This window comes from Oreochromis niloticus, linkage group LG18 (assembly GCF_001858045.2).
Source record: "Oreochromis niloticus isolate F11D_XX linkage group LG18, O_niloticus_UMD_NMBU, whole genome shotgun sequence".
Classification (NCBI taxonomy): domain Eukaryota; kingdom Metazoa; phylum Chordata; class Actinopteri; order Cichliformes; family Cichlidae; genus Oreochromis; species Oreochromis niloticus.
This window is the reverse complement of record NC_031982.2, coordinates 19,498,361-19,570,449: the sequence shown is the minus strand read 5'-3', so window position 1 is coordinate 19,570,449 and position 72,089 is coordinate 19,498,361. Positions and strand designations below refer to the sequence as shown.

General features: G+C 39.6%; 2 protein-coding genes and 1 long non-coding RNA gene across 3 annotated transcripts in view; all 3 read right to left on the bottom strand.

The window, feature by feature from the left end:
• Positions 1–1,310, bottom strand: part of LOC100692397 (aquaporin-1) — a 1,564-nt gene extending 254 nt beyond the window's left edge. Inside the window, exons 1-3 of the mRNA XM_003438084.5 lie at positions 828–1,310; positions 348–506; positions 86–166 (exon numbers count right to left, since the gene is read on the bottom strand). Coding sequence (XP_003438132.1) covers positions 86–166; positions 348–506; positions 828–1,190 — 603 coding nt within the window. The 5' untranslated portion in view covers positions 1,191–1,310. The remainder of the gene's footprint in view (positions 1–85; positions 167–347; positions 507–827) is intronic.
• A 5,348-nt stretch (positions 1,311–6,658) lies between these two features.
• On the bottom strand, positions 6,659–8,985 carry LOC100692669 (aquaporin-1). Its single transcript, XM_003438085.5, has 4 exons — positions 8,565–8,985; positions 7,722–7,883; positions 7,506–7,586; positions 6,659–7,240 (listed from the first exon to the last, which is right to left on the bottom strand). The coding sequence occupies exons 1-4, from the start codon at positions 8,925–8,927 to the stop codon at positions 7,061–7,063; spliced, it is 786 nt and encodes a 261-aa protein (XP_003438133.1). The 5' UTR covers positions 8,928–8,985; the 3' UTR covers positions 6,659–7,060.
• Positions 8,986–14,168: 5,183 nt separating this feature from the next.
• Positions 14,169–58,273, bottom strand: LOC109195378 (uncharacterized). The gene is made up of 6 exons (XR_002057019.2): positions 58,171–58,273; positions 56,156–56,237; positions 39,837–39,937; positions 39,687–39,750; positions 34,663–34,759; positions 14,169–14,613 (listed from the first exon to the last, which is right to left on the bottom strand). It is a non-coding gene; the product is annotated as an uncharacterized LOC109195378 (long non-coding RNA).
• Between the last annotated feature and the right edge of the window lie 13,816 nt (positions 58,274–72,089).

The window sequence follows — 72,089 nt, the reverse complement described above, 5'->3', positions numbered from 1 at the left end:
CACATATGTTACAATCCGAGTGACGTGCAAGCCCAGTGACTTAGACAAAGCTCGCATTTTCAGCTTGTGCATCACCAATACATACCCAGTGATCATTAAAAGCCTGCCGTATAATTGCAGGTCCAAAGGATCGAGCTGGATTGATCCCACATCCTGTATAGGAGATCTGTAACCCATAGAGGAAAACACCACTTGCTTCTCTGGCTGTACATCAGCTGATTACATGGAAGGCTGATTTACAGCCAATTCATTCCAAGCCAATCTATTGTATCAGGCTGCTGCAAGATGGAGAAACCATCTGCCAAATTAATGACAGGGGAAATAAAGGAATGTTTTCATGTACTCACCCCAGCGAGATGTCCAAGCGTTACAGAGAAGCCATATGCCAGAGGTGCAAAGCCGCCAATTTGACGTCTTTTGTCATTGAGTGCGACCACGCACAGGACCATCTGCAGAGTGAGCATGAACTCTATGCCAAAACCTTGAGCTGGGCTGATATCATTTAGCTAGAAATGATAATACCAAGGGGATTAGAGGATTTTTATACCCTGCAGTGCTTTTAACATTGCTTCAGCCATCATTTTAAGCATGCTGCTCAGGTATACAGCCCTTATGTGTTGTCTGATGGCAGAGCTCATCATTTTGCATGACTGCTACAAACAGCTACAATGTGACATTCAGCTACTGCTGAAGACCTAAAGAGTTAAAGTTCTCACTCGAGCAGGCTGAAGGCAATTCTTTAAATGCCACTCAGTCCAAGTACCAAATGTCATTCATTAAGGCTAATATTATTCAGGAAAATTGGAAACTCATGGATTCCACCTTACCTCGTTAACACCAAGTGAATCGTTATGTTCTGCTCTGATACCATACACAATGGCACTGCCAACCACTGCCCCCAACATCTGAGCCAACATGTAGAAGAGGGCTCGGAGAAGACTCATATGACAGCTGGTCACCAGGCCCAGGGTGATGGCAGGATTCAGGTGGGCACCGCTAACGTGACCTATGCACTCGGCTAGCGTGGCGATGGCCAGGCCGAAAGCAAACGCCACTTTGATCTCACGGTCAGGGTTCAAGTCATTTGGATCTCCTACTGCAGCAGAGAGGCCGATGAAGATAAAGATGATCATTCCCAAGCACTCCGCCAGAACTGCCCTCCAAAACGACCACAATTTAATCTCTGACATGGCTACTCAGATAACGTCCAGCGCTAACAATCAGCTTTCAAAGAGCATCTGCGTGCTACAAAATCTGGCAACTCAAATTTTGCTCCACCAGTGGGCCACCTGAAATTGTGAGTGACATTCACAGGCATTTATATGCCTTTGACAAATCAGGCCTAATTAGAAGCAGCTGAGAGATGTGGGTTTCACCCAGTGAGCGTGACCTCCAGGTCTCCTGCTCTGCTCATTGCTTTTCTAGTGTTACTGAAGGAGATGCTACTTATGCTCACTTAAGACACAGCAAACCACAACAGCAGCTCAAAAGATAGGACTTAATTGAATGTATCTGAAAGAAATACAAAAAAGGGTTTAAATAAGCAAAATCTATCAAATGGTACAAAAATATCATGTGCAGCAAGTTGCAGCTTGGAAATTACTATTTTATCCATGTTCGAGTCATTTTTTATTTTTATACATTATTTACATGTATTTTTTATTTAAATACATTACTGCATTAATACAGTAATATAATAAAAAAATTGATGGAACGCTAAGGAGACAATAAATAGGTTGGAGGGTGTAGGTGCTACTGCCATGCTAAACGGGTTTCCCATCTTTCAGTCTACTTGTTTTATTCTGAGCAGGGGCACGCTGCTTTGAACCTAACATCAGTCATTTGCCACTGTGAAGGAAATGGGAGCTTTTGAATTCATGACAAGGAAACCAGCCCCCTGTTCAGCTTTTCAGTGTGAAAGAGCTGGCAGGTTAAAGGGTCACGCTGCTTCTCTTCTTCATCTTTGAAAGAAGGATGAGAAGCCCTTCATAGAACCACATTTTACTTGGGCAACATTGCTCCACACCACATTTTCTTCTTTTTTTTTTTTACTTGCACATCATTCTGATTGATTCTTCTGTTTTTAATGTTGACTTCATTATAAATCAAGCTGTTTTTTTTTCTTTTAAATCTCCATGAACATTAAAATGTTTTTGATTATAAAGAATGTTCACCCAGGAAAGATGCTAGCATGAGTGGGATGACATGGCATTTAATATATAAGAGAATAACACATGGCAGCATTTTAAGATGTAATGAACTGAAGTAAATGCAAACGTGGATACAGGAGGTTATCATTTTTAGTCCTTTTAGCTCTGTGCTTGCAGGCCATATTTTATTTCTTTAAAGATCAGGTCTTTATCTTTTGGCACATGCGTATCTTTAAAGGTACTCCTTGATTCTGTAGTGTGCTGTAGGCCCAACGTCCTCCACAGGCGGTGGTTTACGACTAACAAGATCAGAGCCTAAAAATGTCTCTCTGTGCACATTCTTTATACACATAATAATAATTCTTGTGAAATTTTCAAGTTTAAATGGAGCAAAGTTGTTGTAAATTAATTGACAGTGCTTATAGCCAAATGGCATGAAAAGTTTCTGAAACAGCTGTAGCACTGGACACTTTTTTAGGTACTAGTACTGGGTCGGGCCCCCTTTTGTCATCAGACCTGCGTTAATTCTTCATGGCATAGATTAAAAAAGGTGCTGGAAATATTCCTCAGAGATTTTGGTCCATGTTGACATGCTAGCATCAAGTAGTTGCTGCAGATTTGTCATTTGACAATCCATTAATTGGATTGAGATCTGGTGACTGTGAGGCCATCTGTGTACAGCGAACTCTCTGTCATGTTCAGGAAACCAGTTTGAGATGATTTGAGGTTTGTGACGTGGTGCGTTATCTTTCTGGGAGGAGCCTTTAGAAGATGTGTACGCTGTGATCATCCATCCGGGATGGATATGGTGCGCAGCACTCAGGTAGGCTGTGGTGTTCATCCAAAATGAATTTTCATCACACCATTACACCCACAAAAGCCCGAACCATTGATACAAAGCAGGATGGATCCATGCTTCCATGTTTTTTACAAAACTTCTGTACCTACCTGCCAAAAATTACAGCAGAAATTAAGAATTATCAGTCCAGGAAACATTTTTCTAACCTTCTGCTGTCTAATTTTGGGGGGTCCATGCAAATAGTAGCCTCAGTTTCCTGTTCTTAGCTGACAGGAATGGTAGTGTGGTCTTCTGGTGCTGTAGCCCAAGTCCTTCAAAGTTTGACATGTTATGCATTTGGAAATGCTCTGGCTATTCGCTTCTGACTTCTGACATCAACAAGACATTTCCTTGCAGTGAACTGCCCATTGTCTCTTTTTTGGGACATCCTCTGTAAACCCTAGTTTACAACAGTTTGTGAAATACTCAGACCGGCCCACCTGGCACAAACAACTACGCCCTGTTTAAAGTCACGTAAATCACCTTTCTTCCCCACACCCTGCTGTCTTGTGATTTTTTTCTTATTATACATTTGCATTAACAAGTAGCTGAACATGTTTATCCAACAAAGTGGATATAATTTGCTTTAAACCAGTAGACTGGTCAGAGAGAAACCGGCCTTTCAGATGACCTGTGTTGTTTCTAGCTATGGAGAACCCACCAAAGCTACTCATCATGTGAGCATCGACCCCTCACTCCCCCCGGCACTCAGATGTAATTCAGATACAAGCATATCTTCCCTAAATGTTGTGTTCTATATACCATATACATGAACACATATGAAGATGTAGCCGCTCTAATGAACCCCAGAGAGGATTTATTATGGTGCTTGTGATGAGAGGGAGGCCTCAACCTACTAACTGAGAGATTATAGGATGGACACAGATGATTTAATCAAGCAGAAATGGAAGCAAGTCAAGTATATAATCAATATGTATCCTGGTCTGTTAGGCAGAGTAAAACAGCACTGACAACTTCAAAGGGTTTTCATCCCAGCTGCTTTAAAACAGCTGACAGAACAAAATAAAAGTAAGGTGAATAGAGAAGAAGTGCAACTACATCAAACAGTTTTAAAATAAATTATAAAAAGACAAAATTGTCTTTAAATATGTTTCTGTTTTTTGATGAATTCATCCGCAGGTCCAGACCATGAGACTGAAGCGTCTGTGCATAAAAGACTCTCACTGAGCCTGAGTGTTTTTCCCTAAATAAGGATCCTAATCACAAACAGGCATATCTACATATGACATATTTTCCATCACCACCCTCACCAGCCACAATGATGTTATCTGTTATTGTAGGAGACAGCAGCGAAGCACAGAACAAAGATAGGTTAATCAATAGTACAACTCCAAACCCTTTTATCTGGCTATCAAATATAGATCTGATTCATGCTGGTTATACATTTTAAATTCCTTGTATGTCGATATATCCGTCTGAAGTAAGAGGCACATAGACTTTATGCACAAAGCAGTTGGATGAAGAGATTTTGCTTTAGTTTCTGGGTTGGTTTTTAAAATTGTATTTTCAGGAATGGACTTTGAGAGATTGATTTTCTCTTGTCTAGTGAGTGTGTCAGAAGTCTTATCCTCTTAGCGGTGACCTGTATACGAATCCCTAAATATTAAAAAGCATGCAATGAATGAGTTACTATAGATCCACTGGTCAACAAAACAACCACCATCGTTTCGGTTGATGAAGGGCAGGGCAATCAATACATACATCTTCACTGAACTGAAAGTGTTTTTTTTTCATAGTCAGTGAAATTGGCCTGAACCCAAGCCTGTGTGTGATTGAACTATAGTGCAGGTTTAGGTTGAGAAAAGCTCAAGGAAGAAATGCACTTTGACACGTTAAACCCTGTGCAGCAACTCCCAAATTTGTGTTGCAGAGACCACTTTGTCGCTTTGTGGAGAACACAGCAGAGGCTGAATCCCAGCCTCCTGTGCTGACGCTCAACAGTATGCTGCAGCCAGTAAAAAGGAGCCTTGATTGCTGGATCAAAACTGTCACACGCAATAACAACCTGCCACTGCTTGTGAAAGCACAACCCCGCCATCTGTAAGCAACAACAGTTGGGCAGCGCAAAACACAGGAAAACAGGGGTGTCCGTTTTACTCAGTGTCAAAACTTTGGGTGATTTTCCACACTGGACTCATTTCAGTCAAATGTCTTAAAGTGTCTCCCCTCACAACTTTATCTAAATGTTAAGTGAAAGTGTAAGTTGAACAAGGAAAATCTGTATTCATACGTCACTGCCTGCATGCTTGGGTGTTTGGGCTGCTAGTCTATTCTCTACATCACTTTTGCTTCTCCTCACCACCAAATCTGTTCTGTTGTCGTCACTGTGGCCCAATCCTTTTCTTGCCCGCCTTCTGCGAGCCAATCGGCCTGTCTGCTTTGAAGACCCACATTTGTGCAACTCACTTCCTCCTCATTTCTCCCTCAACTGTCCAAATGCTTCATCTCTGCCACCAGCAGCAACTGGACTCATTTCCTACTTCCTACCATTGTTGGGCTTTGCCCTGCTACATAGCTTCATCAGTCTTCCAAATACTTAATAACACAAACTCTGTATTTCACTAAATCACATTCAGTTCTTTCAAACAACCTTCATTAAAACACAGAGATATCAAACTCATTTCATGGGCACATGCAGCCCGCTTTGATCTTAAAGAAAAGAAGTGCAATTTCCACTTTACATCTCAGTTTTTCTTAATGCTAAAGAAATATTGCTGTAGTAAATGAAAGAAATCTTTTAGCATGAATAAATAAATGTGTAAAATTACAGGAAAAGAAACTGTCGTATTCTGTCTTTCTTTCTTTCTTTTTTGATTCCAAGCTGGGACCTGGAACAAGACTTCCTTTAGCCAAAGTCCACATCGGAGGGAAGACCTGTGGTCTCAGTTAGTCTGCAGCACCAGGCATTCATCCAGGAGAGAGGAATTCATAGGCTGTGTCTAACTTTAAGTCATTATATAATTTTTAGCAGTTCACCTTGTGCTTTACTTTTGGGAGGCGGTTGTAAAAGAAATGACCGGAGGTCAACTTTCATTCTTTTTTTTTTTGTTTATTTGTTGCCTTTTTCAGATTTCTGGAAACTTTAGCTTTAATTAAAATGTAATATCATCAGATGAGATTAAAGCTTTGGGGTATGATGTCAGGTTCTCACTCAGATGTTTTTTTTCCTCTTTTAGTTTATGTTGTTTGACCTTTTTATTCACATTTCACATTTTACCATTCATGATCTGTGAATTGCAGACAACTTTACTCTTATTTGTTTTTTAAATAAAGCCAGGATGCTAAACTAAACCTTTCTGTGCCCCAGGGTTAGTCAGATTGCTCAAAAATTTGTGAAGAAATTTACACAACAAAATAATAATATCAGCTAATGTGGGTCATGCATCATTCTGTGAAAACTAGTTTTAATAATGCAATTATTTTAATTGATGTGCTGCTTACATAGTCCATTTTCACAAATAAGCTTATGTGTAATGAAATCACATGGTCAGCCTGGCAAAGAGCTTTCTGATTTCACGGTGTGTGCAGGAAGATTGCAGAGTAATAGGATATCATCTTTTTTCATAGTCGGTCCTGTATGCATGATAGATTTGTGGTCATCGGACTGCATAGGAAAAATCAAATCCATAGACTGCAATAAAGAACACAATCTTTTTTTAATATCCAGTGTTTTATTTTACTTTTAAAAAAGTGAGAGGAGTTTCAAAAGTGCACACACAATACATTATCCGTCAGAAATAAACGTGATACAGATTCATAGAAATATGTATACAAAAATGGCTCAACCTGGAATACTGATATTGAAAAAACAAACATTAACACTTGACTTTATTGGGAATTTTAGAGTTAACTTATCTGAGCGGCACTTTGGATAAAAAACTGGTGCTTGGCCAAAAACATGAGCGAAATAGGAAGGAGGCACTAACTGACCCGTCAATCCTCATTGGTTACCTCAAAACAGCAGAAAAAAACACTAACATACTAAACTAAATTCTAACGCTTTTGTACAGGAGTATAGATATTTACAATAGCATTTCATCTTTGCGTAGCACTACTTTGAGGTCATCTCCACAGTTGTTGCATCGTTGCCTCCGTTGACGTCATAGTCACCCACTGGCCCGCTGACCAGCACCTTCAAGCGGTCGGGGAAGTCATCGAATTTGGGAGAAAGCAGGAAATCGTACAGAAGAGCTGCTGCCACACCGCCACACATTGGACCCACCCAGTACACCTACAAAGGGAGAGCTTCGATCAATGTCTGGCATCATTACAAGGCAAATAAAAACGCAGATTCCGGTCATGGTCAAAAGGCTTACTTTACTCTCTAAATGTAAAACAATAGGAAAGCTGTAACTGATTAACACATGCAGGAAGATTCACAAGTAATTGAGGCATCTGTCTGTTGAGGAATTATTGAATTATTTAAGCTTGACATATAATATCCATGCAGAAAAAATGTGAGGTATGCGTAAAGTGATTCCCCCCCTCTGACTTACCCAGTGGTTTGTAAAATTGTTCAGGATCAAAGCTGGCCCGAAGGAGCGAGCAGGGTTGATGCCACAGCCTGTGTAGCTGATCTGCAGTCAATCAACAACAACAAATAGGCAACGTGAGAGAATATCATCAGCAGGAGCAGAATCCTGCCATATCTGCTCCTGGTTCCCTTTTTACAAGTTATATATGACTGACGATGGCTTTAAAGTGCAACTTACAGCTGCCAAGTGTCCCAGGCAGACTGAGAGGCCAATGGCCAAGGGTGCAGAGCCGGTGACATCACGCCGTCTTTTATCAGTGACTGCAATGACACACAGCACCAGCTGGAAGGTCGCCAAAAGCTCTATGCCTACGCCTTGGCTGGGTGTGACGCCGTTGAGCTGTGAAAGTTAAGGGAGGAATCCAAAACAACACTTTGTCAGACTTTTTCAGATAGATATATTGTTTCCTAGCACAACCACTTCCTATTTAGCAGCTGCTGGCATTGCCCAGGAAGCCTGACAGCAATCTGGCAGTGCTGCAAAGTGCCACATTGCTTGTTCATATTTTTTTCGTGGAAAACGTGGTTATTGTTGTTCACATTAAGTGGAGCTATGCGGCTTCTCGAGGTGGGGGGGTGGGACCGGGTGATATCAGGTCCTATCAGTGTTGTTTTTCAGTAAGGAGAGAGCTGTGGGTGCTAATTACAGATTGGTGTAGCATTAAGTAATAACTGCTCATTAATTTAAGTGAAGAATTCTGGTATTCAAAACCTCAATTTCCAAAAACAGATTGCCAAAGTACATGTGGGGGGACACTATATATATTTCCTATTTCTTTTAGCTGTTGCAGCATGGCATACTTTAATAATAATGTGTCATCACTATTCATTAATAAGTATTGACAGAATGTCCCAAGAACCGCATAATCAGTGCCAATTCAGCACTTACATCCTCTCAAAAGTTTCAGTTTTCACTGTGAAGGCACCTTAAATATACACTGTTGCATTATCGCATTGCCATGCTTTTATTTTTGCTATTAATGCAGAAATGTTTGAAACTCAAGATAAAGTTTATACTTACAGCATTGAGCCCCAGTACAGTAATGTTATCAGGCCGTGTTCCATACACAATGCCACTGGCTAGGGCTGAGCCCAGCATCTGGGAAATAATGTACATGATAGCCTTGAACACACTGATCTGGCAGCTGGCAAGCATCCCGAGGGTGACTGCAGGATTCAGGTGGGCTCCACTGATGTGCCCTAAACTTTGGGCCAGAGTGGCAATGGCAAGTCCAAAGGCGAGTGAGACCTTCACCTCTTGGTCTGGATTAGCGTTGTTTGTGTTCCCAATAGCTGTGGCGATGCTGAGAAAAATAAAAAGGGTCATCCCAACCAGTTCGGCCAGAACTGCCCTCCAGAAAGCCTTGCTCTTGAACTCTCTCATTTTGGCAGCTGTGGGTTTGAGCTGGTCCTCTGTAAGATGTACTCACAAACAACAGCAACAGGCTGCATATATAAGGCCTGGGCTGATAATGGTTAGTGGGCGGGCTTTAAAAAACTGAAAGAGAGGGCCACACTGAATTAATGAGAAATCCAAAAGACTGGGCTCTCATCCCTCCCTCTGCTCCCTCGCCCTCCCTCCTCTCCCTGTCCTCTGGCCCCTCTCCCACTACCTCCCTGTGCAGTACTTTCTGGTCTTTGGACTTTTGTGAGTAATAGAACAGGGTCTTTAAATAGCTACATCCAAAGGTACATTTTCCATTCATGCAAACATTTACAGTTTAGTGGCAAAGCCTTTTATTGTGAGGTTTTTAGAGACAAAACACGAGTTTGCTTTAAATACAGGTCCAAGGAAGAAATACAGGCTCACAGAAGGAGAATTTTACACATTTAAAGTAATATCTTTCCTATTTATATTCATTTTAAAGTTGGAAAATTATGACTTTGAATAATTTCAGTTTTCTGTACACTCACACCTCGGACAGCACATAAGGGAGTGGGAAAGAAGACAACTCCCACATAGTGATTTCAGGCTTCACCCTCCCTCCACTGATAAAGTGTTCAACCTTTATAAGACCACCTGAATGACAGTTCACAATCCAGCTCTGAAACACACTTTGAGACACGGAAAAAATCATGTGATCATCCTCAGTATTACAGCTAACAGTGGACTACACTAGTACTTTGGACAACAAGAAAACGAGGACTAATAAATGAGCCATATTTTCAATCTGAAGATCAGTTAAAGTATTTACATGCCACTAGATTAGGAAACAGTTATTTGAGATGTTTAATCCTTTTTGGCTTAAAAATGGGGCACATTTATTATAGATGGAAATAGCAATTCATTAACCGAAAGCATGTTCTCTAAATAGTTATTAGTTTTTTTGTTGACAGAGAGTTAGTGCACCGGCAGAGTGAACCATCAGCTCTGTGAATTGAGCTGCCTGTTACACCTGCCCCCTCAACTCAAGGCTACAAACAGCAGCTGAGCTGCTTTAACTGGTGAATGTCTGTGGATGATGAAGTGCCTGATTTAGTGAAAATCTGTATTAAGTTCTTTACCCAAAATTACAGATTCCTTTGCGGTACATGTCCGCTTCACATGTTGGAGTTATATGATATATGTTCAAACTGTCTTTAAGCCCCTTCATTTCCTCTTTTTTCCCTTTGGGTAGTTGTATAAAAGTAACAAATAACCACCTAGAAAGTCACTCACAAAAGTAAAACTCAGCTATATGCCTCCAGTATCATTAAACTATTTACCTCCTACTTTATTGTTAAAGTCATGATCTCCCAATTTTATTACAACTAAATGACTTTCAGTTTCACTTCTTCTGTCATTTTTTTCACAACGACTCTATTTCTTTTAATCGTTCTATTTTGTGTCAACTTTTAAGTAGCATCAAAATCAGATTGGAAAATACGCTCTTTCATTTGGTAAATGAATGTCTTTGTAATTATTAACTGTTACAGTTTGTAGTTTTGTATCATATTTGTCAGGTACTGGGAGTGACCCGGGACAAATTCACAGCCGCTGAGTTGGACAACCTTTGTTGTAAGGGAAGGTTGACATTCATTCACCTGTTCCCTTCTTCCAAAAAGGTTGACACAGTGGGTCGCTCTACATATTTGATTTGGTTTATTGAGGTTTGTAAAAATAGACTGGCGGAGTGGACGTGCACCAATTACTGGTGGTTGCAGTGCATTTAAACCATGATAAATGATGATTAATGGTTGAATTTCTGTTTTTACTGGAAAACATGCTTTTTGAACATCTGTCAGTGTGTCATATCTGATGATAATGATTACTGTGACTAAAGTGATTTTATGTAACACTTTTGCAATATATTACAGAAAGTGATGACTGTCAGTGAGTTCCAGCTTCCTGTCCATCAAAAATAGGAGCAAACACTGAACTTTTGAACTCTGCTAATTGTTGTGTATTAGATCAAACCGGATCAAATTGCAAAATGGAAAAAATTACATTGTCTTTAGAATTTTTGACTAAAATCACTAAAATGTGCTTTGGTTTTCAGGAACACATGAACAGAATGACATATAATGTAAATAATAATGACATATCTTCACAAAATATATTTTAGTTTGAAATAGCAGATATATTTCACCACAGGGACATTGTCTTCATAAGGCTTAGACTTAGATACAAGAAAATGTATTACATTTCCCCATTTCATTTTAATGCTATATTTAGCCAAGGCTTAATTTATATTTTGATTTGAATCTGGGGAACGCCTGACACCAGGATGCGCTATGGGAAGAAGGCAAGCTGTTGGAGGCAGGGTGATACATTGGGCAATGTTCTTCTGGGAAATCTTGGGGCACAACAACAGTGAGTTTGAGGTGTAGACTTGGCCTCCAAATTTACTAGAGCTCAATCTAATAAGGCAGCAGTGGGATGTGCTGGACAAGCAAATCTGATCCATTGAGGCCCTCGCAACTTGCAGGACTGTTGCTAACATATACACAAGTATACCTCCTTGGGTCCAGTGGAGTCCATGCCTCCATGGGTCAGGGCTGCTTTTGCACTAAAATGTTCTAATGTTACGCCTGATCAGTGTACGCTGCAGATGGCAGAAAATGAAATAATTTCCTTTTGAAAAAATTAGCATTAAGCTAAAACTGCAGCTATGGAACTGCCTGATGAACAGCTATGTCCATTTAGTCTTTTGATAAATATTCATAGGGAGTATAAAGATTCAACTGCTTTCATTTATCAGAGTGTGCATTTAAATGATGTTTCTGATAATGGATGCTAGTCAACAGGAAGCATTTACTGCTATAAACCAAGATGAGTAAAGAAAAAAATACAATTTTGGAAGCGTTAACAGAGCAAAATCAAAACTATTTTGCCTCAGTGTCATTGTTAGACAGTCATTGTTCTTACTGGAATATGGCCAGTATTGAAATTGCAAGGAATGTGATTAAGGTGTATAAATTCCAGAGGGTTTCGAAAGACTGCCAGGCAGTTCATGTCTGTTTGATTATGACTATCATATCTCTGAACTCAAGTAAACAATTTGGTTTTAGTGTTAAACTGACAGACTGCCTTACTCTATCTTTAAGTGACATTTAAACCGACGAAATACACCTCCAATAGTTAAGAGCTGAGGTTTGACAGACGATCAGTTCTTCACGGAAAATTTATCATATCTATAGGTAGAAATTTTCATGACTGTTTATTGCCTTTGACATGCAGAAGAAGTACTGGTGCAAAGTGTTCTAGGACAGGTGCAGTCAGAGGGCAAAGTTGAAAAATAGTGATGCACAGAATAAACTGTGTGGATACACGAGTAGTTAAAGTTTAGTATATTCATGGCCAGAGAAGTGCAGCGCTCTAGCAGCTCAGTCAAAAATGAAATTTGAATCCCATCAAGCCTGGCCTCACTTACAGTCTTTCATATGAGCTTCTATTCTCCCAGTGTTGCAAGACAGAGGCGACGCAGTCATATTAGCAATGGCTTACTAACATTTAAAAGTTGATGGCTGGTTAAAGACCTAATAAATAATTTATCAATAGTCACACTGACTAAAAATATATACTTTCTTCCACTAGTGCTGTCTTTTCCTCAACGTTAAAATTGAAGGAATTACATGAATTTTAACCAGATTTACAAAGTAAGATAAACAAAGGCAAACAGCCACATGTTGCCAACAGTCAGTAGCTGAACCTATAACAACAATGCCTAAGAGTGAGGGTTTCTTTCCAGATGGAAACTGTCCAAAATAAATACAGGAGCGGATTTAGGTAAAGCGGTGACGTATAAAGTTATGTAGACATGCGTAAGCTCTTTGGTTTGAAGAACAAGAAGACACAAACATCTGTTAAAGGAGTTAAAGCTTTATTGTTACTGAAGCTGAGGAACTTACTTTACATCTTCATATATAGATCTACGTGCATTACGCAGTAGATTTGTATAGTAGCAGCTTTGTATGACTCACAGTTCAAAGTGATTCTTGTTCAGCTCGTACTGGACTTTACTTCAGCCCCTCAACTAAGTTGTTTTAGCTCCTCTATCTTTAAAGCAACTCTCCCCTTAGGTGGGTGTGACTTCTGTGCCCTTAGCAGTGTGTCTGGGAAAGCTCACACAACACAACAGTCAAGTGATAAAGTTGATTGATGGAGATTTAACATCTTGAGAGTGTATGCTCTTCTCCTTGCACCTTGAAAATTGGTCAAGTTGTGTCAATGCCCTCCTCTCTGTATCTACATCCTCTCATTAGGAGCCAGAAGTAAAAACGTAAATCTAAAGCTGAGAGTTTAGAGCAGTAGTGTGAATCCTGAGCTTTTTATGTCACGTTCTTATGTTTTCTGGCCTCACAGTTTGAAACTTTGGCCATGTTTGATCTGAGCATTCATCAGCATAACAGCATATACAGTATGCTGTTACAGAAAGTAAGGAAAGGTACAAAAGTACAAAAGGTCTCATTCTTAACCAAAACCTGCGGTGACCAACATCATCTCTTTGGATTGTGTAAGTTCACAAATTATGAGTAGTCATGAGTAAGTATACATAAGAGGAGAGGAGTTCATGTAAGGAAAGAAAAAGAAAGAAAAAAAAAGGAATTTTGAGCTTAAAAAGATTCATATGCCTTAGTCATTGTATTCTAACCCTGCATCAGTTTCATTCAAAACTATTGCAACACAAAGATGAATATTTTAACCAAACCCTCAGTCTGATGTGTTACAACAATAATATAAATTAATTAAAAAGAAAAAGCAAAAACACTGTCAAAAAAACAAAAACAAAACCCCAGTGTATTTATACAAGCTTTGTGGCTTTGGATTCTTCATTTTTTCTCTCCGATATGACCCATTTGAGGATATATCTTCACATAGAAAGGCAAACATCAGCATATATTTTGCTGTGGCCTGTTTTGACAGAAATGTGAACAATTCCAGAAATCTTCCACAGTTTATAGTACAATAAATGTATCTGCATCTTATCACAGTTTTTAACCGCTACTGATAGCGTCCCCAAATCATACCTTCACGTCACATCAGACTGAACTGTGATAACTGTTCTGACTGCCAGCAGAAGAATGTGGAAAATGTGTGAAAGCTACAAAAAAAACAAAGAGAGAGAAAAAAATTGTAAACACACTGTAAAGCTCTGCATATGAGATTTATGTAAGAGCTGTAATGGAGCTGTAGTGAGTAAATTTCCAGCTAATTTACTGTCAGTGGGAAAGTTCATGGTGCGTTTGATTATTCCATCTCTTTTTGTTTCAATTCAAAGGTGGTGCATACCAGCTATATGGTGAACAGTGGCACTGTTACACCATAAAATCCCATCTATGCAACATAGACTGCTAAAAATCCTCAGAGCTACACTGAAAATGCAGTGAATCACAAGAAGGAGCAGGAGTGGGAGTTTTTCTTACTAAACATAGACAAAATCACAATTCTCCCACCTACAGCCCAAAGGCATGGTGTCATCATCCATAGGTGTGAATATGAGCATGAATGGTTATCTGTCTGTGTTAGCCCTGTGACAGAGTGGTGACCTGTCCAGGGTGTACCCTGCTTCCCGCTCCACAGCAGCTGGTTGATTGGAGGCAATTTGTCAGCAAAGAGTGGTTGTAGTTTTCCCCGTTTCTTGCTTCTCCTACAACAAGAAATTGATGCAATGAACTGAAAGAGTGGAAGATGAAATCTTACTGTACACATGGGGTAAGAGTTTGCTGGGAATGCTGTTGTTTAGCGGCTGAACAAACAAACTGCAGTATAAAAATTTGAAGAGCGTACATAACACAGAAAAGCAGTGACCCGCAAAATAGCCTGTGACAGTCAGGAACTCATTCTACTAATTGCTCAAATTTATCTAATTATTGTTTGGTCACAAAGGGGAAAGTCGATAAATTAGTTCCTAAGCACATTTTTTTTAAATTTCATGGATAAAGAGTGGCAGTTCTTCACACTGATGACGAGGGGAATTTGGAAGGAGGCAGCAGAGCCAAAAGGACGATGAAATGATTTTTAGGGTTTTAGACTGTTTAGCTTGTGTTTGACAGGGTGATGCATTGTCCAAAAAACATCCAGCTGCACACTCACACGCTCTGAAATCATCGCTGGTTGACAGGCTCCTTCAAAGACTCCTATTCATTCCCAGTGGACAGTAGCATTGCGGGGCAAATCACAATCATGAGACTACAGCTGCATAGTAAGATTGGGTCAGTGAACACTTGAGCTGATGAGCTGACCCAGACTAGATAGACTATCAGTTATGTAACAAACAGAAAGCATAACAATGTTTAAAAAAAAGGGCATGGCTAAAATTAACCTTTTTTTTTTTTTTTGCAGTTCTGGCCTTTCAAACAGCAGAATAATCAGAAATATAAAATTGACTTGTGGCGCATTTTAAGATGTGAATTGAAATTTGAAAACTCGACTCCTTAATTATTACGTTTTGTTTTGACAACAACACCAACTAAACGGCCGCGTGTACAGGTATTGTTGGAGAGGACAGCTGATTTACACCATTCCAGACATTTCCTGCTTCCTCCTGGATCGTTTGTATTTGTTTACAAAATATCTGAGGTGTAATTTCACTTTAATGGTTTTTTGCTTATCTGACTTCCACAGTGGAAATGTAATTAGTGTGCTATAAGGAGAAACTATTTTGTTGTACAGCCATTATAGGCTATCCTTTTATCTTTAACTAATTTCCCTGCAGGGGCTGCAGAAATTTTTTTTATATTTTTGTGGGAACAGTATAGATTTGAGCGCCACTCCAAACCACTGATTATTGAATCTGGTGTGACCATTTGTGAAGAACTGATTTTCTTATAACAGTTGTATGAGTTGTATGTATTTATGTACTGCATATGTACATGCCAAGGAAAGATATGCAAGCCAGTGCAACACACCATTTTCATGACACCTTCAGGTTGTCTTACAAAAGTATGAAAGTATCTTATCTGTAGATCTCAGGTTTTTACAGGGCTAAACATTAACCAGTCTGTCTCATGATTTATCTTAACTCCTTTTGAAGATGAAGTTTCTTTGAGAAGAGGCACACTGAACCATCTTCTCTTCCTATGTTTTCACTCTGTGTGTGCTTCTTTGAGAGCAGCAAACACATAGGGAGTGGCTTTTATTAGGGGATGAGGTCCCCTTAAAGGCGAATTGGGGTCCCCACTCTTTGCCTATTAATTGCTGTTGTAAAAGGCCTTACAAATGTCCTCTGCCTCTACAAAACCTATACAAAAACATTTTTTGAAAAGCTCGGTCAGGGGGTCTGCAGTGCCATGACAACATTATAGGCATTAAAGGCTTATTTCCGCTTCAGTTTTGCCACGGACAAACACCTCGGTGCCCAGCGCTGCTTACTGCAGACTGGAAAAGTAGATTTTACAACCTTAAACCCAACAGAGATCCAGTGGCTGCTCTTCACACTTTATAGAACAATTATGGAGAACAGTCACGACTACTTTATGATGACTTCACACTTGGCAGAAAAACAGTGTTCTGTATAGTGAATCTTTCACCTAATAAAAGGCTTCTCTCAGATAACACTGCTGTGTGTGCTAAACTTCCATCTTGGATGCCTTGTGACAACATTAACTTAAGTAATCAGTTTACAAACTAATAAAACCCAGAGTGCCAGCAGATAAGGACAGACTTTAAACCGTCAGAAGGCTCATCCTTGGCTTTTATCCTGCATGCACTTTTAGCCCTGAACTCTTTTCAGGGGCGGGGGGACACGTGATGGGTTTGTGTTCATATGCATTTATCGTCAGGCATTTTCATGACTTAAATACTTTCTGGTCATTGCGCTACCTTTTGTGTATTTCTGCATCTATTGGCCTGATTGTCTGGTTCCTTTGTGTCTGTATGTTCAGACATGACAGTAAGATCTGACCTGTCATTTTCCAGGATGATGAATTTTCCAAGGAGATTTCTTTTAAGAAGAGCCAGACTTCCTGCAGATGGGATCTAACCTTTGGAAGTGGAACCTGAATTTGAGGAGGAAGCTGGTTTTTACCCATGGAAATGTTAATGCCAGCCCTGCCTCGGAGCTCTCCCCCTGTGACCTTATCACTGCAACTCTTTTGCACACAAGCATTTGATCCTTTGTTGACAGAAAGTTACTGTTTAATGGAGTTCTAAAGTTGACATCTTGCCACTTTCTTCAGTACTAAATAGCATTTGGATTTCAAACTGCCCTGCGATGTCCACTACATCAGCTCTTCTAAAACAAGAAATAACCTGTTTCAGGAATGCTTTTAATAATGTTGTTTGCTTCCAGTGCAAAAGCACAGAAGCAAGACTGATCCTCCTTTAATTTTAAACAAAGCAGCAATCATGAACTGACAAAATCCTTCACTGTCAGGAATGCTGGTTCAACATCATTTCCTGTAATGGAGGACATGCACTGATCTGTATATGTAGTACATATAATTATTTCACTGCAAATTGTAGAACGGCCTCCATCCCAAGTGGGATTATTTATATCCCACAAGCTGTAAATCGTGGTAGTGATATATGATACAGCATTACAGCATGGAGTCACTCATATCATCTCAGCAGCTCCTGGGGGTCTGAGATAAGAAACAAGAGTAAACACTAACTGTCTCAGATGTGCCAAGATTAAACATTGGTTCACATTTGATCTCACCTTAATAATTTTGTCACACCCATGCAGAAGTATGTGCCATTTACCAGATTTATTGGCTAAGAAGAGATTTTATGATTTTTTTTTTAAAGCACATTAGGCCCTGATGGATGGTTAGATGAAATAAAAAAAAGAATCTACTACTATGCTGTTGTGAAAGCAACAACGGAGGAGTAATATTTGTTTACTCCTTTTCAACATGGAAGTCAAAGACCTGTTTTAGTAGAAGAGCAACATCCTTTGGCTCAGCATCAAACGGTGGGTACTCATGCGATTGTTGGAGGAGACTCTGATAATATCCGAGGGAATTAGGGATTGAAAGCCACACACAACACACAACTATTATGACTAGAGTGTTTTGCTCCACAAGTTAAGAGTATGAAGAGGGAACGCTTATGTTTATGTGCATAAATTGAGGCCAAAAAGTTCATCCTTGTGTGCCTCACATCTGTTCAGTGCCACATTTGGATGCATAGGGTGTGTTCACATCTGTGCAAGGCCATTTGTTTTCGTACTGTGAGGAGAAACAATGAAGCCAAATTAGACTCTACCCTAAGAGACAAACATGGGGGTTCAGAAGTAATGAAAATTGAACTTACTTCCTTATCCTCCTGAGAACCAACCTATTAATTTACATCCTCTGTAATGGACATTTGTTCTTTTGGTCTATATCTTTTGACTAATTTGTGCCACCCTACTAAGTCCTGATGTACTAAATAGAGGACATCCTGGGCTTTCCATTGATATCTCATGTGTTTGGGTGGGCTCTTTTAGCTCCAAAGAGGAAGGAAATAACAAAAAAAGTTCAATGGGAAGATACTTTTTTCCTCGGTTCTCAGGAGTATATAATAGGCCTCCGTCTAACAAGCATGCTAATTAGCAAAGCATTGTTTCCAACTCTGTCTGTTCATAATCAAAGAGGAACTACATGTTATGTCTGTGCACATGGACTATAGGTTTAATTTTTTTTAACTTTTCTTTTTTTTTTTACTAAGAGCAGTTGGAAGACAGTGGTCGAAGTTATGGTGAACAAAAATCCCGGACATTTCCTCAAATATTTTTAATTTCACTAAGGCCGCCAGAAGCGCAGTCTGGGATCCCACCCATTATAAGACATCCAGAAATTTGTCCTCTGTATGGTTCCCAAGTTGAACAAAACAAAACAAAATGCATGCTCATGAAACAATTAGGGGGTGATTAAAATATCATCAACAAATCAATAAAAGTTCACTTAAACTGTCTGCAATCCTTGATCCTTCACATTAGATATTAAAGTTTTAATTGTGTTCCAATGCAGCTACTAGTTAGACTCTTAGCTGTACTGCTCATTTTACCACAGGGTACTGCCCTTCCTTATGGTGTTTCTTTGGTGAGTTTACTTTTGTGTGATCATCAAAACTGAGGTCCTAGTTTCAAAGGACTTCGCATGAAAAAAAGTAAATCTAAACAAGGAATAGGAAAAATGAAATTATGAATTTGAACAATCATGTTTCTTTTGGTGATTCTCAGCATATTACATTAATCAAGTGTTTATTTTGAATATTAATTCCACAATAATTACTTTTTACTGAATGGATGCTAACCTTTTTCTGCTAAAAATGTTTTTCTCTCTCATTTGATCAAATAAGAATGATAGAAAGTATATATATATAAAAAAATTCTTACTTTTTTTCCAGTTTGAAGAAAATCCAACAGACTGATACCAATGCATGCATAATCCACATAAACCAGGTTACTACCAGTGCTACTAAGCATCCTCACTGAAACAAGCCACTGACAAACAAAACTTGGATGAATGGATGAAGAGACTTACTGTAGAAAGGTCAGTTAGATTGCAGGTTTAGCCTGTAAATGTCATTTAGCCTGTAAATGCTTGGACAGTACTGTGGTTTTCCACTTGGACTTCCTAAAATGATATTGCATCACCGACTGTTAAACAAACAGTTCTGTGCACGCCTCATTTCTTTATATTTTGGTGTTAAAATGGCAAATAGGCGAAGCAATTTATTGAAACATGCAGAAATGCAGAGATAAAAATATATAAGACAAAAACAGAGTTTGTACAGTCGTAACAAGATTGGAAGTCGATCTTTATTCTTCAAAAAGCAGACATGAACTTGACTGCAAGCTGAAGTGAACAACTAACCTTACTCAAGTAAATTTAAGTAAATGTAAGTGTTTGGAAAACCGTGCTTCTAAAAGTACTTCTATTGCACGATGTTCATTCACTCAAGAGCTGCTGTAACATGAATCAAATGGCTGAATTGCCACCTCAGCATGCAGTCAAGTTCTATAGTCTTGCTAAATACCTACTAATTGTATTCAGGTGTGTTGCAGGGACACATGGAAAAGTTTCAGGACACCGGCCCTCGAGGACTGGCGTTTGAGACCCCCTTTTTAAAATAATCTTCAGAAACAGTTTTTTAAGCTTCTTGAAGGACATTCAGTGCACTTCTTTGGATCTTGGCTGCGTTTTGATCTGATCTATTCTCTGTCAAGATGACCTCTCACTGACTGAAAAATGAAGCTGTTGCCAATCAGAAGCTTTCCATATACGGTGGCATGGTGGAACAAAATCTGATGGCACTTTTCTGTTTTAATAATTCAATCAGTTTTGACAAGATAACCACTGCCTGAAATACAGCTTCACAGAGCTTCTACCATGTTTTACCGATGGCTGTAGAAACTCACTGTTGTTCATCTCTCTTGACCTCCTCCACACATATTGATGATGGTTTGAATAAAAACATTTTAAATTTGGATTTATTACTTCAGAATTCTTATTGATACTGATTTTCAGTCTAGTTTGTGTGCAATTTGCCATAACACGTAGAATGACATCTGCTTTCTTCTTTAGTTGTTCTGTTTGCTTTTTCTCTAAGGATACACAGCACAGCATTTTTGTTTTGGGGAATTTTATCTTATTCCTGGCATTGGCATTTTTCACAGATTCAACTAAAGAAATGGAAACAAATTATATGTTTTTGTTCTCTGCTAGTAACCAAGTGCCTAAAGATACAATTTAAAATTGTTTCTTTGCTAGGTTTTCTTTTATGTATTGACACAACTCCAGTTTATTCTCTGAGTTAGGTGCCTTTGTTGTACATGAAAGAAAGGCGAAATACTGACATTGGTCAGTATTTCGTGGCTTAACAATAAAAAATCCTCTGAAAATGGTCAGGTACAAAGGTTGACTGAAAGACTACTTTTACAACTTTGTTTCTCTCCTTGGAGGCAAAATATAAAGAAATGAGGGGTGACTCAAGACTTTTGCAAAGCACTAACATGGTAATGTCTGACTTTCAAATATCACTAAAACTAACCATATAGTGACTACTGTGGCTGCGGTTTTTTGTATTTAATTAATTTTTTAAAGTAAATAATTTAGATTTCTTATATATTATTTACACTTTATAATTTTAAAGTAAAATCGCATTGTGAGAATGTGGCATCTTTCAGTATTACGTTTTTAATTACTCTAGTCACGTTTATGGTAAATGATAAAATCTGTCTGACTCAACTTACTGACTCCTGCCTACGTAAAAACAATTCTGTCTGCAAGGGAAAGCACAAGTCTTTTGCTTCCTGTGCCCACCACATTCTCTAAGAAATCCTGTCTCTGTGAAGGTCGTTGGTGATGGACGTCAAAATCCTCTGATGAGGTAAAAATCCATGAATCGAACAATGCGGGGAAATGCTGGGCGACTGGCGTGCTGGACATTGTTCCATACTATTTCACACTTTTCTTGGTAATGATCAATGACAGTATTCTAGGTAGAGGCTTCTGGATGAGGAAGAGAGTCACAATAGGAACTGAGGTTCCTCCGTGTGACCTTGCAGCACGAAAAGCTGCTCTTTAACAGTGTTGGTCAAGTTATTTTAGATGCTGAATAGGGGACCTTTAACCTATCACTCCTTTAAAAAATAATGAGATGATTGTACATATTGGTATCCAATTTTAATAGCTGCAATGCATGTTTTATTTACACATCACTTTAATTCCACCTACTTATCCTTCTGAAAAAGTGCCTATTACTCTCTTTTGCATAGAGAAGTAAAAATAAATTTCAACCTGATTGAGCAGCTCCTCAACACAAACCTGAAGGCATTTCAATAGGTACTTACAAGTTTCTCTGTATCTTGTCTTCCTAATTTTACTTTAAAACTGTTTAAACCTGTTTGAGATGATTTGAGCTAAGGGACATGGTGCATTATCCTGCTGGAGGCAGCCATCAAAAGATGGTACACTGGCTCACTATGGTCAAAAAATGATGAGCACAATCAAGATCAATACTCAGTTAGGTTGTTGCTGTGGTGCTTAAATTATGTTTAGCTGGTTGTAATCATTACACCACTACCACAAGTGTGGTCTTCTACTGCTATAACATCTTCCTTGCTTGTAAAGAGTAGTTATTTGAGTTACTGTTCAAAGCTCAATGTAGCCTGGCCATTATCCTCTGACCTCTGACATCAACAAGGCATCGTTGCCTAAAGGGGCAATCGTGGCTCAAGGTTCGAGCCCCGGCTTGGACAGTCTCGGTCGTTGTGTCCTTGGGCAAGACACTTCACCCGTTGACTACTGGTGGTGGTCAGAGGGCCCGGTGGCGCCAGTGTCCGGCAGCCTCTCCCCTGTCAGTGCGCCCCAGGCTGGCTGTGGCTACAATGTAGCTTGCCATCACCAGTGTGTGACTGGGTGTGTAAAGCACTTTGGGGTCCTTAGGGACTAGTAAAGCGCTATACAAATACAGGCCATTTACCATTTAAAGAACTGTTGCTCACTGGATATTTTCTCTTTTTTAGAACACGTAAACCCTGGAGATGTTTGTGTGTAGAGTACATATGCGTTTTCTGAAATACCAACAACCATGCCATGTTCAAAATAATTTAAATAACCTTAAATTAAGTAATTAAGCAATTGAACAGGTGTTCTTAACGCTGATTGTACAAAATGATAGCTCACATAAAGCCCCCCCCTCCCATCAGATGAGCTGCTCCAAGAATGCCTCAGGCAGGTGAAGAAATGTGGTGATGAGGAACAAGATGAGGAACTATCATGGAACACTAAGTCCCTGCATGGGAAATACCACTGACAGATAGAGGAAATGGCTGAAATCAAAAACTCCTACCAGTGGGTAGAAAAGTCTGGATTAAAGAACAGCACAGAGGCTCTGATGAAAGAAGGCCAAGAACAGGCCCTAAGCACCGGTGCACCATGGGTAACAGGACCCAATTGTAGATGATACAAAAGTGTCCCGGACACTACACAACAGATAGTACCAGGATGTAAGACGCAAACTGAGGCCATGGACACTGAGAGGCACAACCAAGTGGCTGGGATAGTGTATAGCAGAGGTTCCCGAAGTGTGGGACCCGCCCCCTAGGGGGGGCGCAGAGCCATTGCAGGGGGGGCGCGGTATGAAAAGAAAAAAAAGAAGAACGCTTGGACTGCTAGCATAATGGACAGGTTTTTGATGGGGCTCCCATACAAACGCAAAGCAGGAGATGAAGCATTGCCAAGTATGTTTCCAAACCAACTTCCTTCCAAGCCAAAGACAGGAAAATATGATGAAGCATATCTTCCCTTTGGCTTCACCTGCACAAGTGCCAAGGTAGGTCTCTGCGACAGAATTAGTTTCCCCTGCGTCGGGAGCACGCGCTGGGTTCTCCAAATCACGGACAAACAGTATCCCACAGCTGTTTATGTGTTTAAACCCATTTTGCACAGAGAGGCATTTTTTGAAAAATGTATTGACAGCAATGTTGAATATTATTACACAGGAAAAAACAACTACACGTAAAATAATCACACCGTGACGCCTCTGCCTTTCTAAATGCAGGGACAGTAACTGCGTGTGTATATGTAAGCGTGTAAAACCTGAAGATAGTCAGATTAACAGTAACAGTATTTTGTCTCTATCTGACATTCTGCAATTCATCTCAGGTAAACAATAACGTGGCGCACAGCGTGACGTGAAAAAAGGCACATACCTTTGACGTTGCGTGACGAACTCTGTATTCCTCGTCCACACGTAAACGCAAAAACGGAGTTTTAAAAAATCTCAATTTTCGGTGATTCGAAACGCTGTTTACGTGTGGATGAAAGGCCCAAATGCATAGAAACAACTGCGTCTTCAAAAATACCCGTGTAGGTGTGGAGGTAGCGTAAAAGAGTTAGTAGTGTATTTTATTACTACCTGTAATTTATTGCAGTTTACTTTTATTTGTTTAATTGTTTACTAAATGTTTGAGGTGTGAAATAAACCGCAATGGAGTTTGAAAACAAAATATGGGTGTTTGTGGTTGGAGGATGTGGTTGTGCGGGATGGATTAGGTGGTGGGGGGGTGCGAACATTTTTCTTGTAAAACAAAGGGGGGGCCAGCAAAAAAAGTTTGGGAACCACTGGTGTACAGGAACATCTATGCTGCATATAGCCCCAAGGTCCCCAGGTCCAAATAGGAGACACCACCAAAGGTGTTTGAGAATAACACAGCAAAGGTACTGTGGGACTTTGAATTCCAGACAGGCCAACCAACCAGACGTAGTGGTGGTTGACAAGGAGCAGAAGACCACAGTTGTGATAGATGTCACAATCCCAGTCAACAGCAAGATCAGGACGAAGAAAAATAGAGAAGTACCAGAGGCTGAAGGAACAGCTGGAGCAGATGTAGAAGGTAAGAAGAAACCACGTGAAAGAATTTGACCATGATTTATTGAGATAGATAAATTAATGTACATGGTGATTAGACTCCAATGACCCATCATGGTATAACCAAATTCCAGCGGTGATCGTATTTAGGACAGAACCCTCCAAAGTCTAGAAGCGGGTGGTGGTGAAGGTGAAGACTGAAGCTTGGATGGAGTTCTGACTGAGTGGTCTGTGAGGTGGAGATGAGGAGGAGGTGGGTTGCACGAATGAGAGTCTGAAAGGGAAAATGACGGAGAGCATCGATTTAAGATTGTCCCGAAGAAGGCAGGCAAGAAGATGATTGGACGAGAGTAATGATGACAGTATTGAGATTGACAGAGTGGGAAAGAGGTGGTGATGTAGAAACCAGATAAACAGACTAACACCCAGCAAAGCTGATTACAGATCTTTCTTAATGAACTTATGCATAAGCTTCATGAGCATTACGAGGTGCAAACCCCCAAAATGTAATAGTGGCTCCAGAAAATTCCAGCACAGCATCAGAGGTGTCTGTTCAGAAGCGAGAAAGTCATCTGAACAGCTAAAACACTCAACAGGACGCTCAAACTCCAATACACACACACACGCGCGCGTGCACACACACACACACACACACACACACACACACACATTTCCACAATGCCAACTTTAAATTTTACAAAGCTTTGTTTGAGTGAGGGCTGATAATCAATGGGAGGTACACTGGGAACCGAATCAGGAGTTCATGCCCCTACAGGGCAGGTGTTGGCTTCAGCAGCACAGGATCTTCTCACACAGTGTTGGTCTCCAGGGTCCAAAAATGACTCTCATGTCTCCTATTCTCTAGTAGCCATGGCCTTATCAATGGAAGGATGTAATCTGTGTGCTGCTTCCCTGCATTGTGTGTAATTGTTTCCCCTAGTGGGAGGATGCTGCCTTAGTCAGCAGAGGAAGATAATGGTGACATACGTTTCTCAAGGTAAGTTTGTTTGTGCGTTCGAAGAATTTCTATTGACGTTTTTGGAAAGTTGGAAAGTTATAAAGCATGCCGTGTCCCTGAAGGCAAAAAAAAAGAGAAAGAACAGATACAAATCTCAGAGGGCATTTTCACACGAATCATTCAAAGAGATCCTCGAACCAAAGTTGCCACATTTAGAGTTCCTGAAAATCCCTGTGTGGGGTTTTATCTTCCAGTTATAAATTGCTATCCACCACCTGAAATCCATTTAACAGCTCAGTTGTGTAGCTGCATAGCAAGAAGCATGCCCATTCAACTCCACTCCACTAACAGCAGTGCCAAAAAAAACTCTTTGCCAGACTGGTAGAAGAACAGAGGAAGTCCTTGTTCCATTTCTTGGTGAATAACAAGACTGCATGCTGTCATATTATTACAACATTAGCACTTTTAACAGTACTTATCTTTAGACGTTACCTCTATGCATAACTTTACTGCTGTGCCAGTCAATCCATTTTTGAAAGGAAGAACACTATGGATGACTCACTATCCAAATATGCGCCGTATTAGAGCCGAACAATGTTGTCACAATCTTAGGAGAGCTATTGAAAGGCTGGGTGGTGAAAGCTGTGTTAATGTTCTGTGTTTAATGACTTCCTGGGCTGCTGTTCAGTGGCTTTGACTAACACACTTTGCTACAAAAGAGTCCTATAACACTGCCCTCAAAGAGCGTCACACGTTACTCACACTTATTTCATCAGCCACATGATGATTAAGTGAATAGCTATTATTCTGAAATGCTCTATCAGCAAGGAAATCACTCTCAAACAAATAGGAGGTTTGCTAAATTACTCCATAGGGGCCTTACTAAGAGCAGTACTCTGAATTCGAAGTATGTAATACTTCTGTCAGGCCAAAACCAAACACACAAAGTCAAAAGTGTGAAGATCTTGATAGCTAAATGTTAGCTTACTAGCCGAATAGTTAGCCTGCCTACGGTGGTTATGGTAGAAAAATAACTACCCTTTGAAACTATAGCCTGTATTGAATTTTTGATAACAACTATGGCTCTGTTCTGCTGTTTAGTCGGTTTGAAGGAGGTTACACTCCAATGTTCTACAGCAGGGATGTTAAACTCATTTTACTTTGTGGGCTGTATATAGCCCCCTTAGGTGGGCCAAAACAATAAAACTCACCTTTCTGTCACTGTGAAGAAGTTTTACTACACATTTAAACCCTGGGTTATCAATCTAATGTAACACATACAATTTAATGTACAGAACATGGAAAGACTGAGATATTGCACATAGTTGATAAGTAGCAGTGTCAGAGTGGTTGTATTGGAGAAGTCTGTTCACACTTTGCAAAAGGTATAAAACTTATGAAAATACAGCTCATATTTACCAACCATTCAGTAAGCTTGGTTGTTGTCTTAGCTGGGCCTATTCTGCCACCCCGGCCTTACATTTGACCCCCCCCATTCTACAGTTTTGCATTTACCAGTATTATTGGTTTTTCCATCGTTTAGGTTTTTCCTAAACAATGAGATATACAAAGAAAAAGAAGAGTAAAAGTAAAAGTGTGAGTTGGCAATTTTACAGTTTTGTGGGTAAAGGGTTTTTATGGTGCATCTGGTGATGAATGTGGAATTTGTTGTAATCGTCACAGAATCCAAGATTTGTGAAGAATCCAGTTTGCCATCAGGATACTTAAGATGTCAGCTGCCACTTTCTTGTGCCGCTGCTTCCCAATCAGTATTTTGTTCTTCAGCAAGTGGCATCAAAACCAAAAGGGATAAACATTTGCTATATTTCTTAAAACTGCTACTATATAGCGCTACTATAAAAAAGTGGCACGCACGTGGATGAGAGGAAGACAGGTGTAAAGGAGGAAAGGTGAACATGCAAGGAGCAGAGATAGTGAAGGTAGATGAGTTTGAATACTTGTGGTCAGCCAACCAAAGCATCAGACAGGGCACAAGAGAGGGGAAGAAGAGAGTGCAGGCAGAGTGGAGTGGGTGGAGACAAGTGTCAGGGGTGATTTGTAACTTAAGGAGAGCACCAAGAGTGAAAGAGTGGTTTGCAAAATGGCAGTGAGATCTGGTATGATGTATGGTTTGGAGACAGTCACACTGACAAAAAGTCAGGAGGCAGAGCTGAAGCCATGAAGTTTTTCACTAGGAACGGCCAAAATGGACAAGATTAGAAATGAGTTCATCAGAGGGACAGCTCAGGTTCAGGGGCTGGGAGACAAAGTTAGAGAAATGTGGTTGAGAAGAGGAGACATAGTTGACACATTAAAGAAAGGATGCTGAAGATTGAGTTGCCAGGCAGGAGGAAAAGAGGAAGATCTCATTCGTTCATGGATATTGTGAAGAAGGACATGCAGAGAGCTGCTGTGACAGATAGGGTGAGCTGGAGGCAGAGGATTCACTGTGGTGGCCCCTTAAAGGGAAAAAAAGAAGTTTAAAATACCAGCAGTAGTTGAACTTCCTCAATTGAATTGAATTACATTTAACAGCAGACTTTGCCTGATCTTAGACACCAGTCCGTGTCTATAGTTGGTTATATTAGAGAGATTTCCAAAATTTTTCTTTTCACAGCCATAATTACCACTCAGCTATGTTTAAAAGTGGTAAACTGCTAATTATGAAAACTCCGATATGACACAAAAGCAGCAGTAGTTCAGTAAATAAATATTGTCCTTACAAAAGGAATACATTAAAATACTGGGATCTGTTTTAGCAAGGGAACCTCCCTCCATACCTCTGCCTCCATATAAATAATAAGCCTTATTTCTGTCTGCTGGGTTAATGTGGTGCTGGCTTTTTCAAGCTATAACTTTATATGTCACATCCTTTTATCCAGGTGGATCCTCTTCGATGCAGAAACTTTCATGCAACCAAAGGACCAATCCAGGAAATGATATGTGCTAATTTCAAGTTGCACAGAACAAGGTCAGGAAACGGCTATTGGCAGAGACATAAAATAATACGACCGCTGGAGTTCACCTTTGCGCTTTACCTCTTTAAATGACAGCAGGTCAGAATATAAATATCACAAAGCATAATTACCCTGGTATTTGAGAAGGTCAGTGCTACTTTATCTGCTGGTGGGATGCTGTATCTTTCTCTTGGGCAAGTGCAGGTCTGCTACCGTTTTTAATGCTGGTTCCTACCAACCCCCCCATAGAGAGGAATAAAGGCTATTGAGGCAACCCGGGCGCAAGGCCCCTCTGTTGAAACGGGATCAAATGTGTGAGCAGAAGGCCGCTTCAGACCTATGCTAATGAGAGAGCACTGCCAAGACACCAAACAAGATTGAAACCTAAATCTGGTGCATAAACATTTGTTGCTGAGCTCTGAAAAAAACCAAACAAAACAACATCAGTGTATTTTCAGTTCATTCCTCACTTGGACTTTTACACATCACTGATGTGGCAGAGGAAAAAAGAAGTTTAAATGATGACTAGCAGTTTGCTTTTTTAGTTAAAGTGGTTTTAATTCACTGGCTGTCTCAGCAGTTATAATATTTTGTTATTCGTCATAATTCATCTGTGAGGTTCTCAATGAAAATCACTATACGAAGGCAGAGTGACTCATCTTGGCTCATGGTAAGCCATGTGAGGCTTAGAGGACTTACCCATTTACCCTAGTGACGCAAAATATATTAGACTGCTTTGATTATAGCAACCCCATTCCCAGTCAGGGTCACGCAGTTTACTTCCTGTTAAACAAAAGGTCTGCACATTAAGCGGTGGATTGAAAATGTCAGTAAAAGGCTGGATCCATACGTCTCTGGTTATATTATACATGCATGTTGCAGACGTGTGCATGCATGAGGAGTGGTGAGATGGGTTTTCTTTTCCACTGAGCATTTTTCGCAATATTAAAACTGGTAGCAGAGCAGATGTCATCTGCAAATCAAGGCTCAACGGGCGCAAGGCCAGTCATCGTGACAGCCTGTTTCCAAGTTCAAACCATGACTCACAGTCTGAATTTCTTAGCTTGTTTACTTCTGGAAAGTTTGATATGTTTGTTGCATCCTCTCTTGGCGGTAGCAGCCTCTAGCCTGCATGGGTGTTTGTCACTTGTATAATTTATGGATACGCTTTTATTTTTCTGCAGCACAAATTGTTTTAAGCCACTTATTCAGCTCGTTTGTTGGAGAGGATTTAAATGGCATACCCATTTGGACCTAGAAAACAGAGAAACACAGTCACACACAGTCTCTCACAAACTAAGCACCTTGTCAAACTGATTTCATTCTTTTGTATCCAGGATACAGATAAAACATTACGTGTTTTTTTTTTTTTTTTTTTCAACGTAAGTCTATTGCATGAGGCCAAACATAACAGACCCTAAACAATTCCTTCACATCAGATACTAGATACCATTTTCACACAAAGGAACTGCTCGGTCCCTGCCTATCGTGCACTGAACTGGCTTATTCTTATTCTTCCCTTCAATACAAACATCAAATCAGTAAACAATGATTCTGGCTAAAAATATGTTCACTGTAAACACGGTGAAAGAAATTAGGGTTGGAAATTATAAACTCAGCTAACACGGACTGTGAACGATCACTAGCAGACAGTTATATCTATGGAGTTTCATTTAAGACCCCCCTCCCTTTTTATTTTTTAAAAATATCAGTGTGGATCAGTTTTAGGACTTCTGCTTGCAGTTACAGTGCAGTTCAGATTTAGCTACAAACATCCGATTTTATTCGGGGAGAGTAAAATGGGAAGACGGGAAACATCACTATTGGCAGAACACTTGTACAAATATTAGCATAACACTCTTCTGAACTCAAAATAAGGAAGGTATGGGCATCATGTTATTCCTACTCAGTATCCTGCCATTGAAAGATGGGATTAGAACAAAAAAAATCATTATTTTATTATGTTGTATTTGTGATAGTCTGTTTCAGGATTTCCTGTCTTGTGGAACACGTACAACGAGAACACTGGGATGAGGTTTGTGAAAATTTACAAATCTGTTTGAGAGGAAAGAGACACCAATGTGATCGGCGGCAGTTTCGTATACTCCTGTCATCAGCCTCAAATGATCTTTAGAGTCATTAAGTGTAAATATAGACCTTACATTATGTATAATGACATTCAGAAGAGGCTTTCTAGGCTGCCTCAGAGGTAAGGAGATCCATATGGAAATCACTTTGCTGTTATCAGGGCATACCTCACATTCAGCCGAGGCCCAAAGACCACCCACAAAGTTCACATTAAAGGAATTCTGGTTTTTGTTACAATCCTTATTGCTTATTCGTCACTTGTGTGTAAGGTGAAATGGGAACGCATCATTCGTTAATCATCGCCCTGTTGCCATTTTCTTGTGTTTGATCAGCTTAAATTTTCCAAGCGATGAAAGACTGGGTTTCCTCTGTGAATAAACCAAAAGAACAAAGACGATGTTCTTGTATTCACCGGGCAGTTCTCTGACTAGAGGCTGTTCGTTAAATCACATGCCACTTAACATTACTGCCATGATTAAATTATTATGATTTTGATAGCTGTGCGAGTAGAAAATGGACAAAACTGGTGCGTCATGCTACATGCTAGCCAAGTGCAAATAAAATAAGACCACGCTTTTAGAGGAAATCAAAAAAAATAAGAGCAGTCCACAAGAAAAAAGGTTATGAAAGACAAACTTTAATTGCAAGCTTGACCTGAACCAATCCCTTGTGACAAGAAAAGGTTTACAATGTTGTTAAAACTCAGCGGTCCTCCTTAATTCCACACACTGCTGGATCGGGTATAAAAAGATTGCTCGTTTTTTTTTTTTTTTTTTGTGGGAGTATAGGTCGTGATTTTATTTTATTTTTTGGCTCTCAGTATCTCTCTGAGGTGGGGAGTGCTTATCTAGGTTTGGCCTGAGAAAATATTACAAAACGCTTGTTTCTGATGAACCTTTGAAAATCTTATGATCTAAACTGGAATCATTTCTCAAGTTTAAGATCGTTCTCATGATTTTTAACGGATGTCTTCATCTACTAATGCAGGAGTTGGCAGATCACCACACTGTGTTTGATTTCTTTCATGTGGGAGTTCTTCGTACTCTTAGTCCTGACTTTTATCTCCCAATGCTTCTCAGTTTGTACTAGAAAAAACTGAAGGTAAACTCACATTTTTGATTAGTTTTTTTTCTCAGCCTTAAGGAAATGTGCAGCTCCTTGACCTTCTGAAATGGCACCCTGGGGAATAAGCAGGCGGGAGTTGTCTGCTCCCCTCCATCCCAGATGTTGTAGCCATTGGAGGCACTTAAAAAAACAAGTGTGACACAGGTCAGACTGACTCCCATCACCAGCGAAATCAACAAAAAGCCCAAAACAATTTTTCCAGAATAAATCTCATTGTTTACAGCAGTGCAAAAACTTTAAATAGGAGACTGCTTGAACTTCCTTTGCATTATGTTTTGTGATTGCTTCCGACTTCAAATTGTGCTCGTGGATATTTTGCCAGCAAGCTTTTTCTTCAGTTTAGATGGCATGCTGTGGCACAACCACAGTACGAGTGACAAATTCCTCTCATTCTAGATGCGACAGCACAAGATCAGCACCCAGGTCTCTGCTCCGAATATTACCTTCTAATCTCACCGTTGCCCTCTAGTGAATGTGGAAAAGTTGATCAGCATGCATGCAATTGTCATTTTAGCTCTACAGAAATTGGAAAATGTACTGTACTCTAATCATTTAGGAAGGTCGACAACACCTCAGGTACAGACTTTCTTTCTAATAGGAAATTTAATATAGGGGTTTGACGTGTTAGTTTTAAAGTTTACACATTGAAAACTCCAGTCTGGGCACTCCTAATGTAGGCTATATGGGCTATTCTCTTCACTCTTGTCCAGTGATCCATCTACCCACATTCCCCAAACCATTCAGTCCCCTTTCTTTATATTCAATCACTGTTATCCTTTTAGGCTGCCTGTTGTGCATTCCTCCTCCCTCTTGTCTAACTCATCTGGGTTGAGCAAGGCATCTTAGCCAAGTCTCCATCAGCCATCTGCTTATTCTGCTCCTCCATCACCAACACGATCCAGATCCTGCCTTCATCGGGGAATCAGCTCCATATTGTTGCTTGTTACTGCAGTCCTAACTGCCAAAAAAAATGCAACAGATTTCCATGTTTGCATGTTTGTGTTTGCAAAGACTGCTTTTTCCTTCCCAATGACATCGCCTTAAAACATCATTGCCTTAATTTTTTTGCATGCGAAACAGACAATAGCATAGAACAGCCTTTTAGAATCTCAAAGTTTGTGTTTGTGTTTCACTTTAAATCCCCTCTAAGTACACCAGGTCACATTAGTTCCAACTCAAACCTAAAAGTGTGGCTGCTATTGTTTTATAAGCATGCAAATGTCACATTTAAGACACACCGGCATAAAATTACACAATAACAACCAGACGGGAGAATATGGATTGCCGAATCTTCCCCCTCTGCACAGCACCATTTTCTTTTTGGGAAGCGGGGGGTGTTATTTCACTTTCACAAGTTTAGCTGAATCATCCCAACAGTGTTGTTTCATCCTGGCTCGTTGTGAATTGATTTCGCCTGGCTTCAGGCTGACTGCATAGACTCTAAGCGAGTTTTTCTTGTTGCTGACAGTCGTAATGAGACAGAAGGCTTCATGGCATCTGGTAACAGAGGAATATGAAGCAAACGAGTGAAACAAAATCAGCGATGAGACAAAATATGTGTGGCTCTGCTGCTGTGATTACTCGTAACCTTGTTTTTTTTAGGTGAGCAGCATAACAGTTCACAACACGTGACACACAATGGCCACGGCTGAGCCTTTTTTAGCCCACATTTCTCGATGGCATCATGTGAATCTGATTTCTGCCTCTCTTATTATCCACTCAGTTTATTTTAGTCACATAAAGAGGAGCCAAAATGATACAGTGTATGACTATTCCCCTGGATGTGACTGTAGGTAGAAAATCAGGCCAGTTCATCTAAAATACAACAAATGTCCTCATAAGAGGAATAAATCTTAATATATTAAAACCACCGCAACAATCTAAGGAAATGAAGACCTGTGTACAATCTCATGATTCAGTCTCAACTGAATGCACAAGTTAAATATTCATCTGCTGCTGCTGAATGTACAAGTACAATAAGACATGAGATATTATGCTGTTGCCTCTCATTAGGGATAAGACTGTTGCCCAGCAGAGGGCAACATTTACTTTTTTTTACTATTCCTTCCATTTCAAATTGTCGCTCATATCCTTTGCATGATCTGCAGACACGCAACTTACATGTTCAGTTGTTTTCATGATCTTTTTCAATGATTATTGCCGCCTGTCTCTGTGTTTATAGCGCTTTTAAACCCTGCTGCCTCTGTTTACATCATTCATCTCTTTTCAGCGGTGACAGTTCTTGTTTTGTGCCACTACTTTTGTTAATTTTCCCCTGCTCGTTCCTCCTTCTCTGCTCCTTCAGGACCTTTAGCAGAACCAAAATACAGTGTTTAATTAACTCACTCTTGTGAAATAGAGGTTAAGATCACAATTTGATTCCCCTCCTCGGGGTGTTGTATCAGAAACTGAGGTTAAAATGTTGATAATCAATACCTGCAAAACCCAGTCCCTGGGATCCAGAAAAGGATGTACTTTACCTGGGTTGTCTGCATATCTGTGTCTGTATGCAGTCACATTAGAGGACTATTTCTTATGGTCCAAATGAAAGAAACATACCTTTGCGAGCACAGACCCTTTTATAGTATTCTTGCCCCACCTCTAAAACTCCGCCATGACCTTCCAAGAAGCGCAAGAGAGGAAAAAAAAGCGAAAGAATATATATATATAAAAAAATATGAATATCTGAATGCAGGAAGTGATAGATCGCTTTCCCACGTTCACTCTTAAAAATGTTTTATAGTTGGATTTTCAGAACCGAAATGATGCAAAAGCTTTCCCAAGATGTGGCACTTGAACTTTTTATAAACTGTTTGAAATGAAAAGTTTATTCAGCTGAGTGAAAGGTCTGATGTGCACTCGGCATATCACAACAAAAAAAGTTTATGCCAGCAGTGAAAAAGATACTTTAATATCAGGAAAATTAAGACCTGATATGTTGTACAAATAGTTGTTCATGTGTCTGCTGCTGCGTCTCAAGTCACATGTTTCCACCCTGAAGAAGGCACAGTGCTTGTTGTATTTTAATACCTCGGTCCCACTAAAAAAAGGCCTTGTCCTAAACTACTTTAAGTGCCTAAACCTGGATTCTTTTATGTTATTCTTTAGTCATAATTTTTCTCATTTTTCCTTTTAGCACAGGTGGTTTGAGGGAGACCAGCAACTCACCTGTTATTTTCTTTCCCCCCAAAACTTCCATATTTATATTTTTATGCGTTCACACCATCAAACACGGCTACATGAAGTGCTCTACCCAAATTATTACCTGGATGTTGTATCATTGTCCACTGCTTGCCCTTAGCAGTCGTCACCTTGGCTGCGTAGCAGAAAAGGAGGGATGACCGAGCAATTTTTCTGCACCACTGAAAAATGCAAATGTCAGTGTTAGCTCACAGATGTGTTTTTTTTTAGGGACTGAAATTAAGCCTCACATTACAACTGCAATGGCTACAACAGCAGAAGACCAAAGTGGGTGCTACTCCTGTCAGCTAAGAAGAAAAGGAAAATGAGGCTACAATTTGCATGGACTTAGCAAAATTGCACCACGGAAGATTGTGAAACGTTGCCAGGTCCAGATGAGTTTTGATTTCTGCTGCATCCTTTCTGTGTAGAGTGAGAATTTAAGGTAAGCGACATGAATGCATGGATCCATCCTGCTTTGTATCAACAGTTCATGCTGCTGGTAGTGGTACAGCAGTGTGGGGCATATATTCTTGGCACACTTTGGCCGCTTAGTATCAGCTGAGGGCTCTTTGAATGCCACAGCCTAACAGAGTATTGTTGCTGATCGTGCCCATTTCTTTATGACCAGCAGGATAACACGTCATGTCAAAAGCTCAAGTCATCTCTAACTGGCTACTAGAACATGACAACGTTCATGTTAGTGTTATGGGTGTGCAGCAACTGTGCGATGCCACCGTGTCAATATAGCATGGCACCTTCCGGCACCTTCAGTAGTTCTGGAGGCAACAAGGGGTCAAACCAGTACTACCAAGGTGTACCTAATAAAGTGGTTGATAAGTGTAATTTCCAGAGTTTAGTTTGAAACAACACTATATCCTGACAGATATAACACAACTAAACAAAGTGTTCAACATTTAAGTGTGCTGTATGTACTGATGTGCGACTTGTGACACAATCCCCCGTTTCACATCATCCTTCCTTTATGTTGTATCACCGCAATGCAGGAAATCATGTTGCTGTAATTCTCGCTGCTTTAAAACGGACTTTGAAGTCTCTTAAAATGCTTTGTGAGCATCAGGTTAATTACGAGATGTTTGTGTGTTTGAAGTGATGCACAGGCTGGATTACAGTCTGAGGATCTGAGCCCTAACCCTGTTTAACACTTTGGAAAAACACTTTCATTGTGATGACTGGCATAATCTGCACCACATGCTAATCCAGCTTCCTCCCTCTGTTACTCTGCCAGTGTTCTGCGGCTTAGCTAAGCTTTAAAGTTCAATCCACCCTGAGTTTGCTGTTTTATTGCAGTTTTCTTCTGGTTTATTGCACTTCCAACCAGCTTGACATACGAAAGACTCCATCAAACTTTCTGTCGGCTCCCGAATGTGTGTCAACCGTTTTCACGCCAATCTGCCTTGAGTGATGATTAGATAACCTGCGTCAAATGCTAATCCAATTAACTGCCATACCTGAAGTATTGTACAGCAAAGCCAAACAGGTGAATTTCTTCCACACTTGGCAGACTACGGCAATTAAACGCACACTCGCATGCACAATCACACAAATGTATTAAATATGCAAGCAGGGCTGTTCTCCGCTGCCTCTGAGGACGTGAAGGAGAAATACAGAAGCAGCAATTTTCCTGATGAAACTGCAGGTGATCATTCATATTAATTTCAACTGTATTCTCACTGATGATCTGAATCACATTCAGCAAGTTGCCTTAATCACCAAATCAGACATCTGCACAGAAATCACACATTTGGATTTCAGTGGCTCAGATGTAAGGCTGTAGCTGAGCTGTAAAAGGCACACATATAATATTCGCTGTTTTTTAGTGTGCAAAAATTTCGAAAGAGTCAATAAAGCAGTTTTTCTTGTTTCTGCCTTTGTTTAGTTACTATAAATTGATTGAATCTTATGTATAGTGCTTTTCTACTCTGCTTTATACAAACACGTCTCACTCACCCATTCACTTTTTTCTGTTTTCTAAGTGCTTTCTATCTAACATTAACACTCTAATGAATGCATCAGAAGCAACGCTGAAGCACCTCAGGGTTCAGTATTTTGCCCCAGGATACTTACAATTGGTAGATGACCTGCTCTACTTCCTGAGCCGCATCCTCTCAACTGGAAGTCAGTGATTACTGGAGTCCAGTCCAGGTGCTCCAGGTTTTATCATATTATTTTTTTGGGTTTTTAGTGAAATGTCTTGATAAATATTGGAAGGATAAACAAAATGTGTAAAGGAGTTCACATGGGTCAGTCTAATTTCTCAGTAATTGTGGTGATATTTCTTCTAGTGTCATCGTCAGGTCACTGAATCTAAATTTGTCCTCCACTGTAGTTTATGACCTATTTCCAATTAGCCAAATGCCGCTGTAGCCATGGAGTCTCATACAGCTGATATAGACACTGAAAACACCTGAATTTTTTTTATGTGGATAAAAATGAAACAAATACAATCCCAAGCCTTTTAACGTCATCCATTTGGTCTTTAAACTTCTAAAGGTCTAAATTGTCATAAAAAATAAAATAAGATGAACCTCAGCTTTAGAAAGTGGGATGGATCAAATTTACATTTATTTATGAGTGAAATTTATAAAAGTTATTAATAGTAAACTTTCGCCTTTGGACAATCCAAAGCAAAGTCAGGACTGTCATCAACATTTCAAGGATTTCTATATAAATTCTGAAAGAAGCTGTCCTTGTTTTATATGAAGTCATACTGCAGGGCTCTTTAACTGACATTTATCTTTAGAGACTGTTTCTAATGCATGTAAAAGCTCTAAAAAAGGCACTTCAAAGATGCTGAAAATGGATCCAGCAGCGCTAAACAGATGCATGAGAGATTCTTCATGCACCCCATTGGCATCAGAAAACACAAGAGCCAAGTACGCTTGATGGAAATATCACCCATTTATAAATCATTCGATGTTAGCCCTTGATGTGACGGTAAAGATGCTGTTATTATAAAAGAACCCAGCTGTTGCTGAAATTTCATGTCACGTCCTTGCTTTTCTAATTGGGCTTCTATAGTACTTGAAAAAGGATGACACACACACACTGAGAAGCACAATCAAAATTGTGTAGTATATATATAAAAAAAGGCTATTGTTTATTTTACACCTACACAGATCGGATGAAGCTCCCCACAATGATCTATTAGCCCTATTAGATGTAACATTCAGAGATGACCAAGTAAAAGATGGACAAAACATGCTAAACAACCTTGAATTTTACACCTGTGTAACTAGGTGAAAACAGAAATATATACTGTATCCTTTAACAGCTCATTTCAGCTGGTTGTTTATGGTATATCTCACATAGAAAATAAAAATGTGTCTCGAGTTCTGTTTGTGTGAGCTGGAGAATGAGTGTAGGTGGTGATATATGAAAACTTGGAGAGAAAATTGAAGGTGAGCAACTTCAACTTCAGTTGAACTTTGCCCTGAAACCTGCATGATCTGGATTATTGGATAACAGTCTCCCTTAGAGCACACTGTACCATTTTCCCAATCTGGTTTTTACCGGCTTTGTAATAATTATCTTCAGCTACCTACTGTGAACTTGTAAAATATACCCAAAACATATCTATAACCGACTGGTCACAGCATGTGTCCATCCCTAAAACATACACAATAACCCTCGGTGGGTTTCTTTTGGACACCCCAAGACTAACCAGTGATTCCACATTTGCCATGGATGTGAAGTCGTAGTAAGCTTCATTTCTGGGGGCAGCAGTCTGCACACAGACGCTTAGAATTCCTTACTCCAGCTACCACTTCCAGCTCATAGTACTTGGCTGGACCCCCTGCTTCTTCGCATAGACCTAACGATGTGCTAGAAACATCCCTACGCTCTCAGTAAGACATTTAAAAAATATTCAGTTGGTATTTGTACCAATTGAATATTTCTTTCCACGCTTTGGGACACCATTGCAACACCATGATCATACTGTCCATAAGAACTCTAACCAGTAGAAAGCGAGACTCATCAACTTTTTCCAGTCTTCTGTTGTTCAGTTTCTCTGAGCCATTGTGAATTGTAGCCTCAGTCTCTTGTTCTTAGCTGACAGGAGTGGCACCCAGTGTGGTCTTCTGCTGCTGTAGCCCATGAAGAAGATGCTCTTCTGCACTCTGACCATTCTCCTCTGACATTACCTAACTATTTTAACCAAGAAAACTGACACACTGTATCTTTTTGAGACCATTCTTTGTAAACCCTAGGGGTGACTATGTGGGAAAATCCCACTTCAGCAGATTGTCTCGACTATGTCTGCATGTCTGAATGCACTGAGGTGCTTCTTTAAAGATTGGCTGATTAGATATGTACATCAAAAATCAGTTAATAAATTGTCAAGTGAGCACTGAAACCTACAAAAAATTGTATAGCTGAACTAAAAAAAAATACTTTTTTAGAATACCTAAGGGTGGATGTACAAAGTTGCAGCATTACAAAAATAAAGTGCTGATCATTAAATTCATAGTCATGTCCTTTTGGGATTCTAAAACGATGGGCACAAAGGGAATGCAAAGACAATATTTTCCACACTTTAACAGCAGATGAAGCACTTTTGTAAATATATTTTCAACAGCTCCAGAATTTGCCCTTTTTATATATCACAATGGATTTTTTGTGCTCACCTGTAGAGTCAAATATACTTTGCATTGATGCAAGTAATTGAAATCGCATCTTAATAACTGGCTCAGATCAAGTGCTTCACTTTTATTATGTCCCTGGGCACAAAATAAAGGGAAAGAAAAAAAAACAACAACAGAATTTTTAACACAGCCCAAATGAAATCCTAATATTATCTATGAATCAAGTGAAAGAAGTGTAGCTGCAGGTACTCAGCTGGCTGTTCAGGAGGTTGTCCCAAGGCCTAAGGGGCCTTGATGGAGGAATTTTTATCATTTCTATTATTAAATAACTTCACTTTAACAATTGCAAGGCCAGGGTCAGCGCAGTTTCATACTGGTGCAGCATGGAATAACGAGGCTTATTTTACAGTGTCAGCAGCAACACACACTCCGGTGGCAGCTTCATTAGGCAGGCCTGCTGCCTGTTCTGTTTGAGACAGTGTTAGAGGTTATATTGATTTACCTTCATGTTTAATTTGAGGGATGTTGTTGGATGTGTTGTTTCTGTTTAGTCCGCTCCCGTCAATCTAAAAGGGGCGAAATAAATCTTACAAACACATGCCTGTTAACACCAATGCATCTAATAAACTGGAAGATAATTGCTGAACATTACCATAACACCTTCTTCCGCCAGCATTCACATCAAGACTGGGCTGGCCAGAAAAGCACTGTCCAAACTTCTTAGAAGGCACTTCGCCTCATGAAAATATAAAGCTAAAAAGATACAGCAGGATGCAGGTTTAATAAAACATGCCTTAAGTGTCTGACAAGACTGTGAGACTACAGCCACTCCAGCAGCTGTGTGAGGCTGCGCCGAGGCACAGCGGTGCTTTGAGCTAAACGCTTACATCAGCACACCGGCGTTTAAAGACAATTATTATGCTGATGTTTGGCAGGCTGTTTGCCATGAAGATATATATTTCTCTTAGGAAAAATTAGGAGTTGCTAAGCAAAGTAAGCAGTTGGATTGTGAAGAGTAGCTGTTGAACTAAGTGAAATTTAACAGATTTGGTTAATTAAGATCAAATGGCTGACCAACAATGGCCATTTAAAAATGTGAAACTAATCCAAAAATATTAAATAATCAAACTTGTTATGACCAGAGTTGTACTGTTTCAGTGTTTGTTTGAATCTCTGTAACTTGTGTTTTCTCCTTGGGTGCTGTATTTCCTGGACTCTTGTAGCTTAAATCGGACCTGTTTTTGTAGAACGCCGTCCTCGAGGTCGTAACAGTGACAGCTTCATGAATATGACAAATATGAACTGTGACATCGAGACATGGAGAGTTTCCTTCCAACCAGAAGTCTTATGCATTATTCCAATGAGCAGTGGGACAACATTGTAAATAGGTAAATTATTCAACCTACTTACTTGCACACATTTTGGTGCTCTTATTGAATCTCAAGTGAAAAGCATGTGGCCAAAAGCGTGAACTAATCAGCGCTTCATCCACAACATAGAATACAGACACTTTGAGATAAGTGGATGAACTGCAGTTTGTGCACAGCTACGCTCTATTATCTAGCCTAACAAAATAGCATAACAAGTTACATGAAAGCAAATAAATGCTAATGTTCCAGATCAGCTAGGTCAGAGCAAAATGCTTCCACCCACACGGGCTTTGGAGAAAGCAGTCTTCAGCTGATTGATCATTTGTCAAACTGCTGATTGAGTTCTGATTATCACAGAATGGAAACGCACAGCATGAATATTATATGTGGTCAGAGGTAACTGCACCCCTGTGATCTCATTTGAAAAGGGAGATAATTGAATGGATCATAACCAGCACCTAATGGTGCATTCTCTCCAGGGATTGTAATGAAAATATTCTGTAATTGCTCAACAATTTTTGGTTCATAAATTCAGAAATGTAATTTACTACTGCAAGTCATGAATTATATTATACGCTGACATAAGCCTGAGAGCTGAAGAATAGAAATAGGGTTAAAAAAGACATAAACTGCACGTTTTAAAGACTGAAACAATGCTGGAAAATTGAGTTTGTGTGGGGGGGTTTACCTTACAATATAAAACAGGTTATTGTAGCGTCTTTACCTTACAATATAAAACGGGCATTGAGGCAATTGTTCTTGTGACAGTAATAAACCTGAACTAAAACAATATCAAAGCCATTAAAGTCAGCTTTGGTATGAAATCAGAAAAAAATACACAACTGTCGTACATTTCTTTTTCTAACTAGCTCTCATTTCAGGGACAGCTCAGCAACAGGTGGTTCCTCCTTTGCCTCAGTTGTAACAGTTTAATCTCATTATATATGTATAAAAAACCTGAAAACCTCCTTGTAATGACTTTGGAGTGGATACTTTCTGGTTGCTATCAGATTGCTGGAGCCACCTGCAGTTTGTATTGAAGATGCCAGCCTGTCTGCAAGCACTTGCCAGCTAGGAGTGAAATTTGAAAAACTGCAGTGCAAAAGTTGTGTCACTTGTCTTCATCCAACATGTTTTAAAAGATGTGACTTTTACTATGAAAGCGAATATTTTTAATTGGTAAATGGTAAATGGCCTGTATTTATATAGCGCTTTCTAGTCCCTAAGGACCACAAAGCGCTTTACATATCCAGTCATTCACCCATTCACACACACATTCACACACTGGTGATGGCAAGCTACGTTGTAGCCACAGCCACCCTGGGGCGCACTGACAGAGGCGAGGCTGCCGGACACTGGCGCCACCGGGCCCTCTGACCACCACCAGTAGGCAACGGGTGAAGTGTCTTGCCCAAGGACACAACGACCGAGACTGTCCGAGTCGGGGCTCGAACCGGCAACCTTCCGATTACAAGGCTACTCCCAACTCTTGAGCCACGATCGCCCATTGAGAGCAATCAGCTCCGTATACTTCTTTATAAACAGTTTTACCTGGTGACTTCCAGCAACCTTGAGTAACTGCTCACCAACCAGTCAGGGAATACCTGTAAATTCTATGGGGCTGTAGACTGGTCTCTAGGCATGTGAGACTGAAGGCTAAAGTATACTTCATTAAACTGAAAATTTAGATAGTTATAGAAGTATATCAAGGAACAATCTGTAATATCAAATTGCAGAATCACTGCTCTCTGGAACATTTATAAAATTCTGTAATTTTAGGTTTGTGTACAATATTTAAACTGTCGCCTTCTGTAAAGGTCATAGTGAAACTATTTGAAATTACAGATAAAAATGCAAATCAGAAGTATTTACTGTAAGAAACCTGTAAATGGAATACAAAGACATGAGCTATGATATGGCAATTATTTTTAAGAATGCACAAAACCCCCCAATGAAACAGTAAAAAACAAATTACCCTCATTAAAATCACATGGATACAGGTATCTGCAATGCTGATATATTTCGGAAGCACTTCATCAGTACATATATTTATATATTTTTTAGATTAACCATATGTTCACCTTTGCGAGATATAAAGTGGCTACTGCAGATTATTTATCATCAAAGGTGGAACTTAACTTACCTAAAATGTTGCAGTTCTGGATCATTTTCACTGTCACTGAAATCTGTGAAGTGATTACACTGTCTTTGCAGAGTCTATTACCATATTAATTAGAGTTAAAGCTCATGGGGAAGTGAAAGTTTCTCAGCTTTTTCCTTGTGGGTTTAGATGCATTTCCTTTCTATTTGTCTTAGATATCCCTAATGATCCCTCTAGACAGGATCTCTGGACAGGTCTTGAAGTAGTTGTGTAGTCATTAGACCAGTGTTATCACACACGGGGACAATTATTAGAGAGAACTTCATTATGCTAAGCCACTCATTTTTATTTGGTCTTTGGTTACGACAATACAATGAGAGGGGAGGTAATGAGCAGGTTGCATAATAAAAATCAGATAGCCAAGCAGGCAGGACTGAAACAATTCCATCAGCTGCGCACAGCCAAACATCTAATTTACTGCCCTGATATTTATTCCTGTCCACATATGTATTACTGTGCCCTTTGTTTAATGCCAAAACTGCTCGGGTAAATACGCAGGTACTGCTGACTGATACGCTGGCCCCCACTTTCACAGGCTTGAGATTGTTGAAGGAAACACAATGAAAAGAAAAGAACATTTCCACTTCAGATGACAATGCCAATCTGTGTGATGGTACCTCTTTTCGAGTTTATTAAAGGGCTCATTTGAAAAGGTCTTTAAAATGATTATTTTTCCCATTTATTTTTTTCCTTTTGAGTGGAAAGGTAGATAAGTCAGAGTTTACTGTGGACCAAAGAACTCAATCAAGAAAAATGTGCTGTGCGGTGCTGATACAGCCTCAAATTTAATAGAAGGAAGAAGATTTTGATTGCTGTAAATTTGACAGGTTGTCCAAATCCAGCACAGCAATTTGTGGTTAGTGTTTGTGCGTATTGTGTGAAAATGATTTAAAATGAAATACAGAACTACAGTAATCTTTATTTAATAACAATTTTGATCAAATAAAGTGAGGATAGTTTTTATAACACTGGAGCAGAACAAGCACCAGGGGAATGTATCATGTGTTACACTTACAGGAAGCTTTTATTTTGAGGCTTTTGTTTGGTTTCATATTTGCTTTTAACATGGAGAATATGCATGATAACCTTCTGGCAAATACTCAGAGTATAGTGATCTTCTGTGCGTGCCTCAGGCTTACCCCTTATGACTCATCTCTACCTAATTTAATTTAGAAAGGGAATCTGATTGACATGTTTTCTCTTTAAGGCACAAAAGCTGATTAGCAAGTCACTTGTGACTGCTGTATACCACAATCATAGAGATTAAGCATATGTAAGTATACACTCTTAATTGAATCGCGATGCGGGGTGCATGCTTGCATACAAAATATGAACTAGAGATTTCAAGGGCGATGCTTTGTCTGAATACAAAATATTCACATTCTTACAGGTGTAAATCAAACCGCTGACAAAATAAAAATGCTATAAGACATCACCTGGGCATTTGGAGGCAAACAGACTTCCCAAAGATCTGCTAAATGGGTAACCTAGCAGGGTGCAGATACCCCTTCATGGAGTTGATGAAAGTAGTAATAAGAACATCAAAGCGCCTTGTTTGTAGAATAAAAGCAGCAGGGTGTAACTCACGAGGAAACGCACATATTTCAGTATACCCTGGGAAAAAGCGGTGCTGGCCAAGCTGAAAGATAAGTGTAAATAGCCTATGCAAATCAAACAGCATTGCTACTGATCAAGGTAAACAAGCACACAAAGCACTCTCCAGTCACCAGCAATATCAGAGAAAGCGGTCCTTTAAAAAAAAAAAAAAAAAAAAGGTAAAATGAAACCGAGTAGGGTGGATCCATACACTAAAATTAAAGCATGCTATTGCAGAGTTCATTTACATGCACATGCACAATGCCTGAAAATAATTGGATTTACTGTGCAGTGAGATTAAAGCTTTTGCATGGTTTCCAGCAAGCCAATTTCCCTTGTAAGTCAAGTTAACTTGACCTTTGTTTTTTTTTTCAAAAAAAAAAGAAAAAAGAAAAAGATAATGACTAGAATAATGGATACTGACCTACAGGAAATATCATTATCATAATTATTGTATGAAAACTGGTTGTTTTCCATCTTTTACATTTCAAAAGCCACTGTAGTGCTATTAGTAGAGTTAAACCCATGCGTACATCAGTACTGCAGTGTCTGCAGAGTTTGTCTTTCCTTTATTTTAGTTTGTTTCTGTCCTCCCATGCTGTCGCTCATCTCCTATCAGGAAATTACTGCATGGCGAAATGAGTACACTGAATGAGAAAGAGGCACACAAGTGAGCAGAAGTGGGACAGTTATTTGCCTACATTTTTATAAAAGCCTTCATCCATTACTGATTAAATATTTAAATGTTTAAATATTAAAGTTTTCTTTTTTTCTTTAAATTTGCACTTTTTTTTTTTTTTTAAATAGCACCAACCTTAAGCGAGGCTACAAAAAGGACAAATTAAAATTGTATGCAAAACTGGAATTACATATTCATCTTTTTTGCAGGCAAGGTAGTTTAGCATTCAGTTTGTAGAGATTTTGTCAGGTAGAGCAGAGCTGGGTATTTGTTGTTAAAAAAAAATTACGAGTTATCAGTTTTGACACAAAACACATGGGAAAATGTACGTGAAGGAAGGAATTTGTAAGCTGTCGAGCAAAATTAAAAAAAAAAAAAAAGCTAAAAAGAGAGTACACGTTGCGTGACAAGCCAAATCCCAGATGGAACTGCTGTAAGGAGAAATAACACCGACTACGAGTAAAATCTGTTGTTTTTTCCTCTGATGTATTAAAGGATCAATCAGGCTATGTAAAGTCTTTCATCACTGGTGTGGATGTCGCCTTTGATTCGATTGTTACTGAATGTGATTCTCTGTTGCTGTGATTGCTTTACCACTGACCAATAAATCATGTCAAAGGAGAAAACCTTAGAGCCCATGAATCAAGCGTTGCTTGCATTTTATGGTGTGTGGAAAGGCGAACAGTGTCACTTGCACACAAACTTGCAGAAATATTTTTAATTTCATTTAAAATACATATATAAAAAGTAGCTTTTAAGCCTTGCCAAACTTCAAAACCATGACGTGATCAATACTGAAATAAAAACATCTTTAACTTACATTTTATTAACTTATATTTTAGTGTTAGACATTTTTCATGGTTTCACTTTTCTCCAAAGACACGGAATAAATTAAGTTGTCATAGATATCTTTTATAGTTTCCTTCACATAAGACTTATAACCTGAACTATGTAGAATAATCTTCCTTTTCTACTTTATAGTTTTTACATTAGCTGTATTCTACTACTGATTTAAAGTGCCATCAAACCAATGCCCCCACCAGTAACATCAAAAATGAATGGACTCTTCTAAGTTTGCTCAAATATGGTTTTAATGTATACTTGCACTCTTTCATTGGTTGCTGTAGTTACTGGACACAAATACACCTATCTATTAGGGCCTGCATTAGTCTCACCCCACAAACCGAAGAACACAATTATCGAGTACTCTCACACAAAAAGGGAAACACGGTCAGTATGTAGGAGGGAAACTAATTACAAGAAAGGACAAGAGAGAATTAGAGTCACTGGTCCTCTATGTTTTGTGTGTCTGTGTGCATTTGTCAGAGTTTGTATATGTGCATGCACCTTTGAATTACCAAGGCATGAAATCAAGGAACACATGCAATAAATACCAGAGTCATGTGTGTCACCAAGGCTTCTGGGGATTAACACCTTAATATTACAGGAGGTGGACTGGTGAAAGTGCAATGTCTGAAAGAACCTTTGACAGATGAGAGGAGGTGGAAGTGCGGGGCATATCATAAATTAGGGATTCAGAGTGAAACAAATTAGCTGAAAGACAAATATTTCACAGTGAGGGACACAACTTTATCAGTAAGCCGGGGACAAAGTGGATTTTTCCAATTAAAACTCTGAAAAAAAAGTTCTCTCTTGAACGCAGTCTTTGTATGCCTTACAAAGGGATCTTAAATGAATTTTAAATGCGTGAAGTGAAGCTGTGGCTACAAATGGAGCATGTATTTTTTTCTTTTTGAGCTCCTACCAGATCCCACTGGGGATTTTACTTTGCTCTCTAAGGAAAGTCGTTCTTAGAATAATAACCTGCTGATTTACCCGACGTTGACAGATTTCTCTGAAGTCTATCTCTGAACAATCACACTTCTGCTCTAACGGACTCTTTAGCTGGTAAAGCGCTGACCCTGTAAGGACTGCCCAAATAAGGGAGAGCACAGAGTTCATGCTTGGATGCTGGAATAATCTTCACCTGTTATATAAAACATTTTTCAACTTCAAAAGGCAATTCAGTAATTTTTCACTATTTTTAGAGTCCTTTTTATTTCACCCCCCCCCCCCCCCCCCCCCATGACACCTTTTGTCATTTTGAGAGATCTTGTTTTGGGGAAAATAAAAAAGATGTTATTGTGTACTTTAATACATTTTGATGGGAAGTACTGTTTCATTTAATGTTTTATTAGGCACTATATGATGTTCTAGGGTTCAGCAATGAGTATTTTACAGGAAAGAAGAAATAATTACATTGACCCATCTGATTTTTCGTGCCCTGGGTCTATTTTCCCAGCTTCCTGAGTTTTCGGAATTTTAAATTTAGTTATTGTAACTTTTCCTCCCTGCTTATTTCCCTTCCTTCCTTTATCTCTTCCCTGTCTTCTTTTTGTAAAGTCAGTCTCGTCTCCTTGTTATTTACCCCTCTTTCGCTTAGTCGTGTCCACATGTCTGGGTAGTCTCTGTGTCCTGTCTCTGTGGTTGTCTGGGTTCTCTGTTTAATTCTGTCAAATGTGTAAGTCTAACTTCTGGACGATGTATTAGTTGCTTCCTGTTTTACTGTGTTAGGTCCTTGTCCCATGTATGTCATGTCTGGCATGTTCCCCAGGTGCTGCCTGTTTCCTTGTCATCTTTTGTGTACAAACTGTCTCTGTCTCCCGTTGTCCTTTGTTGCGATTTCCCTCATGATTTCCATACTCTCGTGCTGTGTCTTCCATAGTGTCCTGCTTTTCCCCTTTGTGTAGTAAATTCCAAGTTCCTAGCATTCCCAGAGTATTTGTATTAATAGTGTGCTTGCATTCTTAGAGTTACCTTATGACTTTCAGCATCGAGCATCTCCCTGAGTTTGGAGTCCTGCATTTGGGTCCTAACCTAACAATCGTGCACCATGACGACATTTTATTTTATATTTTATGATCAAGGCTAATAAAACTTTAGTTTTTCTTTAACAAACACTGTTCAACCAGGACTTTCAAAAAAGCCGAAAAAAAGTAAAATATATTGATAGAGGAAATAGAGAAATACTCCAGTAGAGAGAAAGAATCCAGTAGAATATTTTTTCTGTCCATCCATCCAATTCAGGCTTGCAGGGGTCATATGACGAAAGACGGCATACACCCTGGTCTATTACAGGCCTAACACAGACACCTATGGCCAATTTAGAATTAGCAGTTAACCTCGTGCTTGTCTTTGGACAGTGGGAGGAATAATCAGTGAATAATAATAATTCTGAATATCTTGCCCTAGTTATTTGTTAGCATCTAAATGAGGACAGCAGACATATAAAGAAAAGAAAATAATCACAGACTCTGTTGTTAGTCATTGTTAACTTAGGAAATGGTGCACAATAACATTAGCCTTACATTCACGTCGGCTCTCTCTAGGGACCCTGACAAACCTCATTTAAACTTCTTCTTTGAGCTTTATTCAATGAGAAGTGGCATTTGAAACAGGTGCTGAGATACACCGAGGGGATGACCGCTCAGCGCTAATGGACCAGGATCAACCAGGGATGGAGGGAAGTGCAGGGAGACAGACAGTTTTAAATATGAGAGTGACATACAATTGATGTCCGGGGCACAGAGAAGAATTTCATGGATGTCAGAGTCAAGTTGAGGTGTTGCAAAGAGTGTCAGGAAACACTGAGTGCACTCCCTCATTTCAACCCCGGCCAGGAGCAGCATGGCATCTAATACTTTCAGACAGAGTGGTGTAGGTGAAAAAACAAAATAAAAAATATGGATTGTAGCAGGTGGCAGTGTGAGGTGAAGAACCGTGAGTGTGAATGAAGTGCTGTCTGTTTTTGGTGTAAATGAGATAATTAAATGCAGTTTGTAAAGGGTGAAATAATGTTTCAGTGTTATCTGTTTATTTTATTCATTTATGCAGTATCTGCATGCCTGAGCTTTTTAGTATGCTGTTGGTTTACTGAGGCACAATCATGATTGTATTTTTTTTCTTTGCTATTTTAATAGCTCATCGAGCTTCTCTATTTTGCATGATTTTCCACCCTACTAAGACTGGGATTAGTGGAGAAAAAGAAAAAAAAAACCCTTGCAATGTCTTGATATGATATGATATTCTGCATTAGTAGCATTGAAACTCACAAATATCATTAAGCTGTTATGGTTTCCATGTCACGACTCACTTTCCTATTTACACAGGGATCATTTTCAGTCATTCCTTTCCAGTAATTACTCCCTGTTAAGTTTTATTCCTCATCAATGACTAGAAAAAATATATCTGTCTCTTTAGCTGCTAAAATCCTCAATATGTACTCCAGCTGGTTCTGTACTATATCTGCCGTTTGGAGTGGGCAGAATCAAGTGGGTTCATCAAGGCTTTTTGTTGTTAAGAACAGCTGCCAGATGTGGAAGCTATTTAGCAGAATATATCCACTTTGAGAACTTAAAAGGATTCAGGTAGGGGATTCAGGGATCTTAAGGGGATTTATTTGCAAAGGTTTCATCAGACACATCTGGAAGTTGGGTTAGAATTAACAAGTAAACCTTTAAGTTTAGAAATGAAAAGGAAGATGTGAATTTTGAGGTACTGATAAAGAAGGAGATAGCAGAAAGTTAACTCGGAGAGCAAAAACCTCCCAAGGCAGCTCACTCCCTGGGCATCACTTACTTTAAGGGAATATTATTGCATTCTGTCTATATTCAATTTGGTTTCTTTGTTCTTTTTAAATGTACTTTAAGAAGTTTGTATAACAGTAAAAACAAGCGCACAATGCAGGCTTTTGTTATCTGCCCTGCTGAAACCCATTTTAATGTACTTGACATAAAGTTGAGTAAAAATTTTCTTATTAATTAATTAATCTCTCTCTCTATCATTCCCTCTCATCTTTCCCTATATGCCCATATGTTGTCAATACACACAATGGCAGTAAGAAACGTAGGTTTAAATTGCTCTATATGGCATTATTGTCACTTTGACCTTCAGATCAATCTGTGGACCTTGAAGCAGAGGTCAGAGGTCAAATGGGACATATTTTAAATCATTATATGTTACTTTCTATATGTTAACACTGCACGCCGAACTTGTAAGAATCATAGTTCCTAAGTTATAAGGCATTTTCTCAATTCTCAACCAGCATATCATTAAGTTGACCTTGAAGGTCAGGTTTTAATGGGGTGTTTACACGACCCCACTCTACACCCCTACAAAGTTTTATGAGAATTCATTAAAAACTTTTCAAACTATCATGTTTACAGACAGAATTATGACATGCATGCACGCACACACACACACATACCAAAAACATGAGCTCCTTGGTGGAGGTAATTAAACGTCTTTGAGATAATAAGACCACCACCAACAAGAACTGTGATCACAACGTTGCTGAATTTGCCTGTTTGCTTACTGGTTTTAATTACAGGCTGACTTCTTCTTCTTCTCCCACAGTGGATGGAGCAGGTTGAGATGGGGCACACCCTCGTGATGGTGGCTAAGAGGTTGACAGGTTGGTTCTTGGTTGTAACTGACAACAAATACTCTCTGAATCATTACTTTCTTTAATTACTCTAAAATTAAATTATTTTGATGAAATTACTTGTTTATTCAGTGATACACCGGTGGCCTGTCCACAGTGTACACCACCTCTAAGCCTATGACAGCCTCCACCCTCAGCTGCAACTTAGATTTGTTCTAATATGTTCGAAATTTCAGGTAACTTTGCAAATAAAATTGCATTTAATATCTGTTTAAAGAATTAAAATTTGCAGTTTAGCTGATTTTTGGATGAATGGATGGACAGCTGGATGATTCATTTATGCTTCTTGCATACCAAAATATTATTGTGATTATACTAAATGTTCTAGAACAAGCAAAGGCACATAGCTAAAGCAGCCCTCACCTTTGTAAATGGTAAGGCTGTGGAGATTGCTCAGGAGTATAAGCACGTGGGCACAGTCTTGGATTACTTGTTAAAACCTTGCAGAGAAAACAGAGTTGAGACAGGCGGGAAATACCAGCAGTGGTTGCGTTTCCTAAGGAAGCTCAGCTCCTTTGCGTCACTTAGGACACCCTTAGAATGTTTTATTACTCCTTCTTTAGGGGTTTATTTCATTCCCTTTTACTTGCTGGTTTGGCCTCATCAGTCTCCAAAAAAGAAACCACATGCAGTTCACAGTAAGGCAGCTCCAAAATAAGAGAAGTTCCTGTCAAAACCCTCTCCACCCTATGTGATTATAGCGAAAGTTAGCTGGCAGAATCTTGCTGGTGTCGTGATGCCTGCTTTTGAGTTAGTTCCCCTGAGGATGTCAACTTTGCTGCCCAGGATGCAGTCCACAGAAAAGAGCAATTTTCAGCCTTCCCTGACCCTCTGCCTACCGAGCTCACTATTCACTCCTCAGCCACACTTGGTTCATACACTGAACTACTCTCCCCTCCTGTTACACTGTTTGCACAGGGATTGGCACGTAGCTTTGGGCCTAGGCTTTCATCCACCAGCTTGAGCTGACAGCTACTGTGTCTTAATTATATTCACCAAATTATCCTGCTTTGGTATATCACGAGCTACCAATCAACATACAGTCACAAACCCACTAATCAATAGCCCTGCACGATGAGCATCAAAACACCCCTTCAACCATATGATGTGCAGATTTTCCAATCTTTAATCTTAACTTAAACTGGATGAAGAGTAGGTAAGATTTCAGATGAAAGGAACATTTTTTTCTGGTTCTGGCCATGTGTGTCAGTCCTTTTCTCTACAGTGAACAAAAACATGATGTAACAACGCTGCATTTTCCTTTTAGAGAAAAGAGAGAAATGAAAATGATCAGAAACTGGCACAGATTCAGTCATGATGTTGGTGCATATTTAAAAAATGAGATATATTAATTATAATCACATATGGAAGGCATGGTCTCTGTTTTATTACTAAATGGGTGCAATTAACAGAGTTGCAAAAAACCAAAAAATAAGAAGATTAAAAATAAATAAAAAAATCAACAATCTTGGCTGAATCGTGATTGAAAATCTCACTTGGAAAGTGGGTCAGTGCTAAATGTAAAATTCTAATTACTGGTTGGCAGCACTGGCTACTCACAGGCACAAACATAAAATGCAAAACTGTTCAATTATGAATCAGAACAAGGGGTCAAAGGTCGCTCTTGTGTCTGAGATGAATCAATGGCTACATCGCAGGGAGAGGTAGAGGGGGAGGATGAATAAAAGGAAGACAAAGAACATCCTTAGTTGTATAAGTCATTCCAGGCGATATTTCCCCTGCTGTTAAGCCAGACTGAATTGCGACAGAGAACAAGATCCTGGAATTAGCATCAGTTTATGTCAAATTTAAATGGTAGAAGCTCCAAAAAATGCAGCACATTTGCACTCATAAATGGTTACTACAATATTTATTCAGAGTATGTTGTTTATCCTCATCAAAATGCAAAATTTTCAAGATACTGGTGGATTTTTGCATTTTTTTCGTTTATGTGATAAAGCGGCAACAAGTTTGTATTAATAGGCAGAGGAGCTTAGAAAGCCTGCAGATTCCGCTACCCCTTCTCATTTACATTTAAATGATGTTGCGTGATAGCTGTTTCTTTGTACATCCTACAATGTGCATCCATCTGTTTGACACATTTGATTATTTCTTTACTGTCCAGTTCATATAGCTATAATAATTTAACAGCTATAAGTAAATACACTTTGTCAGGTCTCGGGTTTGTGTATCATTTGTAGGAATGTTTTGCTTATTTTAAAGTTTAGAAATGTGTTAGATAGAATGTAGAATTATTATGAGACACTGACACTGCCCTGGATATAAATAAAGGCCTGACTGTGTCATGAACTTAGGAGTAGATCTTAGGAGACCCTCCCCAGTTGAACTGTGAAAGTAAGACAAAGAGGAGTTAATGCTGAGTGGAAATTCCCCAGAGGATACCTGTGTGGGGGTCTCAACATTTGTAACTTGATAACTGTGGTCTGGAAGGGAGATGGGTTTTTTATGACCCCTAGGGAGTCACGTACCAGAGACACACACAGTACTTAAACTGTTACACTCACACATCCACATGCACACTCACTCACGTGCACTCACATAGACACGCGGGTACGCGCGCACACAGGCACTCACGTGCTCGTGCATACACACAGAGACAGAGTTTGCAGCACACCATGGGGGTTTTATGATGCGGCCGCTTCTATAAAGCTGGCTGTGACTAACAAAGGGGTGAAGATTGTTGCAGAGGGACACTGGCCTCGTCTTCCCTTCTAGAAGTGCATGCTTAAATGAAGATGAATAAAGATGAATAAAGGTTTTGTGAAAATAACTACTGAGTTCCGGTGCCGTCTCTGGATGCCTCGACGAATAAAAGAACCGGGGTAAAAACTGATTTCGCAACACATGCCACAATAAAAAATAACCTGGTCCTTAACAGGTCTTGAAATTAGATAAATACAACCTTAGATGAATGACAAAATATGACAACACCATAGTTCTGAACACACATCTAAATTATATTATATTTGCACATTTTGCATTTTGCACATGTCTTTGTCATGTCTCGTCAATAATATCCTGACAATAACTTGAAACTGGTATTCAATACCTACTGCACATTCCACTTTATATTGTCTCTGTCCTGTCTTTGTTTATCGTACAGTTAATATTGTATAGTTACCATTATAGTATTGTATAGAATTGTATAGTTAGTAATTAGTACCTTTTTGTCCCTTAATTTTACCGAAATTTAGCATGTTATTAATTTGTAATTCCTAGTTTTATATCTCTTGGAGATATATCCTTTACATATTTATAAATGCACCATGGGGGTCTTAGGGTGAAACAGCATTTCGGTACACTGTATACTGTGTATAATACTGTATTGACAATAAAGCTCATGTAACTTGAATCTTGAATCTTGAATTACATTATTCATCAAAAATTAACCAAAAATGCAGAAGCAGTGTGTGAAAAATTGTGTCATGCAGCATTATATTATGGTTTCATAGGGGAAAGAGTCTTGTCTCTATTCTAGAGTCAAGTGTGAGGATGTCTGTCTGACAGCTAAAGCGTGTCTTAAACTGGATCATACAACAGGAAAATGATCCCACAGAGAAACGAATCAAGGTACTTCAATGGCCCAATCAAACTTCACACCTCAACATAATGAACATGTGGTGGGAGCTGAGAGCTGTGCATAAACAAATCCCTGCAAACCTCAATGAGCTGCGGCAACAATGTAAAGAGAAGAGCCAAAATTCCTCCAACAACAATGCGAGAGACTAACACTGTAACACACTCTGCTTGTGCATTTTGGCTTCAAATGTTCAGTAAATAATAACAGTGTAAGATGTCATGTGTTGTTGTTCATCTCAGGTTGGATTGACTTATTTTGAAACCTACTGAATACTATATATTTTTTAAAAAATCACATCTTATTCTGATATATGGTATAAAACCTGACAGTGGGTGTACTTTCTTTTTTACCATGTCACTTCCTGAGCAGACTTCACCTTAGAAAAGAATCTGATCGTCCTCTCCCGTCTTCTCTTTCTTACATTTTTCTCCATTTCTAAAAGTAAAATGATCTCACATCCACATGTTTTTCTTCCATGGAAGATACAAAGTTGTTACCCTTAGCTAGCAGAAACACTGTGCGCCAAACTGCAAAGAAACAATTTGGCACAGTTCTTGAACTGTTTGAAACATTGAATTTGCAATTACCTGCCACTTTAAAAAGTCAATCTATTCATGCTCACTCTTCTTCTGTAGAGCTAGCTAAATGCTAAAGTGCCATAAATGGGACTTTATTGACATGTGAACCACAAACCCATCACATGGACAAGATAGAAAAAGGATACATGCAGGCAGGACGTGGTGGTGATTTTAGCAGTCTCTGTGGCATCAGTTATCATCACAACCAGACTGCAGCACATGAAAAAAATTGCTTGCTTGATATTATTTAGTCAGATTTAGTTACTCTTTAACTACAGGTGCCAAACGCCATTCAGTATTGTTCCCGCCCACTTTAGCCCCTGAGAACACTCCCTGGTCCAAGGTGACAGTATTGGTAGTCCCTGTGAAATACAGTTATTTTTGAATGCTGCACATGTCATTTAAAAGCAAGCAAATGATGCATTTTGCACTCTCTGTAAATGTAATCAGTCCTTTACTGTTGCTGAAATGTGAACAAAAGCCCAATGTTTACTTCTGTGTGGACAGACATCCTATATACTCGTAATAAATGTGGATGTGGTTTCCAGTCAGACGCTTGGTGAATTGTTTTTAACTTTCTTCACCATCCTTCACTGATGACCTCCAAACGAAGCAGCCAAAAGAAGAAGAAGAAGAAGAAGCTTTATACATCTGTAGGCTGCTACAAAGTCAAAGGACACACAGCCACAGGTGTACTGTTAAAAAAAAGTGTGTTTTAACAACACAAAAAATAAAACGCAGTAAAAATAAACTATTTTAAGAAATAAGCAGACCTTAAAAAAGAGGTCAAATACACAGAATCCTACTCAAAAATACTCCTTAACTCAACACAGCTCTAATAAAATGAGAGCTAAGTCAACCAGTATCAAGCAGAGAAAATGTACAAATGTACAAATGCAAAGGAAAAAAACAACAACAGCACAATAATTAAATAACTCATTACAAACATGCCATGCCATCACAGCAGATGGTTCACTTGTTTGGCCTGTATTTCAGCCATCTCCACCCTCGCTCTCCTCATTTATCAAGCCAGCTGCAGCAGACAGGTCAGAATGTGTTCAAACAAATGAACCAAGTTAACTGAACTCTACAAACCCCTTTGTTACTCTGTAACTCGAGTTACTGCACATTCACTTATACACAGTGATGGTGTTAGAAGGTGTGAAACCTTAAATCTGTATGTGTCATTTGAATGACACCAAATTGTTATTTCAGTTGTGTGGTTGTGAATATGGCAGTCACAACATGCCTTATGTCTTTGTTCCCCATCCCTGAAGGAGCTGAACAGAGAAGAGAAACCTATTTAGATCAAACTTAGATCTAAATATCATTTTTCTATCAGAAACCTGTAGGATGAGGCAGGATTTTTGTCGTATCCAGGTAAGTGTTAACGCTGGGTTTTCCAGGGTATATTGCCATGGTAACTTACGCTGCAGAGGTTCCACATTAGAGATCAGCAGGTATGAAATCACCACCTACTCACCAATCAGTTCTCTGGAAAACAGCGTCACTGGCCCTGGAAGATGCCTTAGACCTCTGGGAGCAGATAGTTGGAGGTGTCACAACTGGCTCAAAAACAGTGACAAATAACCGAAGATGACACAACTGATCAAGTAAAAAACAAAAAACGAAAAAACCCCAAACCTTTTCTTTGAAATGAACAAAAACATGCAGAATTATCAGAGTAAGTAAAAATTATGAGATATATCATAACAAATCATGTTGGTATGGTTGCATGTGGCAAGTGAAATGCAGAGTTAATCCTCTCTCAGAGGGAGTGAGCACAGTGTGTCATTATACTGGGGAATGCTGAGCTCGGGTGTTCCCAATCTCTGATGACTGGGCCACACCCACTGGGCATGTGCAACATGAAACACAAAGTCAAAGACAACCTGTTAGCCCAGCAGCCAAGAGGTTGTTACAGAAGGTCTAAAGTTTTTGATAACATATAATGTCTTTAATTTCATTGTTTTATATGTATTTATATATAACTGGAAGACAGGATGCCTGCAGGTCTTATGTCAAATTTGCATGCACACTAAGCCTGGGATTGTTGTATGTTTTTAAAACATCTCAAAGATCCATTAAAGATCACACAGGCAGCAGCTGAAAGAACGAAAACTAAAACAGTTTTCAAACATAAATTAACTTAATACTGAAAGTGTGACCCAGGCCGGGGCCTTTCTGTGTGGAGCATGATGACACGGGTCAGCACAGGTTGTCTCCTCACACAGTCCAAAGACATGCAGTTAGTGGGGTTAGGTTAAATGGTGATTTTATGGTTGTCTGTCTTTCCGAGTTAACCCTTCAACAGACTGGCGACCTGTTCAGGGTCTTGCCCAATGGCAACTGGGATAGACTCCAAACTTCCATGAAAACTGATTTGGATACGTGGAAGAGAATGGTTGGATCCTGGCTTAGTGTTAGAGCTGTGATATTATCTGCGATAAGCCTGTTAACTTAGCCAGTTTGCATTTTGCTGCCTTTCTTTCCTGGCTTCAAATAGGATAAACTTTCCTAATATAGTAGCATTTGTTACTGTGTGAAGTACCAATATTTCAAACAGTTATTAGATTGTACTATTTCATTACTTTGGTGTTTTAAGAGGTTAGGTATCAAAGCTACACCAGTAACTGCTGCGCTCTGCTTGACAAAATTGCTGTTTTTTGCCACTAGAGTCTGGTGGTCTTAGCAAAAGCGCAGGAGTTGTTGGATAGGGCTATTTGATGTCAAGGTGAAGCAGGTGAATACACACCTACACTGATATTGATTTTTTTTAGACAGGCCTTTTCTATGTCTTCACTTCCATTGTGGTTGTCCCATCTGCTAATCGAAACTGGGGGCGTTCTGACCACCATTTACTGTGGGTAATACACCGATGAGACAAACTAAACTGCTCTAGTTAGACGGGTAGGTGCCTGTCAGCAAAACTCAAAACACGCTGCAGCTTTCTCTTTTTTCGAGCAGAGCCCACACAATACTGCACCCACAGTTTATTTACTAATACTTTAATAACTGAAAGCCCCAGCTCATGTTTGGCTTTCCCAAGGTAAATTCACATTTTTGAGCTGCTAAAGTCATTGAGGAGTTCACATATTAAAGGGCATTGTGTGTCATTCCCATTTAAACATGAAATTGAATGCATGCTAATGCAAAATTCCAGTCATTTACAGGCAGTGTCTGTGTGAGCCACATTCGTCTTAATAATGTGCTCATCAGCAGCAGACCGTGAACCAAGAAATTGTGTTGTGTGTGCAGAAGACCCCCACGAGCCAGGAGTCAAAGAAAGTCTTAGAAAGATATTAATAATTTCTTCTATTTGAATTAAAGATTAAAATTGAAAATACCAGTAAAGTAGGCAGTCCACGCTATCTCCCCACACTAAACCCCATCATACTCTGGCCTGAAGAGTGAATCTTAAGATCTTTAGCATGAATATTCCCAAATATATGCATGACTGTTTTCTCAGGTGTCGCCTTATTGTCATGGTCCCCTTACCTCCTTACCTCCTCACGGCAGCCTCATCTCTTTCCTGTGCGTCTGTGTGGGCTGCGGCCACCAGCTGGAACTGTGACCTCATCACACACCTGCCTCTCATCTCTCCATCCCTCCTGCAGCATTGAAAGACCCGCTCTTCCTCTTCACCCTCGCCAGATTGTTGAAGCGGTAACGCCACGCTCTTAGGAAATGTTCCCTGTCCTTTGTACTAGAGTACTTAACATTGGTCTCGTCTCCCCTTCTAGGAAAATCTCCCAGTGTGTGCGAGTGTCACTGCCAAAAGCTTGGATCATTCCTCTGTCTGCTCCTATGAAAGCTGAACTCACTATTGGACCCCGGTCTGTTTGAGTTTCCCCTCACGTGACTTTTGTAAGAAGAAGGAGACTCAGTTTTGCAAAATAAATCCACTCACCTGCCTGCCCACTCTTCAGGAAATAAGTCGACTCAAGGACAGAACTCCTGCTAATTTATCTGCTAGTTTCAAAGTTATTCTGGCAGCAACTAACAGCAAGACTTTGTTTGCAGGATTTTTTCTAATTCTGTTATCGGTCCTTTTGTAAACAGAATATGTTAAACTGCTGCGGTTGGGTCTATATGTGTTAACATATAATAGGTCATTTGATGTTTTATGTGGTAAATTCCATAAATATAAAAGAGCAGAAACAAAATAGGAAAAATAGGAAATTGCTTTTAATTCAGAGTTTCTCAAATTCCCCAAATTAAGCCGATGTTCATATTAGTTAACTTTATATCTTTAGTATGAACAGTTTTCCTGTATTAATGCTGTGATTTGATCTAATTTATGCAAAATGTCTGTTAAAAAAAGACAAAGAAAAAACAAGAGAAGCAAAGTAATGTCCGCTGTGAAAAAGTGGAGTGTTCCACCTGAGGTTTCAGAGAGCTACAGCTCAGTAATACAGCTCTGAAATATGGATGTGAATATGGACATGGAACTGAATATAAATGTGCACAGCATACAGTATGCAGTATGTGCCTTTGTGGAGAGCTCTGGCTTGTGTCATTGACAAACTAATGATCCATTCCCAGTAAAACTCAGCTGCTTGTCAGCGGGAGGTACTGACTTGATCTGACTTTATAGTTGTGAGAACACAACAATGAGAATCAGGATGTATTGATGCATTCTATAGTTTGGTTGGAGGAAAGTGTTTTTAAAAAGTAAGCGAAATATGTGTGAAAATAGCGATTAGTTATATGTGTGAAAACTCTGCCGAAAAATAAAGTTGCAGCTTCAGAGTTATCTGGAAAATAACGATTAGGTGTTGATTTGCTGTCTGTTATGGCTGCTTATCACACTTATTTGTGATTCGGTCTTTTCTAAATTCCAAAGCGGCTTCATAAAAAAGTGATTGGGTTGTGGAAAGGGACTGTTTTTATGATTGCAAAAATCAAAACATTCCCTCAGCAAATCTTTTTAATGCTTTAAACTGAATACATTCAAAATTATTTTTATTCAACTCAGTCTAAAATACAGGGCACTCCACAATTTAAAAAAAAAAAAATTGAGAATGAGATAATGATCAATATCTCTCAACAAATGAAAAGCAAAACAGATGCTTTCCCAAAGGTAACTGTTTAATACAGATACTGTCTAATAATCATAGTAAAAACCCTTGGCAGCGTGTTATTCACCTCTGATTCATTCCTTGTAAACTTGGCATGTTTTTGTACCTTTTGGTGTAGTGGTGTTTTAGGTGGGTGTTTGAGGCTTCAGCCTATCACTTCACCGTCGCTAATGGAAACGGAAATGCATTTATAAATTACTAAAGTGCGCTGTAATGTGATTTAAAGTTACCTGCACTTTTCTTTTTAGTGGCCGAGTTTATCCTTGTGCTTGCTCAAAAGTACAACTTTGCAGTTATTTTTTGGGGGGAACTTTTAGCCTTTATGTGACAGGACAGTGCAGGAAGTAGACAGGACAGTCTACAGAGAGAGTGAGGTGGAATGACATGCAGGCAATCGCCTGGGGCGGTGTCGAATCCAGACAGGGGCAGCAAGGATCCTAGCCTTTGATATACAGTATACCTGAGCCACTGCTGAACCAAGCATAGCAGTTATTAATAATCATTATTTCTTTCAGTCATTATTACGTTTTTTTTTTCAAAAGATCAATCTCAAAGTTATTATCTGTATTGTTTACACACAAAATCTAACAATCAAATAATATTTAACCACTTTCCTCTTGAGTGAAAAGCAGCAGTCAGAATCAGAATCAGAATCAGAATCAGAAAGGGTTTTATTGCCAAATGTTGAGCAGGTTTACAACATTAGGAAATTGCTGCGGTACTTAGTGCAAACATACTGTTATACAACTCTTAAATAGACATAAAAATAAGAATTAAAAGTGCTAAGAGGATAGATATGTACATGAGTGCAGGTGGTGATCAGTGCCAAACATGGAATGATGCAGTGAACACAGTGTAGGGTCATGTGTTAGTGGTGGGAACAGTCATATGGTTATTGTTCATGAGTCCAACAGCAGAGGGGAAGAAACTGTTCTTGTGGCGAGAGGTTCTGGTGCGAATGGACCGGAGCCTCCTGCCTGAGGGGAGCAGGTCAAACAGACTGTGTCCAGGGTGAGAAGGGTCACCACTGATCCGAGCTGCACGCCCCAGTGTCCTGGAGGTGTACAGGTCCTGCAGAGATGGGAGTTTGCAGCCAATCACCTTCTCAGCAGAGCGCACAACAGGCTGCAGTCTCAGTTTGTCCCTGATAGTGGCTCCAGCGTACCACACGGTGATGGAGGAGGTGAGGATGGACTTGATGATTGCAGTGTAGAATTGCATCATCGTCCGTGTTGGCAGGTTGAATTTCTTCAGCTGCCTCAGGAAGTACATCCTCTGCTGGACTTTCTTTATGACGGAGGTGATGGTGGGCTCCCACTTCAGGTCCTGGGTGATGGTGGTACCCAGGAAGCGGAATGAGTCCACAGAGGTGATGAGGGTGTCAGTCAGGATGATGGGGGGGAGTGGGGCTGTGTGCTTCCTGAAGTCCACAATAATCTCCACTGTCTTCTGGGCATTCAGCACCAGGTTGTTGTGGCTGCACCAGGACACCAGACGTTCAACCTCCCTTCTGTAGGCAGACTCATCCCCGTCCGAGATGAGTCCAATAACGGTGGTGTCATCTGCAAACTTGATTAGCTTGACAGACTGGTGGGTGGAGGTGCAGCAGTTAGTGTACAGGGAGAAGAGCAGAGGAGAAAGAACACAGCCCTGAGGGGAGCCGGTGCTGATGGTCCGGGAGTCCGAGACATTCTTTCCCAGCCTCACATGCTGCTTCCTGTCCGTCAGGAAGTCAGTGATCCACCGGCAGATGGGATCAGGCACATTACTCTGGGAAAGCTTGCCTTGGAGATGGTCTGGAAGGATGGTGTTGAAGGCAGAGCTGAAGTCCACAAACAGGATCCTGGCGTAGGTTCCTGGGGAGTCCAGATGCTGCAGGATGAAGTGTAGAGCCATGTTGATAGCATCATCTACAGACCTGTTGGCTCTGTATGCAAACTGCAGGGGGTCCAGGAGGGGGGCCGTGAGTGTCTTGAGGTAGGAGAGAACCAGGCGCTCAAATGACTTCATGACCACAGATGTCAGAGCCACAGGTCTGTAGTCATTTAGTCCAGTGATCCTTGGTTTCTTGGGGACAGGGATTATGGTAGAGGACTTGAAGCAGACAGGCACATGACATGCCTGCAGTGAGGAGTTGAAAATGCCAGAAAACACTGGGGCCAGCTCGTTTGCACAGTGTCTGAGGGTGGCAGGAGACACACCGTCTGGGCCAGGAGCTTTTCGAGCATTCAGAGTCTTAAACTGCTTCCTCACATCTGCTTCATGAATATGAAGAGTAGTGGTGGGAGAAGGTGGTGTGAAATCCTCCTTGGTGTGGGGTGTGGAGGGAGGTGTTGTAGATGAAGTGTTTGATGGTGGTGATGGCTCTATGGAGGGGGGAGAGGTGGGGGAATGAGTGTCCAAAGTGTCTCTATTGTTGGGGCCGTTGGAGGTGTGAAGGCTGCTTGATGGCTCGTCAAAACGGCAGTAAAAGTCGTTAAGGGTGTTGGCCAAGAGCAAGTCATCAGTGCAGTCAGTAGTATTAACCCAATAATAACGTATACGACTTACAGGAGCAATTTTCCGAATCAAGAGAGTTTTTCTGATATGTCTCTGCACAACATCAGTTGTAGTGAGGTGTTTTTAAAAAGCTGTGATGCTTCTTACTGATTCTGTACACTTCCAGAATATAATGCAGCGTTTCCGTTTTGCTGATTTATCTTTCTTTAGCTCACAGCAGTCACTGGCAGAGATGTACTTTTTGTTCTCGAACACAGGTTTATGAGTGAATTTACATGTTTGCTTTATGTTTGTGAAAAGGGACGTCATTGCAAGAGGTTTTCCACAAGACAGCACTTGTCCCCAGACTTCTGTGAGAAATTTATGCAGTAAGAGCTAAAGGCAAATAAGAATATTCTATGCACATAGTCTGTTTAATTAGAATCTGTTTGTGTGGCTTTTTTAAAGGTAAACATCGACTCAATGCCTTGAGGAGTGTGCTGGGATATATTCTGTGTATCGGGATATATTCAACACCTTATTATAAAAACGCTGCCTTTCTGCAGCTTTATTTGCTTTTTTCCGAATGCCAATAATAAAACATTTTTATTGTAAAATATCACAATGTGATAACTGCAGCAATGAATAATGAAGACTGATGATTAAAAAAATGTCTGTTCTTAGTCTGTTGCACACCTTTAGGGATTAACTAATTCAGTACTATATGTCCTGTTTGCATTCACTTCACAGAGCTGGCCTTTCTGACAGGACTCTGACATCTCCAGGGAAAGTAAAGCCTGAAGGCAGGGAGTTTTTGTTGCTGGGGTAGCTACAGCACATTCAAAAACCACACAGAGCAGATGGCAAGGGATCACAATCCAATATACTGCATATGAAGGTCTCTGTGAGTTTAATTCCACAGGCTTCCATGCATGATGTTTTTATTATTATTTTTAAAACCTCGACGGATAAGTCAGAAACACTTTTTCAGCCGAAGACGGAGCAGGGCGCGATTGTTTCACTTTCTTCTCTGTGACATTAGTGTTTTCCCAGTATCAAATATGCACTCAAAAACCTTTGCATCTTTGGGTATATGATGGAAATAAATAATAATATTAAAAAAACAAAAAGCTGCTGAGATCACAAGTCTTAAACGACTGAGGAGCTTCAGTGAAAAGCGATCCCACACTGAACCGCACCGCAGATTAAATCTCAGCTGAGACGTGAAAGCAGCTTTGTTAACAGGAGGGCTGTGACAGCTTCTTTGAGGTTTCTGTCAAAACCAGCAATTTAAAAATGATGTTTGAGCGATGTGTCAAATAAACAAGCACGTGCGCGCACACACACACACACACACACACACACACACACACACACACACACACACACACACATACACACACGGCAGTAAAACAGAGAGTAGCGAATGGCACAAGTACAGATTCACACCTGAGCCTAAATAACAAGCATGCAAACAAATTAGGTAAGTGACATAAAAAAGGTATTTATGGGGCTCAGACTTACCACGCTGGACCGCGCTCTTTATGAATGCAGAAGACGCCGACTGTCTCAAAGGTGATTTGCATGAAACATGCTTTGGCAAAGGGACTGGCTACCAAAAAAAAAAACTGAAGACAGAAACTCAGAAGAGGAAGAGTTATTTACTTCACTCATCTGTGTCTTTCCATAGCAAGGACTGCTTTGCTGCAATAGTAATGTTTAAAATCTCATTTATACAACCTTTAATGTCATCCATCTGCCGGTCGACGAGGGACTGGAGCCTAACCTTTAATAGAATATTATATAACAAAGATGATACACTTGGGATATTGGGTTTATGAGTTTTAAGATTAAACAGAATAAAATGATGATGAAATAAAAAAAATGTCACCATGACTTTTAAATAAAGTAGTGCAGCCCCTGTTGTCGTGGGCTAAGGAAAAAAGATATATGTCACAGTCAGTTAGAGATTTATTTGTTACTATTTTACTTAAAGGAGTATGACAGCTGTCATGTCACAATTCAAGAATAAGAGGTGTTAATCATAGACAGAATGAGGACTTAATGGTGTCACCTACTGAATTATTGAATCCCTAAAGTTTAGGGTTTTCATTATTGCCATTGCTTTTACATACCCTGGATAATCCTCATTTTATTTTCAGTCTTTATAAGGCTTATAATTTACAAAACTTGATCTTTTAGTCAATCTGACCTGAATCTAGAGCCTGAGCCCACAAAGTCATTTGTAAATTAATTGTAAAGTATTGAGTCCGCAAAGAAAGGCAACCAAAGGCTGTTTTCCTATAGCCTTTATTGTTAGTGTTAAGTGTTGTTGCAACTAGAGGAGTCATCATCTGATGGCCATGAAAAATAGAACAGGTGTAAAGCACCTCTGTATTGACTTTTCACTAAGTACGTGTTTGCATGTTATGTTGATCTTTTAGTCTCAATCACGCAGGCCGAGGGACTGATCGTCAACCTCCTGGCAATCACAGGTTGCCGGGGAAAACTGGCTGTTCCCCAACAGGTTGGTGAGTGGTTCCTGGAAGTTGCTGGCTCTCCCTACGTGAAATCAAAAGTCCTGCACCAAAAATGTCCTTGCGATTGATTTGATTGCTAGCAGACTGCATCTTGTGATAGTTTGGCATATTCCATGCAAACTGAGGGAAACTGTGGCAATTTGCCAAAGGCTTTGCTAGAAGGTTTCAGGTGCAGCTCCCTATAGCTTCCATTGATGCCAGTAACATTCTCCAAAAATTGCACACTGTTTGGCCAATATACATTTTTCCCTTGCGAACAATGGTTGTTATGGGGTTGTTAAGCAGTTGCTAAACAGTCTTTAAGCCTGTGTGACTCATACAGTCTATAGCAACATTACCACGTGATCACTTTCTGATGAAGGTGCCCAGCAATAGGGATGACACTGCACTTACTTGGCTCCTCACCAAGTTTGAAGTGAAGTGAGAAAAGCAAAGAACGCACACACACACACACACACACACACACACACACACACACAGACTTGTTGATATATTACAGAGATTAAACATCACTACAGAGGATCAGGAATAAAGGAGACAGGATATTGGATTGAAGCATATAGTCTGATTCCCCCTGAGGGTGCTAGGGGTAACTTGATTGAAGGCTCTGTCTGCATGCTTAGTGTACTGCCTGGTAATACCACTTTGTACTCTGAACATTGATTAATCAAAGGTCCAAAAAAGAAAGGAATTAAGAACAACAGAACCAGGAGGGAAAGGATTTCACTGCATCACACACAAAATAGGCATATACACATCAGTTTGGGTTTCACAGTCCCAGTAATGAAAGAAACTGAGAAGATGTGGACTCTTAAACTCTGATCTAAAGGCATTTCTGTATTTTCTTCCACTTATTTAGCCTCTCAAATAGCCAGGATGGCTTCCATTAGAAATCCTCTTTAGACTGTCTCAGAATCCTGGCCCTGGTGCTTTCAATTTTGAGAGAGGTGCAAAGAGAAACCTCCTGAATAATGACATCTGGTCAAAGGTTTAGGGATTGCAGAATTGCTTTGCCTGTCATATGACAGTTGTGCCAAAAGTACCACCTCTATTATCCAGAATGCAGATGGTGAAGACCTCGGCTTGAGTCAATCAGTTCTTAATTAAAGTGCTGCAGTAAATCCAGTTTATGTTGCAGAGTCTGGGTGCTGCTGATGGCAGGCAATTGGGCTGCATATGATTAGTTAAATAATTTGATATATATCAATTTCTGGGCTAAACATCTTGGAATCTATATTCTAGTGATTACTATCGTAATTACTAGAATTCATATTCCAGATTGGTTGCACCAAATTACTCCTCCAATTAGTCAGAAAGGAACATCTGTGTACTTAACATAGATAGATTTGTCTAAAAACTCTAATCTGATTATTATAAGCAGCCACACTGATGCCTAAATATTTTTTCATTAAGTATGTCAAATGAAATATAAAAAACAAGCAGGCAAAGTCAGCGCCCAGCTAGTGTCCATATTATAAACCAAGCAGGAAGTCCAGGTCTAATGACCACCTGAGGTTGACCTCAAGTGGTCATTGTGCTGAATCTGCAAAATTCACCACATGAAAATGCTCAGTTTTACAGCAGAAATAAACATTATTTCCTTATTCATGACAAGCATAAGGGTAATACATACACCCATTTATAACCCACCAGTTTAAATATTATGAGGGCCTAAATTTATGACCTTAATAATACTGTTTGGCATTATTCTGAATTTGCGTGGGCTACTTTAGATTTCAACTGAATAGTTTCTTCAGTAAGTACGTGTTATACTGTTTTAACCATGTTTTTTCCCCAGTGTGTGAATGAGCCTAAACATGAAGCCAATGCAGACATGCCAAAAACTGCAGTTGCTCTAGTGTTTGTTTTATTTAGTAAGTGACAGTTTTTGTGTTGAAACAGTATTGGCATAATGAAAAGTTGAAATCAAACATGTTCTGTATCATCCACCAATTACAGTGTTATCTTTACTGTCACAGGCTCACGAGAACTGAAAGTGACAGTTTTTGATTTGTTGTTATTTGCACTGTAGACTGTTTCAAAATGCAGTGCTTTAAATCATATCACACACACACACACACACACACACACACACACACCTTCCCAAGTAATCGAGCTTAGAACTTTACCCTCTCCTCCAAACATGGCAGCTAAATGCTAAATTTGAAGCATTACAACTCAGCTTTCAACTTGTGTGATGGTGTGGTGGTTAGCACTGTAGCAACACAGCAAGAAAATCCTGAGTTTGAATCCATCATCTGCCCCGGGCATTTGTGTGGGTAGACCGCATATTCTTTGCGGGTTCTCTCTGGGTTACTCTGGCTTCCTCCCACAGTCCAAACACGTGTAGTTAATTAGGTTAGGTTAGGTTAACTGGCGATAAGGATGTGAGTCCCACACTCTAAGAATTTTATCCTAAAGGAAACACAGAAGCTAATTTAAGCTAATGGTGGGGGGCATGCTTAGCTTTAACTGCTGACATCCAGATCCAGACCCTGTATATCTCTGATGAAGCAACTCAACTTAGGAGCTCTGTTAGTCAAGTGCACTCAACAGCTACACTTGTTAATGGCAGCTCTCCCCTTATGGAACCTTGGGCTTGGATACATGGTCACATTATTACTTTAGAGGCAAGAAAAATAGGCCCCAGGGATTTGTTCATTTTATGGGCTAGAACAGGGGTCTGCAACCTTTAACACCCAAAGAGCCACTTGGACCTGGTTTCCACGCAAAAGAAAACACTGGGAGCCGCAAATACTTTTTGACATCTAAAATGAAGATAACACTGTATATATTGTTTTTTTTTACCTTTATGCTTTGTGTGAACAACTAAGGTGTGCTGCTTATGAAATCCATGAAGTGCTACAGAGAAAATTACATTTTATTTATGTAATTAACACATTTTGAACTCTTAAAGAAATATAACAAAAGCAAAGACACCCAGCTGAACTAAAATGATCCATGTAGCAAACAAAAACTGTTGTGAGCCGCCACCCTTATATCGCCTTTGGGCTGTTGGAGCCTTGACCTGACTTTTAAAAAATAATTGGAAAAAAAGCTCTATGCTGCTAAAAGATGAAAAATAGATATTTGCAAAATTCTGCCTAAATATGTATTTTACCTGGTTAATGTGTGTGGCGGGGCGTGGTTTGCAGCGCCGCTGCAGGGGAGGCGGACGCACCTGAGCAGCACCCGCAATCACGCCTCACCGCCTTAAAGTCTGTGTTCTATGTGCTCTTGTGTTGTCGGGCTGTGAGTTGAAAAGCTACAGCCGGCTGTATGCGTACAGCAACTGTGTGTGAAAAGTGGTCAGTAAAGAGATGCTGAAAAGCAGCGGGTTTGCCATGGTATGTTTACAATAGAACTTCTGCTCCTGAACCTCTGCGCACAGTGTCTGCAAATCGGGGCTGTACGAAGTCACTTTCATCTTTACGCAGGACTAAGCTGTCGTCTGTGAGGCGTGAGCGGTGTTTGTTTTTAACATAGTTCACGGTGGAGAACAGCTGCTGACATAATGTGGATCCGAAGATCCATAATTGGCCTACCTGGGGTTGAAAGTCTCGATAAATGCACGGCGTTTCGGCGGGTATACCGGCTTCCGCAAGTGTGAAGCTTATTTTGAGCGATGAAAAATAATAAAATATAATTTTATTTTTATATTTCAATATCACAATAATCTTCCAATTTAGAACTACAAGTTAAAAAAAGAACTAAACAAATAAAATACACTTCAGCTAAATACTTCTAATTTATTTTCCCAAACCACCCGGAGCCGCAGCATAAGGACAAAAGAGCCGCATGCGGCTCCGGAGCTGCGGGTTGCCGACCCCTGGTCTAGAACAACCTGTAAGAACCAATCCAAAGCAAATATTTACAATTTAGACTTCAAATTCAGATAAGATATTTTATTTAACCAATTTAGCAGAGGAATAGCAAACAGCAAAATACAACAATATGAATTTTATATACAAATTACAAGAAATAATATCAAAAACTTGATACCCTGATGCTAATGTCTACTACCAGTCTTGAGAGCAAAAAGGGGCGAGGGTGAGTCCTGGATGTGGAAGCAATAAGATTCAATTCAATTTAATTCAATTCAGTTTATATAGCACTAAATCACAACAGCTGTTGTCTGAAAATAAAAGTAAGGACCGTACAAAGGTAAAGACCCCACAAAAATAGCAGAGACAGACAGAGAAAACCCTAACCATCAGAGGACCCTCTATGAGCAAGCAGTTAGGGACAGTGGGAAGGAAAAGCTCCCTTTTAATAGGAAGAAACTGCTGGCAAAACCAGGGGAGGGGAGGGACAGCCATGACACTGACCATGAACACCACAGCTGCTCTGTCCCAGTCCAACATACTTTATTAATGTAAACTTCACCACTGTACTCCAAACTAAAAACCTTAGCACTGAACTCTCTCACACAGGATTTTCATGAATACTGAATACTGGAGACAAATTTAGTATATTTCAATTAGTTTTGCTCAGTGTTTCACAATATAAAAAACTTAACTTTAGCCACGCATCATGTGTAGATCCAATATCTGCAAAAAAATTCTCAACTGTATGAGGACATTACATGTAAGCTTTAAATTTTCACCTTATCAAATGTCACTGAGCTGCTCTTACCTTTAAATATAACCTCTTTTTATCCTCTCCTGTCCTGTCTCGCTTACATCTTTCTCCATTTCTGAGTGATGTTATCTCACATTATTTTCTTTCTGTGGGAAATACAGCAGCTGGACGTTTGGCTCACAGACATGCCGTGCGATAAACTGCATAGAAACAGTTTACGAGTTCACTGATATTTGTTAAACTATTGAAAATACCTGCCACTTAGAAATATTAATTCCTTTATTATTGCTACATTAGTGAAGTGTTAGCTAGATGCTAAAGCACTGCAACCTCATCTTCACTTACACCTGCAAAAACACTGTTCTGGATCATTCTGGCCAACTTGAACCTATAAGTGTAATTCTGTAAATGATAAAGCATTATATTTGGAAAATTTAGAGAGTGAAAGTAAAAAAGTGGCAGAAAAGTAAATTCTCAACTAAAGATACTTAAAATTCGACTTAAGTGTGGCAACAAAGTATTTGTACTTCTACTACTGAACCTCCCACCTCTGCAAGAAGGACACACAAAATCCAAATATTAAGAAGTTGATTTTGTTGAAAATTGTTGCACTGCCCGCGAGAGGGCAAATGATAATTAGATGCACTTTTTACACGTACGAACACAGTATGAGCACATTTGATTTAGATCAACCGTTTAATGTAATGAACTGAAGTTTCATTCTTTGGTTACAAATGCACAGAGGTTATCTAAAGACGGGCTTCAAAGAGATCATCTTAGTGGCTAATATTTATTATTCACTCTTCACTGGTGATGCATGTATTGTCCCTTGTGCAAATATTCATTCAGATTAAATTAGTATAAAATCAAGAAAACTTTCCAAAAACCTTTGACAAGGACAAAACATAATGTTAGAAATTCTAAGCCATTAAGTCTTTAAATAAAATGATACGTCTATCAAACAACCTCGGCTTGTGGCTTTTAGATCTGCTTGAGACTTTAGAAACTGCTTGAGACTTTTGAGGCTTCAAAAGATTTGTCCCCAGGGTATAGTTTGTGGAGAAACCCAGCTTTTCATACTGCATACTACTGCATTGCCATAATTGTGTTTGAAGTGCTTTCACTCACATTGGGGGCACCATTATAGACAAGGTCTCCTGTCTGGCAGAACTTCTTTTAAATGAAAATGTTTACATTTCGAATGATTACACAATTTCACCTCAAACTGTGCAGCGGGAAGAGGGGGGACGTTTCAAATCTCCAAAAGTTAGACCGAGAATGCTCTCGTGGCATAGGTTAATCATTTAGTTTTATGGACCAAAAAGAATGCTATGTGGCATCATTAGCTGAAGCGAATCTCAAACTGTGGTAATGTTTGTGTTTTCCTATTACACTGTGTTCTTCCTGAGAGCTTCCTAAAAAGTCTCTAAAACAGCTGTCTCATGTAACATTTAAAACTCGTAGAACTTGTAGAAAACTATAAAAGGCACTAATACATATGGTCTAAAAGAGCCTCAGAAGCATATGCATTTCACACAAGGTTAAACCGAAGCATTCAGTGGGAATAAGATCCCATAAGGCAGTCCTTTTTGTCAAGCAATTTCACAAAGGCACTCAGGGCGTGCCAGTCTAGCATCAATAATATGATGAGGATCATGGATGGAATCAGCCTCTGGGTAATAAGTGGTTGAGATCAACATTTTTCCTTTATCCTCTGTGAGTAGATCCAGCATCTCACACATGCAGCCTCCCATTGTGACACTTTTCTTATTAAACTGGACGAGCATTTCTCCACAAACTGCATTTTATCATCTGTTCATTGTCATGCATATCTTTTTATAGGTGAAGAAATGTATTTTCACGCTTTCCCCGGCAGTGCTTTGTATTCCGTCCTGCAGTGTAAAGAGACAACTAGAGATGTGTGTGAAAAGAACGACCAAAAATAATGCAAAGTTACAAAGAATTAAGTTGTAGTCTGTAAAGAAAACAAAGCTTCATTTGTTCTACCAGCTATTCTTTTAGACTGTTTGAATAATTATTTCATGCACAGAATTACTTTGTTTTCCCTTCAGGGGAGAACCATATCTGAGGCGGTACGGTGTTCTGTTGTAGGTGTTGCTTTCAGAAAGCACAAACAAAGCAGCGGTGAGTTTGGCTCATTTAAACCACAATTTAAATTAACCTTGAAAGTAAGTGCACCACTCAAGCAACGTACAATATAGAGTGTCTGGAAAAATGTGAGAAAGTGAAGTCAGAGAAGAACATGTGGCCTCAAGGCATCCTTTCACAAGCGAATGTATTTCTGTTTGAAGAGCCTTTGCAACGGTGAGGGCAATACAAGAAAAAAAACCATACAATTAGTAAGTAAACTTTATGTGGAGTCTTTTGGAGATATCATTACAGACACATGTAGTATGTCTGTGTAGGTTGTCAGTCTTCCGGGTCATGGCAGTATTAAGAGCTTGAAAGAAGACGCTTTATAACAAATGTTGAATGTCAAAACTGGTTGCCAGGTTGGAGGTAGTCTGAAGTACAGTCAAATAATGTATCATATAGTGACTCACACAAAAACAACATCTAAACAATTCCAGGAAACTTAAAAGGACAAACTTTTATATGAAAAAAAGAAACAATGAGCCGAATCCTTCGCTCAGGCTTCATTTGCGTCAGTGTTCAGTGATGAAGAATTCAGCAAGATCATAGAATAAATTCTGTCGTGTTTCAAACAGCATAATTT

What these genes read in the sequence shown, in the direction of transcription:
- LOC100692669 (XM_003438085.5), bottom strand. Translation starts at nt 8,927, where the DNA reads ATGAGAGAGTTCAAGAGCAAGGCTTTCTGGAGGGCAGTTCTGGCCGAA. An exon ending in GCCTGGGACACTTGGCAGCT is followed by an intron (nt 7,587 to 7,721) that starts GTAAGTTGCACT and finishes GATTGACTGCAG; the next exon opens with ATCAGCTACACAGGCTGTGG. An exon ending in ACAATTTTACAAACCACTGG is followed by an intron (nt 7,241 to 7,505) that starts GTAAGTCAGAGG and finishes CTCCCTTTGTAG; the next exon opens with GTGTACTGGGTGGGTCCAAT.